This window comes from Bufo gargarizans, chromosome 2 (assembly GCF_014858855.1).
Source record: "Bufo gargarizans isolate SCDJY-AF-19 chromosome 2, ASM1485885v1, whole genome shotgun sequence".
NCBI classification, from domain to species: domain Eukaryota; kingdom Metazoa; phylum Chordata; class Amphibia; order Anura; family Bufonidae; genus Bufo; species Bufo gargarizans.
The window spans coordinates 650,623,170-650,695,258 of NC_058081.1; the positions used below are offsets into that span (position 1 = coordinate 650,623,170).

The 72,089-nt window shown below is 47.7% G+C and overlaps 2 protein-coding genes across 2 annotated transcripts; one reads left to right on the forward strand and one right to left on the reverse strand.

Moving 5' to 3' along the window:
- The first annotated feature begins 4,586 nt into the window (after positions 1-4,586).
- On the forward strand, positions 4,587-8,878 carry LOC122926906. The gene is made up of 2 exons (XM_044278426.1): positions 4,587-6,373; positions 8,819-8,878. The coding sequence occupies exons 1-2, from the start codon at positions 4,805-4,807 to the stop codon at positions 8,849-8,851; spliced, it is 1,602 nt and encodes a 533-aa protein (XP_044134361.1). The 5' UTR covers positions 4,587-4,804; the 3' UTR covers positions 8,852-8,878.
- A 2,868-nt stretch (positions 8,879-11,746) lies between these two features.
- Positions 11,747-47,468, reverse strand: LOC122928904 (guanylate-binding protein 1-like). The gene is made up of 11 exons (XM_044282215.1): positions 47,347-47,468; positions 33,117-33,316; positions 32,611-32,738; positions 29,743-29,852; positions 26,200-26,387; positions 21,312-21,548; positions 15,530-15,813; positions 14,540-14,752; positions 13,734-13,836; positions 13,388-13,581; positions 11,747-12,106 (listed from the first exon to the last, which is right to left on the reverse strand). The coding sequence occupies exons 2-11, from the start codon at positions 33,298-33,300 to the stop codon at positions 11,975-11,977; spliced, it is 1,773 nt and encodes a 590-aa protein (XP_044138150.1). The 5' UTR covers positions 33,301-33,316; positions 47,347-47,468; the 3' UTR covers positions 11,747-11,974.
- Positions 47,469-72,089: the final 24,621 nt, after the last annotated feature.

Genomic DNA, 72,089 nt, shown 5'->3' on the forward strand with positions numbered 1-72,089 from the left:
TATCAGAATTCTTCTAATACCACAGCGCAAAAGGCACTTCATAGTGCTGCGCCTGCCAATCGCCCCTGCTCATTTTTGTATGGCATAGGTTGAAAATTACAATTATTTGGTTGTCCGCACCTTCCTCAAAAAAGCGCCAGACTGCGGAAAGCCTACCCCTTCGCAAGGGAGATTTCCGCAAGGGTGTGCTCCGGGGAACAGTTGCGGGCCTGTTTGGTGTGGCTCGCCTTCTCCCTTTTACCACCTCACTGCCTCTTCCAGCCTGTCGCGGTGCTGCGGATCCCTCCCCCTCTGTACTGCTGTCCTCGCTCGGCTTGCCATCTTCCCAGGTTGGGTCAGTGACTTCATCATCCACCACCTCCTCTTCCACTTCCTCATTTTGCTCATCCTCTTGACTTGTTGACCTAACCACAACCTCAGTGATTGACAACTGTGTCTCATCCTCATCATCAAGCTCTTGAGACACTAATTGCAGTTGACTTATTGGCAACTGTGTCTCATCATCATCCACCTCGTGAAACACTAATTGCCGTTCCCCACCGTCATCTTCTTGTGACTGTGGATGCTTAAGAGTTTGGGAATCAGGGCACAAGATCTCATGTCCCTCTTCAAGCAGGCTTGTTGAGAGGCCCAAATGAAGGAATGGCGCTGAAAAGAGCTCCTCGGAATATCCGAGTGTGGGATCACTTGTTTGGCCAAACTCTCCATGGTGGGAGGAATGTGGATCAGGGTGAGGATTGTGTTGACCAGACTCTTGGCTACAGAGACTGGACTTGGTGGAAGACAGGGTAGTGCTTAACCGACTGGAAGAATTATCTGCTGCAATCCAACCGACCACCTGGTTGCACTGGTCTGACTTCGAGAGCGTTGTCCTGCACCGACCTGCAAACTGGGACATAAAGCTAGGTATCATGGATGAGTGTGTTTCTTGTGCTCTGGTAGCAGGCACAGTTTCAATGCGCACAGGGCCACGGCCTCTGCGTGCACCATCAGCAGCACAGCCACTTCCCCGTCCCTTACTGCTCGCCTTCTTCATATTAAATCTTATATATGATTGAAAGTCTGTCACACGTAAAAGTAGTGTAGGATTTGGAAGTGTATGGGCAAAAAAATTAAAAAAGGTATTTGGGATGCGCACACGTTACACAGGAGAAATACCGCAGATAATGTCGCTGATAGCAACGGCAAATATAAAATGACAGCGAATGTCACAGGTATTTTGGATGTGCACACGCTACACTGGAGATGTGGCCCTGGTAATGTCACTGTCAGCAGCGGACACCGATATGGAAAAAGTACTCTTGATGTCACAGATATTTGTGGGATGCGCACACGTTACACAGGAGATGTAACGCAGATAATTTGCGTTAACTATGGCACACTATTTAGCGCAGGATGCTCTAAAAATAGATATTGCTGCCACACACAATAGTCCTTAAAAGGACTTTTGGGTCTGTAAAGTTTTAGCAATTGAGCGCAGGTTGCGCTAAAAATATTTGTTGCGGCTGCCACACACAAAAATAGTTCTTAAAAGGACTTCTGGGTCTCTGCCAAGTTTTTCTACAGAAAAAAATACTAATTTCTATCTTTCCCTTCTTCAGCACAGCTCTCTCTGACTAACACTGAGCCGAACACGTGTCATCGGGTGCTATATCGCACCCGATGACGCGTTCCGGCCAGCCAATCACTGTAATGCCAATAACCAACATGGCTACGGCATTACAGTGAGGGCACTGCTCACCCGCACGTTTATTGGCTGCGTAGCAGCCAACAAACGTGCGGGGAGGAGACTCGAGCATTGCACTCGAGCACATGCGGTATTCGGCCGAATTCCGTCATGTGCCGAGCATCTCGAGATGCTCTAACCGAATTGGTGTTCGGCCGAGCATGCTCGATCAACACTAATAGTGGTATCTCAGCCAACAAAGCTGCCAAACTGCATCATGTGAGCGCCATAACAGTCAGAAGAATACAAAATGAAGTCTGTCCATCCATTCCAAAGCCCAGAGGTGGACGTTCAGGCAAAATATCAGAGTCAAGAAGTCGGCTCATCACTAGGTCTATCAGTTCGGGTGCAACAAACACAACAGTGGAGGCGGCTCGTATGCTTCGTAATAGTGAGATCACAGACGTCCATGCAAGCACCGTGCGATGTGCATTACACAAGTCTGGAATGGTGGCCCGAAAAAAGGTGACGAACCCTTGACTTCAATATCATCATAAGAAGCGTCGGCAAGATTGTAGAAGATTGGATTTGGAGCGATGAGATGAAAGTCAATAGACTGGGCTCTGATGGGTGCAAATGGGCCTGGAAGGGAAAAGGGGGATAATGGATCGAGAAATTGTAGAAACTGTCAAGTTCGGTGGAGAAAGCCTGATGATATGGGGTTGTTTCACAGCCAACGTCGTTGGATACTTGACCAGGATCGATGGTGGTCTCAATGCTGAACCATATGTGAGTATCCTATAAGACGAGTTACTTCATACACTTGAGTACTATGGGTATGAGAAGTACGACAGTGTTCCACCAGGACAACGACCCGAAGCATATCTCGAGATTGAAGAAATTGTTCAATGAACTAGAGGTGCTGTATTGGACCCCACAGCCCTCAACCCAATCGAACACTTGTGGGTAGAGCTGAAGAAAGGAATGGCACAACTCTAGGGACCCTACTTATTAGCTGTTTGAAAGGTTTATGCAGAGTCTTCGTCTTTTATATTGAGATTTTCTCTGGTTTGTACTACACAAACTGCCCTCTGCTCATGTGACCATGCAGAGAGTCTTTCACTTCAGTCCATGAGCTGCTAAAACAAATGTATAAGACTGGACAAGGCCCAGAGATATTTTAGGTCCGGGTATCTCCAAGACATTATGTGAAGATTGGATAACCTGAATTTTGGGATATATGATTCTCGTGGTCAATTAGCTGTTCATGGTCCTTCAGTCCACTATCAACCTGTTGTTAAAGTGTCATATCATTCTGTCCACTAGATGGTACTAAACTCCATATCATCTCTATCGGACCACTGAAGACACGCCAAATAAAGCACTCCCATATCTCTGGACGTCCCATAGAGAAGACTGGAGCAGCATTCACCCTGTAGACTCCAGGACCCTATTCTGCTGATTGGTGGGAAACACATGGTAGAACCCCCACTGATCAGATATCAGTTCTTATGGTGGGACTGCCACCTTAAAGGGGTATTCCCATCTGGACATTTATAGCATATTGATAGGAAATGCCTTACATGTCAGATAGCTGGGACTCCCACCTCTGAGACCTCCACATGTGCAGATTTCTCCATTTATTGGGATGGAAGTTCCAAAAATAGCCAAGTGCTGGCTTGGCTATTTTTGGAATCCAGTAGCAGTCAATGGAGGTGATGCTGCACATGCTCTTCATTCACGATGGGGCCCTGTCCTGGACATAAGAGCAGGTCTCAGAGGTGGGACTCTTGTTCTTCACTGTAAGAGCTGTGCATCTATGGAGTAGTCACCTCAGGGGCTGGTTCTTGACTGTAAGAGCTGTGCGTCTGTGGAGTAGTCACCTCAGGGGCTGGTTCTTGACTGTAAGAGCTGTGCGTCTGTGGAGTAGTCACCTCAGGGGCTGGTTCTTGACTGTAAGAGCTGTGAGTCTGTAGACTTAGAGGGTTACAGATATAGGGGTAGCAGTTGGGTTCTCGTTGGCCTGCTTTTCCGCAAAGGAAACTGCACCTCCTTGTGATACAACATATGGTTACTTCACCCTCCTTTCAGTAACCAGGCTAGGTTGAGGACACTTCACCGATGAGTGATCCCTTCATACTAGAAGTTGAAGTGAAGATGGTCCAGGAGCCAAAGACCAGGAACAGAGCAGGTACATAAAGTCTGTATTTCTTCAAATGTCCTGCTGGGGGGTATTAATATAAAGAAGTCCATGTAGAGCGTCGACCACGTGTTGGATACTCATATAGATGGGAGAGGTGGAGAGTTAACCCTTTACTTCTGTAACACATTTAACACTCAGTAAACAGGGACACTATTTAAGTAGAGACTCCGCAACGCGCAGCAGGAGTCCGGGAGGAATGGCTGCTGTAATATGACTGCGCCCAGCTGCTATAACTGCCCCCGGTAATCTGGGATGGGATATGAGCTGCAAACCAGAATTCCCATGTAACTAAGGAACATCTGCAACCACCACGAAAAGTAAAATAGAGACTTATCTTTCTGAAAAATAATTTATTTTAGAACCCCTCCCCCATACATGTCAGATGCACTCAGTGACCTCATAACAGCACCAGTTACATTTACCCCATAATAACCACAGTGCCTCCATAATTACCAACCAAATTGACCTTATATTTGTAAGACACAAAGTCCCTGTGTTAGCCACAGCGCCCCTGTGGCAAACATCGCCACTTATCGAATGTCTTTCTTGTCTGTACCTCTTCCCCTCCCCCCTCAACCTCCCATCAGCCCTTGCTATTGTCTGACCCCACCTCTCCTTGTACCATAGTAATCTATGTATCGTATGTAAATGAGGCTGTTGGAGGTTTGAAAGCAGGTGCGCATGCCTAGTAAAGTCAGTTGACTCCCAAACTGTGTGTCGTCCAGTCACTGGGGAAATTGTCTCTTGAATATTGACCTGTTTCTTCAGCTACAAGGGGATTTAAGTGAAGATATTGAGGGTATACCTTCAAGCTCCGCAACAATTGGTGGCAAGCGGCGGGATTCAAACCGCACAGCAAAGCAGCAGTTCGTTGAAACAGCCATTCGGATATACCGGAGTTCGAGAATATGTGCAGTCATTCGAACGAACGGTGAATGGAGACGAATTATGCAACATTGAAACGAACTACGTTAAAGGAATTATTGGAAGCAAGGGGAAGAAAAGCCAGCAACAAAACCAAAGCTACTCTTGTGGCCGAACTCATGGAGGGGGACAGAGCGACCACTGCGGCAACTCCACAGGAGACAGAGCCAACGGAATTTGCAAGAGAGCTCAATAGCAGGTTAGCTTTTTACCCAAACACCCCCTCCGTGGAGACACTAGAAAGACTGATAGCAGATGTGCACGAGTACATTGTAGCTAAGCAAAACGCTATTCAGCGAGTTGGGGAAAGAGCCCCAGCGCCCACCAGCACTACCCAGGGAAAAGCTAAGATTCCCTACCAAGCTTTTAAAAATTACACAGAAGGAGAAAGTGATATTGACGAATACCTACAGGATTTCGAAAGGTTGTGCCAGCTACACGACATCAGCCCAGCCGACCAAGTACCCCTGCTGGCAGGTAGATTGTCAGGGCGCGCCGCAGAGGCATACCGAACCGTCCCAGACGAAGACATCAGGAATTATCCCAAAGTCAAACAAGCCTTCCTAGCACGGTATGCCATTACCTCTGAGGCATACCGACTCAAATTCCGGGATATCAAGAAACAAACAGAAGACTCACACACTGAATGGGCACACCGACTACAACGAGCCGCCAAGGGGTGGATGGAAGCGACACGGGTCACCACTATGGAAGAGATGTTCCAGTTAATAGTAATGGAGCAGTTTTTTAATGGACTAACCACAGAACTGCAAAATTGGGTACGAGATCGCAAACCCCGTACCCTACCAGAGGCAGCCAAGCTAGCTGAGGAGTTCCAAGACACCAGACGAGACCAACGCACACCACAACGGACCACGTATGGATCTACCACCCCTCTGCCAGCAGTGACTACCTTGGCTCACCCACGACCAGCCGCGAGCCACAACCAGTACCCTCCTAGGTACAATACCCGACCACCGATCCGCTGCCACACCTGCAACCAACAGGGGCACATCCAGAGAGACTGCCCACGTAACCGACCTCGCCAGAACTGGAACTACCAGGGTCCTTCTCCCCCCAATCGGGCTGCAGTACACTGCTGCCAAAGAGAATCTGTGCTCCCAACATCCACAGTCACCTCAATAGAAGAGCCTCTGGGGATCCTACACGAGGTAAACCACATACAAGCCGCCTCAGACAACCGTCAGGGGCACCGCCAGGTGGTACACATGGAGGGGAAGAGTATACAAGGATTACGTGACTCTGGGGCCACGTTAACCCTGGTCCGAAATCATTTGGTGCCTAAGCACACCCTCACCGGAGACTGTGTAGCTGTACGGGTGGCAGGAGGAGCAATTTACAAAGTTCCCACTGCCAAGGTGCATTTGAATTGGGGGGCAGGGCATGGAAACATGGAGGTGGGAATTATGCAGGATTTGCCCGCTGATGTTATTTTGGGCAACGACTTGGGGGAGCTCACCTCTGCTTTTGTCCCTCAACCAACTATCCAAGAGGCCTACCCGGTTGTTACCCGGCAGCAAGCACGCACCACGGCTCCATCCGATCACTCTGAGGCTCAGGTAAACAATATGCCACACACCCCTCCTATTCTCCCCTGGGATGCCCCCCTGGAATTTGGCAGTGAGGTGGCCCTAGATCCCTCCCTGCAGGTATATAAAGATAGGATTAACAAGGACCAAGGAGGGTTGGAGGGAGAGAGATATGCTTGGGATAAAGGTCTCATATACCGCTATGCAGAGAAGGTAGTAGCAGGGTCCATACCCGTGCCCACTAAGCAGTTAGTGGTACCCCGAAAGTATAGACAAGAGTTGCTGCGCATCGCGCACGATATACCATTATCAGGACATTTAGGAATCAGCCGAACGAAACATCGGCTGACACAGAACTTCTTCTGGCCAGGTATCTCAAAGGATATTAGACAATACTGTCAAACGTGCGATACCTGCCAGAGGGTAGGGAAGAGAGGGGATCGCTATAAAGCCAAACTCAGATCCCTGCCCATAATTGAAGAACCCTTCAGTCGAGTAGCCGTAGACATAATAGGACCCCTAGCGAAACCCAGTCCCTCCGGTAAGAAATACATCTTGACCGTGGTGGACTATGCCACTAGATACCCAGAGGCAGTGGCGTTGACCAATGTACATTCAGAGACTATAGCCGATGCCCTTATGCAAATATTCTCCCGTATGGGATTTCCCCGGGAGATTATATCGGATAGGGGCACCCAGTTCACTGCAGAGGTCACCCACCAACTCTGGAAAGTGTGTGGGGTGAAACCGATCTTAAACTCTGCCTACCACCCCCAGTCCAACGGGCTCTGTGAACGGTTTAACGGAACACTTAAACAGATGATCCGCACGTTCATAGACACTCAAAAAGACTGGAAACGGTTTTTGCCCCACTTGCTCTTTGCCTATAGGGAAGTACCCCAAGAATCCACGGGATTCTCCCCTTTTGAATTATTGTTCGGGAGGAGAGTGAGGGGTCCCTTAGACCTTATCAGAGAACACTGGGAGGGAGGGGTAACTACGAATGGTACCCCTATTGTTCCATACGTGCCGGAGTTTAGGGAACGCTTGGAGGCTCTGACCCAGACGGTACGTACTAACCTCCAAACGGCCCAACAATGACAGCGCAGATGGTATGATAAGGGGGCCAGGGACTGCAGCTTTCAGGTCGGGCAGAAGGTGTTAATCCTACGGCCAGTCCCTAATGACAAGCTGCAGGCCTCCTGGCAGGGCCCATACAAGGTGGTGGAGCAAATCTGTGATACCACCTATGTGATCGGCCGTGCGCTGGAGCAGGGGGCAGACGCATGCTCCATGTGAACATGCTGAAGCCCTACTACGAGCGCATAGAAGAGGTGACTGCTATTTGCGCCTCTGCCGCAGAGGACTTTGACAATTTACCTCTCCCAGACCTCCTAGAGAAAGAGGGCCAGAAAGAGGACCTGGAAGAGGTTCAGTTAGGTGAACGGCTGAGTCCCCAGGAAAGGGCGCAGGTTCATAGTCTAATAAGGGAAAAAGGAACCACTTTTTCTAATATCCCCGGGTACACCCCGTTAGCCACCCACAGAGTAGAAACACCAGGGCAGACCCCTCTCCGCCAACCTCCTTACCGCATACCTGAATCCGTAAAGGATAATATGCGCAAGGAAATTGAAGAAATGCTAAAACTAGGAGTCATAGAGCACTCTGAAAGCCCTTGGGCCTCCCCAGTAGTTCTGGTGCCGAAGCGGGATGGGACTACCCGCTTCTGCGTAGACTACCGGAGGCTTAATGATAAGACCATATCCGATGCCTACCCTATGCCCCGGATAGACGAGCTCCTGGACAAAATGGCCAGGGGCCAATACCTCACCACAATAGATCTTTGTAAGGGGTATTGGCAGATTCCCCTAGCCGAAGACGCCATCCCTAAGTCGGCGTTTGTCACCCCGTTTGGCCTGTACCAGTTTAAGGTCATGCCATTCGGGATGAAAAACGCTCCGGCTACTTTTCAGAGGATGGTGGATCGGCTATTGGATGGGTTCCAGGAGTACGCTTGCGCCTATCTAGATGATATAGCGATCTTCAGCCAGTCCTGGACTGAACACCTGACCCACATAGGAGCCGTACTAGACCGTATTAGGGAGGCAGGATTAACTCTGAAACCCAGTAAGTGCCATATAGGGATGGCAGAAGTCCAATACCTAGGACACCGGGTAGGGAGTGGCCAACAAAAACCTGAACCGGCTAAGGTAGAGGCTGTAGCCAAATGGCCAACCCCTCGGACCAAAACTCAAGTACTGGCATTCCTAGGTACCGCAGGATACTACCGTAAATTTGTACCCAACTACAGTACCCTGGCCAAACCCCTCACCGATTTGACCCGCAAGAATCTTCCTAAGATAGTAGTCTGGACCCCAGAGTGTGAGCAGGCATTCCAGCAACTAAAAACGGCTCTTGTGAATGCACCTGTACTTGCCGCCCCTGATCCAACTAAACGCTTTCTTGTCCACACAGACGCTTCTATGTTTGGATTGGGGGCAGTACTGAGCCAAGTCGGAGAAGATGGCGGCGAGCATCCAGTGGCTTACTTAAGCAGAAAACTTTTACCCCGGGAAGTAAGCTACGCCGCCATAGAAAAAGAATGCCTGGCCGTGGTGTGGGCCCTTAAAAAGCTGCAGCCCTATTTGTATGGACAACCCTTTTCCTTATTCACAGATCACAACCCGCTGGTGTGGCTGAACAGGGTGTCAGGAGACAATGCCCGGCTGCTGCGCTGGAGTTTGGCGCTGCAGCCTTTTGACTTTACCATCCACTACCGCCCTGGGAAGCAAAATGGCAACGCCGACGGGTTATCCAGACAAACTGAACTTGAAAAGTGATCTGTGAGCGCTCCTCCGGACATCCCCAAGCCGATCCGTTGGGATCAGACTGTGTATGCCGGCTTGGTTCTGGGGGAGCATTGTGGCAAACATCGCCACTTATCGAATGTCTTTCTTGTCTGTACCTCTTCCCCTCCCCCCTCAACCTCCCATCAGCCCTTGCTATTGTCTGACCCCACCTCTCCTTGTACCATAGTAATCTATGTATTGTATGTAAATGAGGCTGTTGGAGGTTTGAATCCAGGTGCGCATGCCTAGTAAAGTCAGTTGACTCCCAAACTGTGTGTCGTCAGTCACTGGGGAAATTGTCTCTTGAATATTGACCTGTTTCTTCAGCTACAAGGGGATTTAAGTGAAGATATTGAGGGTATACCTTCAAGCTCCGCAACAGCCCCCATAAGTGCAGCCACAGCAACTACAGTGACCCCATAAATAGCAGCCATAGTGTCCCTATGCATGACATTCACAATGCCCCGACGTATTGGTCACAGGGACTGGTTTAGAGTAATGGCACCAAACTCTAATGTACTTTCTATAAATCACATAATTGCTATGGAGCCCGTGATCCTGTACCCACTACAAGGAGGAGTTCACTGTATACAGATTTCTATAGCATTGAGTACACTACTACTAGTGGTGGCTGGATAAATCTATATGTAGTGTGTACAGCTCCCCCTAATGGTGACTGTACACAATAGTATCTAGTGAGCTCCCCCTAGTGGTGACTGTACACAATCGTATCTAGTGAGCTCCCCTAATGGTGACTGCACACAATAGTATCTAGTGAGCTCCCCCCAGTGGTGACTGTACACAATAGTATCTAGTGAGCTCCCCCTAGTGGTGACTGTACACAATCATATCTAGTGAGAACCCCGCTAGTGGTGACTGTAGACAATCATATCTAGTGAGCTCCCCCTAGTGGTGACTGTACACAATCGTATCTAGTGAGCTCCCCCTAGTGGTGACTGTAGACAATCGTATCTAATGAGCTCCTCCTAGTGGTGACTGTACACAATCATATCTAGTGAGCTCCCCCTAGTGGTGACTGTACACAATCGCATCTAGTGAGCTCCCCCTAGTGGCGACTGTACACAATCGTATCTAGTGAGCTCCCCCTAGTGGTGACTGTACACAATTGTATCTAGTGAGCTCCTCCTAGTGGTGACTGTACACAATCGTACCTAGTGAGCTCCCCCTAGTGGTGACTGTAGACAATCGTATCTAATGAGCTCCTCCTAGTGGTGACTGTACACAATCATATCTAGTGAGCTCCCCCTAGTGGTGACTGTACACAATCGTATCTAGTGAGCTCCCCCTAGTGGTGACTGTACACAATCGTATCTAGTGAGCTCCCCCTAGTGGTGACTGTACACAATTGTATCTAGTGAGCTCCCCCTAGTGGTGACTGTACACAATCGTATCTAGTGAGCTCCCCCCAGTGGTGACTGTACACAATAGTATCTAGTGAGCTCCCCCTAGTGGTGACTGTACACAATCGTATCTAGTGAGCTCCCCCTAGTGGTGACTGTACACAATCGTATCTAGTGAGCTCCCCCTAGTGGTGACTGTACACAATCGTATCTAATGAGCTCCTCCTAGTGGTGACTGTACACAATCGTATCTAGTGAGCTCCCCCTAGTGGTGACTGTACACAATCGTATCTAGTGAGCTCCCCCTAGTGGTGACTGTACACAATCGTATCTAGTGAGCTCCCCCTAGTGGTGACTGTACACAATCGTATCTAGTGAGCTCCCCCTAGTGGTGACTGTACACAATTGTATCTAGTGAGCTCCCCCTAGTGGTGACTGTACACAATAGTATCTAGTGAGCTCCCCCTAGTGGTGACTGTACACAATCGCATCTAGTGAGCTCCCCCTAGTGGTGACTGTACACAATCGTATCTAGTGAGCTCCCCCTAGTGGTGACTGTACACAATTGTATCTAGTGAGCTCCTCCTAGTGGTGACTGTACACAATCGTATCTAGTGAGCTCCCCCTAGTGGTGACTGTAGACAATCGTATCTAATGAGCTCCTCCTAGTGGTGACTGTACACAATCATATCTAGTGAGCTCCCCCTAGTGGTGACTGTACACAATCGTATCTAGTGAGCTCCCCCTAGTGGTGACTGTACACAATTGTATCTAGTGAGCTCCTCCTAGTGGTGACTGTACACAATCGTATCTAGTGAGCTCCCCCTAGTGGTGACTGTACACAATTGTATCTAGTGAGCTCCTCCTAGTGGTGACTGTACACAATCGTATCTAATGAGCTCCTCCTAGTGGTGACTGTACACAATCATATCTAGTGAGCTCCCCCTAGTGGTGACTGTACACAATCGTATCTAGTGAGCTCCCCCTAGTGGTGACTGTACACAATCGTATCTAGTGAGCTCCCCTAGTGGTGACTGTAAACAATTGTATCTAGTGAGCTCCCCTAGTGGTGACTGTAGACAATCGTATCTAATGAGCTCCTCCTAGTGGTGACTGTACACAATCATATCTAGTGAGCTCCCCCTAGTGGTGACTGTACACAATCGTATCTAGTGAGCTCCCCCTAGTGGTGACTGTACACAATTGTATCTAGTGAGCTCCTCCTAGTGGTGACTGTACACAATAGTATCTAGTGAGCTCCCCCTAGTGGTGACTGTACACAATCGTATCTAGTGAGCTCCCCCTAGTGGTGACTGTACACAATCATATCTAGTGAGCTCCCCCAGTGGTGACTGTACACAATCGTATCTAGTGAGCTCCCCCTAGTGGTGGCTGAATACGTTATGACATAATAACAGGTTTTAGGACAGTATACAGCCTCCTCCTCCACTGCTCGACTGTCCCTGGCCGTTCTGTCTTCTTAATTCCTCGATCCTCCTTTGCATTTCATCCAAGGATTGTTGATGTGATGAACTCATTCTCGATTGTTGAGCCTGAACCACAAAAATCAGAACACTAAGTAAGCAACCAATCAGATCATGGCACAATGTCCTAAAGCTCTTGGGGTTAGGCCCCTGTGTGCAGCAGTGCCCAGGGCTACAGACCTCAGCATCAAGGAGGCTAGATGTATTTCCTTTATCTGATCTGGGCTGTCTAAGCTGGTCTGGGAGTTTGAAAGAGGGGGTCTGTTTTTTTAGGGTCTGGTCTGTGGTCAGAATATATTTAGGAGTCTGGTCTGGAGTCTGAATAATTTAGAGGTCTCTTCTGGGGTCCAAATTAATTTTAGGGCTTGATCTGAATTAACTTAGTGGTCTGGTCTTCGGTCTAGAATAATAGCCTTGTCTGGAATCTGTATTAATTTAGGGGGACTGGTCTGGTGTCTGTATGTATTTATGGTTTTAGTCTGGGGTCTGACTCTGTATCTATTTAGGGTTCTGGTCTGAGGTATATATCTATTTTTGGTTCTGGTCTGGGGTCTGTTTTAGCACTTTGTATTTAGACCACACTAGAAATGGATAAAAAACCTCGCAGATTGAAGTAACCTCCACTGGTAGACTCTGTGTGAACAAGGCTCTCCACTGCTAAATCCAACCACAGTGGATCTCATCTGCTTCTCCTTCCTTCTGGTACAGCCGTTCCACAATCCTTATATTAAGAAAAATTGTGAGGCACCCAAAACAGTGAAGCACCGCAGTGGCAGTAGGCTTCTCACACGCCGTAGACGGTTTTTATTCATTTCCAGTGTGGCTTAAATACACTTTTGTGGACTTGGGCGGTCCTATTTTCTATTTGTTTAAACAAACCTGTCATGAGGAATTAGGTACCCAAACCGTCACCTACGTGTTATTCAGGACGGTGTCAGCTTCTCTATGATGCTTGAAGGGTGCAGCTGCTCTCTGGAGAAGTCACCTTGGTCGGTCGCCCTCCTGGCCTGACTGACATCCCACAGGTCAAGTATCTCATCACAATCCAGGAGTCATGATAACGTACCCGGCCTGAGGATGTCAGGAGGGAGACCGTCCAATATGACTTCTGCGAGGAGCGGCTCCACCCTGTGACCTCTATGCAGGCATGGGATTAAATCATGCAATGTGGTTTTTCTGAATGGCCTACCAAAAAAGTAGAAGGACATCATGGAGAACCTGCTCTGTCGGATAGTTTGGAGGCTAATTCCTCAAGACATGTTCTCTTTAAGCTATACCGGCAGAGGACAGCAAAGCTTTACCATCTGACCGGGGTCCGGAGAGCTCAGTTCTGATGCTTCTTCTTTGTACCTGAAGTTGCTGAGTTATCAGGGAGTTGGTTTCCTGAGCCATCCTTATTCTGTTCTGCTCCATCCTTTCTGTGAGGGAGGTTATAAACTGCTGATGATTGGCGCTCTGCCTGATCATGGACTGCTGCAGGTCCCTGTTCTGCTGCTCCACAGATTGCCTCTGCTGTTCTGCCCGCAGGGCCTGGTTATGGGACTCTGGATGACGAGAGAGAAGAATTATAAAGTGATTTCTGCATCTTGAAAAAGTGCCCAGCTTAAATCTCCATATAAAGTTGAGTAACGTGGGGTCCCAAGCGGTGACACCTCCTCATCATACGCCATTTGATATACCACAGCCCCCAGTCTACCTGCTAACCGCTGATCTGCCTGAGTGATCTTCTCTTCTGCCTGGAGGATGGCAGCTTCAATGTTCTGGTTTTCATGTATGAAATCTTCCAGAACCTCCAGAGACTTCATAATGTGAAAAAAAACATAAAAAACATAAAAGTTAATAATCTGTAAGTAGAAAGCAATAGACACAGTGATACAGAAACAGATACATAAAGAGATGCATAAATAGATTGTTACAGTGACATCTCACAGAGGCGGCTGCCACCGCTACATTCACTGGTCCCGGGTTTCCTGCATACCTTAGATCAGCAGGTATGCAGGAATTAAAATCCTTACTGTCCTAGACCACCAGATATACTGACAACCCCTTTACTGCCCAAGACCACCAGGGATACTGGAATTAACTCTCTCACTGTCCTAGACCACTAGGGATACTGACAATAACCACATAGCTGCCCAGCATCACCAGGGATGCTGACACTAACGCCCTTACTACAACAGGCCACAAGGCATACAGACATTAACCACCTTGCTGCCCTAGACTACCAGGGATGTAGACAACCCTTAATGTCCTACTGGCACCACTGCACCAGGACTGAAAGGTAAGTATTTACACTTCAGATGTAGGTTGGACAGGAAACAGGCAAGCTGCTCTACCAAGTCAGTACAGGCAGCACATAGGAGCATAAAGGATGACCAGCAGAAGAAGACCACAGGGTCCACCTAGTGTGTACTTACTGTAGATTCTGTAGCCACATCTGAACAAGTTCTCAGACAACCCTGACATGGACGAACAACCCTCGGCTGATATTGTTGCAGTTACCTTTACTCCCTTTCCAGATATTGTCTGATAATTGTCTAGGAATATGTGCTTATCCATCAAGAAAGCCTTGTGTCCTCCAGGTCTGGAGTAACATCCCTGCTGGAGCCTAATCTGCATGGTCTGGCTGAGCGTCTGGAGAAGATTCTTACAGACCTCCCTGGATAAATCTTCATTGATTTTCATAAATTCTTTCTTTTTCTTGACAATTTGATTCTGTGGGAACAATAAGAAGTAAATTACAGTTGTGATGAGAAACAACCCCCTCATGTGTAACAGAACAAGTCGATGAGTGGCTGGTACAGTATCTGATGGTATCCATGGCATGTGGGTCCCTGCCTTTTGGAGGACACAAGGATCAGCCATGTCATGTTCTGCTTTTTGAGGTTTCGACATTGAGGCTCTCTCCCATTCTCGGAGTTCCCCGATGGCTCAGTCTTTAGCTCTTCTCTACTGAATGCTGAGGGGTTGTCTGACCTCCACAGCAATTTCACGTTTGGCCCTAAAAGTGCTCAGCCTGAAGACAAAAGTCACTAGTTTACATTTAACCGATTCCGGGGCAGAGGGTTGCCTCCCGGCTTCTTCTGGTCCCCTGTGGCCTCTGGGGTCACATGCCATATCACCTCGGAGGCCAGTGAGTGGCTGCATGTGACAATGAATGGGATGTCACACTTCCAGTGCACAGAAGACCAGAAGCAGCAGGGGCAGGACCCTAAGCACAGGAACGGAGTGCTGGTAGAATTGCATTGGGATTGGACGGCCCCTTCAAAGTACAATTTTAGAGAACACCTCTAATTATCTCCTGGAGAAGTAATAGGACATAGGCCCTTAGGTAGTGGTTACTAGGCTCTCAATGTTCCTGCAGGTTCTCGGTGGCCTAGATTCCTGTTATCGGCTATAGACACCAGTGCTATAGACAATGGATGGAGCCAAAGGGCGCATACTCTGATGATTGGTAGATAAGAGATAAATTCTTTAGGCCGGACGTCTGACCTTCAGCTCTTGTAGATATGTCTGGTCCTGGTCATTCACTGATCGTTCCATGAAGACTTTAATGGCTTTCCTCGTACATTTCATGTGCAGGATCAGGAAGTCAAGCTCTGTTTCGATAGGGAACTTCGGAAGATGTCTCTCCATCTCATGTTCATATTTGGACATTGCGTCTTGTAAAGCTCCTGCATTTTCAATTTTGGCCAAAGTCAGAACCGCATTCTCCATGCTGGGAATCTCTCCGCTCCGAATGGTGTCCACATACAAGGATGTAAGATTACCGAGCACTGCAGAGGAGGAACAGAGCATTAGTGTGGAGATAATCCCCGGCAGAGAAGGAACAGAGCATTAGTGTGGAGATGACCCCCGGCAGAGAAGGAACAGAGCATTAGTGTGGATATGACCGCCGGCAGAGAAGGAACAGAACGTTAGTGTGGAGATGACTCCTGGCAGGGAAGAACAGAGCATTAAGGTGGAGATGACCCAGCAGAGGAGGAACAGAGCATTAATGAATGTAGAGATGAACCCTGGCAGAGGAGGAACAGAGCATTAATGTGGAGGTAACCCTAGCAGAAGATGAAGTAAGCATTAATGTGGAGATGACTCCTGGCAGAGGAGAAACAGAGCATTACTGTGAAGATGACCCCAGCAGAGGAGGAACAGAGCATTAGTTTGGCGATGACCCTTGAAGAAGAGGGATAGAGGATTAAAGGGGTTTTGCCATCTCAGACAATGGGGTGATATCACTAGGATATGCCCCCATTGTCCGAACGGAGTGGGGAAAAGAACGGAGGGCGCACTGCGCATGTGCAGCCGCCCTCCGTTCATTTCTACGGGGCCGCTGAAAATAGCCCAGCGCTGGCTCGGCTATTTCCGTCTGCCCCATAGAAACTAATGGGAGCAAAGGCTGTGCGTGTGCGGTGCACTCTCATTCACTTCTATGGGAGCAGCGCTTGGTGGTGGACGGACCCTGGGAAATCCGGGCCTCCAGCCACAGCTCTCCTGGCTCCATTCTCGTTGTAGGAGCGGGTCCCAATGGTGGGACCCGCACCTATCAGACGATGGGTGCATATCCTAGCGATATTCCCCAATTGTCTGAGATGGAAATACCCCTTTAACGTGGAGATAACTCCCGGCAAAGGAGGAACAGAGCATTATTGCTCTGTATAATCTGTATGTAGTGAGCTCCCCCTAGTGGTGACTGTATAATCTGTATGTAGTGAGCTCCATCTAGTGGTGACTGTATATTCTGTATGTAGTGAGCTCCCTCTAGTGGTGGTGTATAATCTGTATGTAGTGAGCTCCCTCTAGTGGTGGCTGCATAATCTGTATGTAGTGAGCTCCCTCTAGTGGTGGCTGCGTAATCTGTATGTAGTAAGCTCCCTCTAGTGGTGGCTATATAATCTGTATGTAGTGAGCTCCCTCTAGTGGTGGCTGTATAATCTGTATGTAGTGAGCTCCCTCTAGTGGTTGCTGTGTAATCTGTATGTAGTGAGCTCCCTCTAGTGGTGGCTGAATAATCTGTATGTAGTGAGCTCCCTCTAGTGGTGGCTGTATAATCTGTATGTAGTGAGCTCCCTCTAGTGGTGGCTATATAATCTGTATGTAGTGAGCTCCCTCTAGTGGTGGCTGTATAATCTGTATGTAGTGAGCTTCCTCTAGTGGTGGCTGTATAATCTGTATGTAGTGAGCTCCCTCTAGTGGTGGCTGTATAATCTGTATGTAGTGAGCTCCCTCTAGTGGTGGCTGTATAATCTGTATGTAGTGAGCTCCCTCTAGTGGTGGGTGTATAATCTGTATGTAGTGAGCTCCCTCTAGTGGTGGCTGTATAATCTGTATGTAGTGAGCTTCCTCTAGTGGTGGCTATATAATCTGTATGTAGTGAGCTCCCTCTAGTGGTGGCTGTATAATCTGTATGTAGTGAGCTCCCTCTAGTGGTGGCTGTATAATCTGTATGTAGTGAGCTCCCTCTAGTGGTGGCTGTGTAATCTGTATGTAGTGAGCTCCCTCTAGTGGTGGCTGTATAATCTGTATGTAGTGAGCTCCCTCTAGTGGTGGCTGTATAATCTGTATGTAGTGAGCTCCCTCTAGTGGTGGCTGTATAATCTGTATGTAGTGAGCTCCATCTAGTGGTGGCTGTATAATCTGTATATAGTGAGCTCCCTCTAGTTGTGGCTGTATAATCTGTATGTAGTGAGCTCCCTCTAGTGGTGGCTATATAATCTGTATGTAGTGAGCTCCCTCTAGTGGTGGCTGTATAATCTGTATGTAGTGAGCTTCCTCTAGTGGTGGCTATATAATCTGTATGTAGTGAGCTCCCTCTAGTGGTGGCTGTATAATCTGTATGTAGTGAGCTCCCTCTAGTGGTGGCTATATAATCTGTATGTAGTGAGCTCCCTCTAGTGGTGGCTGTATAATCTGTATGTAGTGAGCTTCCTCTAGTGGTGGCTGTATAATCTGTATGTAGTGAGCTCCCTCTAGTGGTGGCTGTATAATCTGTATGTAGTGAGCTCCCTCTAGTGGTGGCTGTATAATCTGTATGTAGTGAGCTCCCTCTAGTGGTGGGTGTATAATCTGTATGTAGTGAGCTCCCTCTAGTGGTGGCTGTATAATCTGTATGTAGTGAGCTTCCTCTAGTGGTGGCTATATAATCTGTATGTAGTGAGCTCCCTCTAGTGGTGGCTGTATAATCTGTATGTAGTGAGCTCCCTCTAGTGGTGGCTGTATAATCTGTATGTAGTGAGCTTCCTCTAGTGGTGCCTGTATTATCTGTATGTAGTTCTGCAAAAAAAAGGGGGTTAGTCAGCAGCTCCCAGTGCGCAGGTGCACGCTGCCATGGCAAAGACCTAGAGGAAAAAAGACAATGCAGCAGCACCCTGCAAATCAGATAAAGTACAATACTGCCAAAAATTATAGTGCTAATGCTACGCTTATTTATAAAGTGAGATGCTTGGCCAATGCATTTTGTACAAAACCATCTGAGCCCGTCTGCCGTACATCAAGGCGATCTCTGTTAGACGGGTCCTAACACTAAATACTACCTGTTATGCGCCATAATGGCTGCCATAAAGTTCAGGGAGTGTTGGATCCACTCTGCCTTTTACCATTTTTGGTGCCATAATGGCCTCCATTACAAGGGATGCAGGTACCAACATGCATGCCGAGCCCACTCTATACCTTTCCTTGTGCCAGACAGCTTCCAATGAATGTAGTGAGAGCAGCCACAGCTTTATACTGAAACTAATTAAAATCAGCCTATGGGGCAGACAGGCTAATAATCTGTATGTAGTGACATCTTCTACATCTAGGGGAAAGAAGGTTTGTACACAGACTTTGCAGAGGACTCTTTACGGTAAAAGTAGTGAGACTGTGGACTCTTTACGGTAAGAGCAGTGAGACGATGGACTCTTTACGGTAAGAGCAGTGAGACGATGGACTCTTTACGGTAAGAGCAGTGAGACGATGGACTCTTTACGGTAAGAGCAGTGAGACGATGGACTCTTTACGGTAAGAGCAGTGAGACTATGGACTCTTTACGGTAAGAGCAGTGAGACTATGGACTCTTTACTGTAAGAGCAGTGAGACTATGGACTCTTTACTGTAAGAGCAGTGAGACTATGGACTCTTTACTGTAAGAGCAGTGAGACTATGGACTCTATACTGTAAGAGCAGTGAGACTATGGATTCTTTACAGTAAGAGCAGTGAGACTATGGACTCTCTACGGTAAGAGCAGTGAGACTATGGACTCTTTACGGTAAGAGCAGTGAGACTATGGACTCTTTACGGTAAGAGCAGTGAGACTATGGACTCTTTACGGTAAGAGCAGTGAGACTATGGACTCTTTACGGTAAGAGCAGTGAGACTATGGACTCTTTACTGTAAGAGCAGTGAGACTATGGACTCTTTACTGTAAGAGCAGTGAGACTATGGACTCTTTACGGTAAGAGCAGTAAAACTATGGACTCTTTACTGTAAGAGCAGTGAGACTATGGATTCTTTACAGTAAGAGCAGTGAGACTATGGACTCTCTACGGTAAGAGCAGTGAGACTATGGACTCTTTACTGTAAGAGCAGTGAGACTATGGACTCTTTACTGTAAGAGCAGTGAGACTATGGACTCTTTACTGTTAGAGCAGTGAGACTATGAACTCTTTACTGTAAGAGCAGTGAGACTATGGACTCTTTACGATAAGAGCAGTAAAACTATGGACTCTTTACTGTAAGAGCAGTGAGATATGGACTCTCTACTGTAAGAGCAGTGAGACTATGGATTCTTTACAGTAACAGCAGTGAGACTATGGACTCTTTACGGTAAGAGCAGTAAAACTATGGACTCTACTGTAAAAACAGTGAGACTATGGACTCTTTACTGTAAGAGCAGTGAGACTATGGACTCTTTACGGTAAGAGCAGTAAAACTATGGACTCTACTGTAAAAACAGTGAGACTATGGACTCTTTACTGTAAGAGCAGTGAGACTATGGACTCTTTACTGTAAGAGCAGTGAGACTATGGACTCTTTACTGTAAGAGCAGTGAGACTATGGACTCTTTATGGTAAGAGCAGTGAGACTATGGACTCTTTATGGTAAGAGCAGTAAAACTATGGACTCTCTACTGTAAGAGCAGTGAGACTGAATTATTTATGGTAAGAGCAGTGAGACTATGGATTCTTTACGGTAAGAGCAGTGAGACTATGGACTCTTTACTGTAAGAGCAGTGAGACTATGGACTCTTTACTGTAAGAGCAGTGAGACTATGGACTCTTTACTGTATGAGCAGTGAGACTATGGACTCTTTACTGTAAGAGCAGTGAGACTATGGACTCTTTACTGTAAGAGCAGTGAGACTATGGACTCTTTACGGTAAGAGCAGTGAGACTATGGACTCTTTACTGTAAGAGCAGTGAGACTATGGACTCTTTACGGTAAGAGCAGTGAGACTATGGACTCTTTACTGTAAGAGCAGTGAGACTATGGACTCTTTACGGTAAGAGCAGTGAGACTATGGACTCTTTACGGTAAGAGCAGTGAGACTGTGGACTCTTTACTGTAAGAGCAGTGAGACTATGGACTCTTTACGGTAAGAGCAGTGAGACTATGGACTCTTTACGGTAAGAGCAGTGAGACTATGGACTCTTTACGGTAAGAGCAGTGAGACTGTGGACTCTATACTGTAAGAGCAGTGAGACTATGGACTCTATACTGTAAGAGCAGTGAGACTATGGACTCTTTACGGTAAGAGCAGTGAGACTATGGACTCTTTACGGTAAGAGCAGTGAGACTATGGACTCTTTACGGTAAGAGCAGTGAGACTATGGACTGTTTACGGTAAGAGCAGTGAGACTATGGACTCTTTACAGTAAGAGCAGTGAGACTATGGACTTTTTACGGTAAGAGCAGTGAGACTATGGACTCTTTACGGTAAGAGCAGTGAGACTATGGACTCTTTACGGTAAGAGCAGTGAGACTATGGAACTCTCTGCCAGAGGAGGTGGTGATGGTGAGTTCACTAGAAGAGTTCAGGAGAGGCCTGGATGTATTTCTGGAGAGTAATAATATTACAGGCTGTAGCTACTAGAGAGGGGTCGTTGATCCAGGGAGTTATTCTGATTGGAGTCGGGAAGGAATTTTTTCCCTTAAACTGAGGAAAATTGGCTTCTACCTCACAGGTTTTTTTTGCCTTCCTGTGGATCAGCTTGCAGGATAACAGGCCGAACTGGATGGACGGAGGCTTCTTTCAGCCTTATAAACTCTGTTAGTAGGTAACTTTGGGGGTGCACTTACTTTTCCCGGTGACTGTGATTCCCCCGGTCAGAGCTTTCACCCTGCTGTTCCTCATTATATGCTCATAGAATTTCGCCGCTTGCTCCATAAACTCCTCCTCTATTTCGCTCTCCTTCAGCTCGTCCAGACGATGCAGGTTCCTCGTAGAGGTCGGTCGGTCAAATACGAAGCATTTGTGAGAGTGGAAGAAGCTTCGGATGCACTCACGGGGGAGATTGTACTGCTGGAAGTTTGCTCCTATAATATAAAATAAAAGGTTACAGAAGACCCCGCTCCCCGGACCGCTCTATGTCAGCAAATAGAAGTATTTCCACAACATAAAAATTCTGGTGCATCTGTTATTTTTTTTTTGTGCCGCTCCTCTATTATTCCTCCTACAAATGATTGTTACTGTCCAATCAGTACTGTAGGTTATATAGGGACATACCTCTTTAACAAGGGGATTAATAGCACCCAGTCTTTTTTTTTCCAGATTTCCAGGATGAATAACAGAGGAATGCCATAATGCAGATAAAAGATGCTCCAAAATACAAGTATTTACTACATACAGAAATGTTCGGAGTGTAATTGTCTCCAGTACTACAGACATGAATGACCGCTGTGATGGACATGATCATCATAAGATCCGTCAACACACGCTGGAGTACGTATTTCAAAGGCTGAGCTTACCTTTTGGCTCTGCTACATCAGAAATTTGGAATTATTGGCCCAAAAATGTATACAAACATATAAGAAGACATATTTCTAGATATCTTCTCTTATAGTATGACCCCAGAACCTATAGGTAACCACTACCCTGAACCCTGTACACATAGGTAACCTCTGCCTCTAGGTTGTGAGCCTCCATTGCAACCCAGAAGCAATGAGCGCCTCCATCAATACAGACAGAAGCGCTCATTGCTGCAGGCACGGATCGTGCTGCCGGCCTTTGTGGGTGGAGCCTGCATCCCGGCAATCTGCATAAGCTCCGCCCACACAGTGCTGCAGAGCGATCTGTGCCTGCAGGGAAGAGAGGACTGAGCTTCAGGAACGGGACAAGGGGAGTAGTTACTGTGTTTTTTTGTTTTTAATACAGAGGACTTTATTACTATGGAGGGGGCACAGAGGACTTTATTACTATGGAGGGGGCACAGAGGGCTTTATTACTATGGAGGGGGCACAGAGGACTTTATTACTATGGAGGGGGCACAGAGGACTTTATTACTATGGAGGGGGCACAGAGGGCTTTATTACTATGGAGAGGGCACAGAGGGCTTTATTACTATGGAGGGGGCACAGAGGGCTTTATTACTATGGAGGGGGCACAGAGGGCTTTATTACTATGGAGGGGGCACAGGCGGCTTTATTACTATGGAGGTGGCACAGAGGACTTTATTACTATGGAGGGGGCACAGAGGACTTTATTACTATGGAGGGGGCACAGAGGACTTTATTACTATGGAGGTGGCACAGAGGACTTTATTACTATGGAGGGGGCACAGAGGACTTTATTACTATGGAGGGGGCACAGAGGGCTTTATTACTATGGAGGGGGCACAGAGGACTTTATTACTATGGAGGGGGCACAGAGGGCTTTATTACTATGGAGAGGGCACAGAGGGCTTTATTACTATGGAGGGGGCACAGAGGGCTTTATTACTATGGAGGGGGCACAGAGGGCTTTATTACTATGGAGGGGGCACAGGCGGCTTTATTACTATGGAGGGGGCACAGAGGACTTTATTACTATGGAGGGGGCACAGAGGACTTTATTACTATGGAGGGGGCACAGAGGACTTTATTACTATGGAGGGGGCACAGAGGGCTTTATTACTATGGAGGGGGCACAGAGGACTTTATTACTATGGAGGGGGCACAGAGGACTTTATTACTATGGAGGGGGCACAGAGGACTTTATTACTATGGAGGGGGCACAGAGGACTTTATTACTATGGAGGGGGCACAGAGGACTTTATTACTATGGAGGGGGCACAGAGGACTTTATTACTATGGAGGGGGCACAGAGGACTTTATTACTATGGAGGCGGCACAGAGGTCTTTATTACTATGGAGGCGGCACAGAGGGCTTTATTACTATAGAGGGGGCACAGAGGGCTTTATTACTATGGAGGCGGCACAGAGGTATTTATTACTATGGAGGCGGCACAGAGGACTTTATTACTATGGAGGGGGCACAGAGGGCTTTATTACTATGGAGGGGGCACAGAGGACTTTATTACTATGGAGGGGGCACAGAGGACTTTATTACTATGGAGGGGGCACAGAGGATTTTATTACTATGGAGGGGGCACAGAGGGCTTTATTAATATGGAGGGGGCACAGAGGGCTTTATTACTATGGAGGGGGCACAGAGGACTTTATTACTATGGAGGGGGCACAGAGGGCTTTATTACTATGGAGGGGGCACAGAGGGCTTTATTACTATGGAGGGGGCACAGAGGACTTTATTACTATGGAGGGGGCACAGAGGACTTTATTACTATGGAGGGGGCACAGAGGGCTTTATTACTATGGAGGGGGCACAGAGGGCTTTATTACTATGGAGGGGGCACAGAGGACTTTATTACTATGGAGGGGGCACAGAGGACTTTATTACTATGGAGGGGGCACAGAGGACTTTATTACTATGGAGGTGGCACAGAGGACTTTATTACTATAGAGGGGGCACAAAGGACTTTATTACTATGGAGGGGGCACAGAGGGCTTTATTACTATGGAGGGGGCACAGAGGACTTTATTACTATGGAGGGGGCACAGAGGGCTTTATTACTATGGAGGGGGCACAGAGGGCTTTAATACTATGGAGGGGGCACAGAGGGCTTTATTACTATAGAGGGGGTACAGAGGTCTTTATTACTATGGAGGGGGCACAGAGGACTTTATTACTATGGAGGGGGCACAGAGGACTTTATTACTATGGAGGGGGCACAGAGGACTTTATTACTATGGAGGAGGCACAGAGGTCTTTTTTAACAATGGAGGGGGCACAGAGGATTTATTACTCTGGAGGGGCACAGAGGACTTTATTACCATGGAGGGGGCACAGAGGTCTTTATTACTATGGAGGGGGCACAGAGGTCTTTTTTAACAATGGAGGGGGCACAGAGGATTTATTACTCTGGAGGGGGCACAGAGGACTTTATTACCATGGAGGGGGCACAGAGGTCTTTATTACTATGGAGGGGGCACAGAGGGCTTTATTACTATGGAGGGGGCACAGAGGGCTTTATTACTATGGAGGGGGCAGAGAGGACTTTATTACTATGGAGGGGGCACAGAGGACTTTATTACTATGGAGGGGGCACAGAGGTCTTTTTTAACAATGGAGGGGGCACAGAGGTCTTTATTACTCTGGAGGGGGCACAGAGGACTTATTACTCTGGAGGAGGAACAGAGGACTTATTACTATGGAGGGGGCACAGAGGACTTATTACTATGGAGGGGGCACAGAGGACTTATTACTCTGGAGGGGGCACAGAGGACTTATTACTCTGGAGGGGGAACAGAGGACTTATTACTCTGGAGGGGGAACAGAGGACTTATTACTATGGAGGGGGCACAGAGGACTTATTACTATGGAGGGGGCACAGAGGACTTATTACTCTGGAGGGGAAACAGAGGACTTATTACTATGGAGGGGACACAGAGGACTTATTACTATGGAGGGGGCATAGAGGGCTTTATTACTATGGAGGGGACACAGAGGACTTATTACTATGGAGGGGGCACAGAGGGCTTTATTACTATGGAGGGGCACAGAGGGCTTTATTACTATGGAGGGGGCACAGAGGACTTATTACTATGGAGGGGGCACAGAGGACTTTATTACTATGGAGGGGGCACAGAGGACTTTATTACTATGGAGGGGGCACAGAGGACTTTATTACTATGGAGGGGGCACAGAGGGCATTACTACTATGGAGGAGGCACAAAGGACTTATTGCTATGGAGGGGGCACAGAGGGCATTACGGATGTGAAGGGGGCACAGAGACAGAGGGCATTACTACAACAAAGGTGGCACAGTGGGCATTATTACTGTGAAGAAGGCACAATAGGGATTTCTACTATGAAGGGGGCACAATGGGGATTATTACTGTGAAGGGGCAAGTGGCACAGATAGGGCATTACAATTGTGAAAGGGGCACAGAGAGGACATAACTTTTGTGAGGGGGCACAATGTGGGCATAATTACTGTGAGGGGGCACAATGCGGGCATAACTACTGTGAGGGGGCACAATGTGGGCATAACCACTGTGAGGGGGCACAATGTGGGCATAACTACTGTTAGGGGGCACAATGTGGGCATAACTACTGTGAGGGGGCACAATGTGGGCATAACTACTGTGAAGGTTGTACAATGAGGGCAATACTACTGTGAGGGGGTACAATTTTTTTTTAAAGCATGGGGGCAGAGAAAGGACCCGCCCGGGTGAAGCATGCCACTGAAGCAGGGAACTATTTGCTCCCGGAGGAGCAGGTGACTGAGGCCAGGAGGATTATTATATTTTTTTTTTCACTTCCTGTGAAGGGGGCACATCTGGGCATAACCACTGTGAAGGGGGCATTGGGCACATAGCTTGGCATATCCATCGTAAGAGGGCACATATCTTGGCATATCTACTGTGAAGGGGGCACTGGGCACATATCTTGGCATATCTACTGTGAGGGGGCACATATCTGTGAGTAGACCTGAGGGACTGAAACACTGGGTAGAAAATAAGCGTAGGCACATAAGGACGTATATCCGCTCTGTGTGCGGTATTTCATCTATAATACATCCAGTTTCATTGCTGTAAGCGCCGTGCAAAATCCCACACGGGGCCCCCTGAGACTTTATCGCCCAGGGCCCACATGAACCCGCAGCCGGCCCTGCTCCATAGTGATTACCAGTTTTGAGCTCTAGACCCATCATCAGATATTCATCTTCTGTTATCTCCTTGCCGTCTCGCTCCAGCGATAGGGTGAAGTCTCGGACGCACCAGGTAAATGATGGAAGGAACCTCTCGTGTTCCGCAGTCTCATCTTTGGTGTCGGTGGACTTCAGCTTTATCACCTCTGTTAGTTCAGTTACGTAGCTGGAAGATTATCTAGATAAGGATATATATGATATTGGGGGGTCCTCCGTCCCCCAGAGTGGAGAGTGGTTATAAAGAGCATGATGTGAGTGGACGCTGTGTAATGCTTCATTTCTCCTGTAGGGGCGCTGCAGAAAACTACAACACTTACTGGCAGGTTTCTACACAGATTACAGCTGATTCCTGGGGTACAAAGAGGCTTTTGTCAAGGCAGCCTTGGGGTTGTCCATAGCAGAGAACCCCTCTAAAGGAAGTTCCCAGGTGTTTGCCAACCCCCCTCCCATCATGACTCCTCAGTGCACGGACACCGGCCATGTGCGTTCCGCATTTTGCGGACCACACATAGCCGGCCCTTTAATAGAAATGCCTTTTCTTGTCCGTGGCTGCAGACAATAGGACATGTTCTATTTATTTTGCGGGGTTGCTCTTCAGCTCTGGGCAGGGCCGTCTTTACCAGCTGCCCCGGGCCCAGTTGCTCCTGGGGGGCCCAAGGCAGCTGCCTCTTGAGCCCTGCTAGCCACTGCCCCGGGTGTCAGGCTGTCAGCTCTACCAGGAGTCTAGGCATCATGATCGTACTGTGTTAAAGTTGTGATTTAGGACCTTAATGACATCATTACCATGTTACCAGTAACCTAGCCATTACTGGTCACATGGCTATGAGGTCATCACAGGTCCTGTGGAGTGTTGCAGAAGTTAACTGTGGAGCTTTTTTGTGTAAAGATTACATCAGAAAAAAGTGACAGGGGCTGTTATGTTAATATACTGTAAACTACTGTATAGTGGGGTGCTGTATACTGTGGGGGGCTGTATACTGTGTGGGGCTGTATACTGTGGGTGGCTGTATACTGTGGGTGGCTGTATACTGTGTGGTGGGCTGTATACTGTGTGGTGGGCTGTATACTGTGGGGGGCTGTATACTGTGTGGGACTGTATACTGTGTGGGGGCTATATACTGTGTGGTGGGCTGTATACTGTGTGGTGGGCTGTATACTGTGGGGGGCTGTATACTGTGGGGGGCTGTATACTGTGTGGGGGCTGTATACTGTGTGGTGGGCTGTATACTGTGTGTGGGGCTGTATACTGTGTGGGGCTGTATACTGTGTGGGGGCTGTATACTGTGTGGGGGCTGTATACTGTGTGGGACTGTATACTGTGTGGGACTGTATACTGTGGTGGGCTGTATACTGTGGGGGGCTGTATACTGTGGGGGGCTGTATACTGTGTGGGGTTGTATACTGTGTGGGGTTGTATACTGTGTGGGGCTGTATACTGTGGGTGGCTGTATACTGTGTGGTGGGCTGTATACTGTGTGGTGGGCTGTATACTGTGTGGTGGGCTGTATACTGTGGGGGGCTGTATACTGTGGGGGGCTGTATACTGTGTGGGGGCTGTATACTGTGTGGTGGGCTGTATACTGTGTGGGGCTGTATACTGTGTGGGGCTGTATACTGTGTGGGGGCTGTATACTGTGTGGGGGCTGTATACTGTGTGGGACTGTATACTGTGTGGGACTGTATACTGTGGGGGGCTGTATACTGTGTGGGGCTGTATACTGTGGGTGGCTGTATACTGTGTGGGGGCTGTATACTGTGTGGGGGGCTGTATACTGTGTGGGGGCTGTATACTGTGTGGGACTGTATACTGTGTGGGACTGTATACTGTGTGGGACTGTATACTGTGTGGGACTGTATACTGTGTGGTGGCCTGTATACTGTGTGGGGGCTGTATACTGTGTGGGACTGTATACTGTGTGGGGGCTGTATACTGTGTGGGACTGTATACTGTGTGGTGGGCTGTATACTGTGTGGGGGGCTGTATACTGTGTGGGGGCTGTATACTGTGTGGGGGCTGTATACTGTGTGGTGGGCTGTATACTGTGTGGGACTGTATACTGTGTGGGGCTGTATACTGTGTGGGACTGTATACTGTGTGGTGGCCTGTATACTGTGTGGGGGCTGTATACTGTGTGGTGGCCTGTATACTGTGTGGGGGCTGTATACTGTGTGGGGGCTGTATACTGTGTGGGGGCTGTATACTGTGTGGTGGGCTGTATACTGTGTGGTGGGCTGTATACTGTGTGGGGGCTGTATACTGTGTGGGGGCTGTATACTGTGTGGGGGCTGTATACTGTGTGGGGGCTGTATACTGTGTGGGGGCTGTATACTGTGTGGGACTGTATACTGTGTGGGGCTGTATACTGTGTGGGGCTGTATACTGTGTGGGACTGTATACTGTGTGGGACTGTATACTGTGTGGGGCTGTATACTGTGTGGGACTGTATACTGTGTGGTGGCCTGTATACTGTGTGGGGGCTGTATACTGTGTGGTGGGCTGTATACTGTGTGGGGGCTGTATACTGTGTGGGGGCTGTATACTGTGTGGGGGCTGTATACTGTGTGGGGGCTGTATACTGTGTGGGGGCTGTATACTGTGTGGTGGGCTGTATACTGTGTGGTGGGCTGTATACTGTGGGGTGTTGTATACTGTGGGGGGCTGTATACTGTGGGGGGCTGTATACTGTGTGGGGGCTGTATACTGTGTGGGGGCTGTATACTGTGTGGGACTGTATACTGTGTGGTGGGCTGTATACTGTGTGGTGGGCTGTATACTATGTGGGGGCTGTATACGGTGTGGGGGCCTGTATACTGTGGGGGCCTGTATACTGTGGGGGCCTGTATACTGTGGGGGCGGGGGCCTGTATACTGTGGGGGGCTGTATAGTGTGGGGGGCCTGTATAGTGGGGGGGCTATACTGCTGTACTGTATACTGTGGGGGGCTGTATCGTGTATTGTTTGGGGTGCTGTATACTGTGAGGTGCTGTATACTGTAGGCTTCTATACTGCTCTACTATATACTGTGGGGTACTGTGTAGAGTGGGGTGCTGTATACTATAGGGTGCTATACTGCATACTGTGGGTTGCTGTATACTATAGGGTGCTATACTGCATACTGTGGGGTGCTGGGGTGCACTGTAACACTAGGGTGAGCCGAGCCCTGGTCTCCTTCCTGCAGAGCGGTGCCCACTTCCAGCCTGAGCCCAGCTGCCCAGAGCACTGATCCTGAGCCGCTGGAGTCTTCAGAACTGGAAGTATTTACAGTCATTCACTGGACTCTACCAGATGTGTGGATTTTTTGTGTGTGTGTTGTGGTGGAGGCGTGATTGCATGCTAAGGTGTGGGAAGGCGGGATCCAGGGGGCCCAAGCAAATTTTTGCCCAGGGTCCAATCAATATTAAAGACGGCCCTGGCTCTGGGATGGGGGCGCTCTCCACTGTATGTAATATCTGGTCATCTGTAGCCGGCATCTAGAAGTCCCCATTGCAGGCGTCCACATCTCCCCGTGTGGTGAAGGATACTGTAACTGCTCGATCGCCTGCTGATCGATGGTCCCGATACTGTTATATACCAGAGCGCTGCTCAGCAGCACAGACAGGCAGAAGATCCAGGCGTCATTTTTGGAGTCTCCCTGCAGTAGAGAAAGTATTGAGGGTATTATATACCAGTTACTACAGTGGAATGTCATATTACATACCAGTTACTACAGTGGAATGTCATATTACATACCAGTTACTACAGTGGAATGTCATATTACATACCAGTTACTGCAGTGCAATGTCATATTACATACAAGTTACTGCAGTGCAATATTGTATTACATACCAGTTACTGCAGTAGAATGTCATATTACATACTAGTTACTACAGTGGAATGTCATATTACATACAAGTTACTGCAGTGCAATATTGTATTACATACCAGTTACTGCAGTAGAATGTCATATTACATACTAGTTACTACAGTGGAATGTCATATTACATACCAGTTACTACAGTGGAATGTAGTATTATATACCAGTTACTGCAGTGCAATGTCATATTGCATACCAGTTACTGCAGTGCAATGTCATATTACTTACCAGTTACTGCAGTGCAATGTCATATTACATACCAGTTACTGCAGTGCAATGTCATATTACATACCAGTTACTGCAGTGCAATGTCATATTACATACCAGTTACTGCAGTGCAATGTCATATTACATACCAGTTACTGCAGTGCAATGTCATATTACATACCAGTTACTGCAGTGCAATGTCATATTACATACCAGTTACTGCAGTGCAATGTTATATTACATACCAGTTACTGCAGTGCAATGTCATATTACATACCAGTTACTGCAGTGCAATGTCATATTACATACCAGTTACTGCAGTGCAATGTCGTATTACATACCAGTTACTGCAGTGGAATGTCATATTACATACCAGTTACTGCAGTGCAATGTCATATTACATACCAGTTACTGCAGTGCAATGTCATATTACATACCAGTTACTGCAGTGCAATGTTATATTACATACCAGTTACTGCAGTGCAATGTCATATTACATACCAGTTACTGCAGTGCAATGTCATATTACATACCAGTTACTGCAGTGCAATGTCGTATTACATACCAGTTACTGCAGTGGAATGTCATATTACATACCAGTTACTGCAGTGCAATGTCATATTACATACCAGTTACTGCAGTGCAATGTCATATTACATGGCGGACAGTCAGATATAGACCAATGGTCTGAGTCCGCCAGAATGAGAGCTGCCACGTGTCCGCACCGATCCACTATGGCTGATAGCGGGAAGTCCTTATCAGGTGACCATCCCTCTGACATCCATATACCCTAATGGGGCAGTGTTAGGGCACTCAGGACCCCATAGCAATGTTTCACATGAAGCCGCATGGTGATTTTGGTCTTTACCGCCTGCTGTTCCCGATTTCCAGCTCCTCGTCTGCCTATAATTCAGTTCTTCTGGAGAAGGGAGTCCTGCAGACGTTCTCATCGCCCAGTAGTGGGTTCAGTGCGCTGCGAAAGGAGACGTCATCGAACACTTTCTGTGTCACTGGTTGTCAGGCAGTAGCCCGGACACAGCGCCGGGGTGACTCAGGGACGGTGTTGCGGTGCAGGGACTGCTGTGGGGAGGACTTAATAGGAGGTTACAAAGAGAGGACGTAGCAGGAAGTGTACGTGAGGGTGCAACGCTAACCACGTGTCCATACATAGGCACCTCCAGCAGCAGGCCCAACTCAGCCAAAGGGCCAGAAAGCAGGACTCCTAATGTCAGCAGGCAGGGGGGACATCAGTTGGGGAGTGGAGGATGATCTCCTGGATCATTGATCACAGAGGACATCTGTTTTGGGGATGGACTGTGAGGCTACCCCTCAGAGAGTCTGGGTGGTTGAGGCACAAAATAATTGCAGCATCCCACTAGTGTACGTGGGCACTGCGAAAGCTTATTGTGCCATATGTCATATCATGCTGTATTTCATCCTTGTGTGAAATCCCTGTTACCAGGCTGCACTACATACATTCCACCACTAGATGGGGGTAGCACCCCAGTATAGATAGCACAGTTCAGGCCCAGTTAGGGATTTGAGTTTAGAGTGTGGAGGAAGAAGGAGATGGAGTGAGGAGCAAGAGGGAAAGAGAGGACCCCCTCCTCTCAGCTCTCTCTGGAGCTCCACGGCCCAGAGGAGCCAACGCGTATCTCAGTATCAAACCAGGAAGATAGGCCGAGGTGAAGTCTGTATTCTACCATTCAGCAGGTGGATTTTGTCAAGTTTATTTTGGATAAAGACAAAGGAAGGACAAAGCCATTTTATTTGGGTGAAGGATCTATTAGCTTCCGGCAGCCTCACCATTATTCTAAGGACAGATAAGATTTCTGTTGTATCACTTGTGTGTAGAAGAAAAAGACTTGAACTACCTCTACTGAGACTGAAGCGAGGCAAGGAGCTGGATATCATTGAGTACACAACTACCTACTATAGCCTGAGGCATAACCACATGTACAGCCTGGTACTGGGATTCACCACATCCAACCTGCATGTGTATCAGAGACCCCTGCATAGATTACAGTCATTTTGGGGCCACTCAACCTTGTGGGACTCCTCTAGAGGTTGAGATTCCCAAAACCTGGTTAAAGAGTTATTCCCATCTCAACCTTCCATGGCCATGATGGGAATAACCAGTAAGCAGTGCCTCTGGGGTGGCCAGAGATGAAGAAATGCCAGACGGTGTTACTATGTTTATTCCCATCTTGGCCAAGGAAGGCTAAGAAGTTGGGCCACATGAGTTTGCCGAAAATAAACCTGTTGATCTACAATATCCACACCATCCTGGGGAACCCCTCTAAAAAAGCAAGCAGATTCTGGACCTCACCTTCTCCACGTCTCCTAGTCCCTCTGTGTCCAGCAGAACCAGAACATGTCCAGGTATCCAAGGGTGAGGAACGCACCACATCCAGATCCCTTTAGTCTTGGACTGGATACTGGATCCTAGCGGAAAACCTGGAAGGGGTCATAAAACATAGAATTTGCAATTATTCCAATGAGCTATGTGATTTTCTCCCACAATACAGCTGGGGTGGTGGTGGTCACCCTCATATATAGTGTATGGGATGATGGTTGTCACACATTAGTCCACCTATTCTAGTAATGTCCACAGGATTATCGGTGGGCATCCAGGACAGGTGAAAGCGAGGCTGACAACCTTGTCCCCACCCTCCACTCTATAAGACGGAAGACAGCTGATTAAAGTGAGAAAACATTTCTGTAGAATATGGAAAAAAGAGACAACATGGCCACCTTCCTTCAGGAACAGCGCCGCTCTTCCCCGCAGACTGTGTTTGGTATTGTAGTTCAGCCCCATTGCAGTTGGCTACTCACCATTATTGCGTCCCACCAGCCGGTTCATCAAGAAGGATTTTCCTGTCCTGTATTTTCCTACAATGGACACGACAATCACCGGCTCAGAGATTCTGGAGAGAATTTTCTTAGCCTTTGGGTTGACCACCAGATTACTCCCAACATTTTCTATCAGACACACCGGGAGCGGCATTAATGGTGCCATATTGATGGAATAAGGGCTGCAGAGAGGAGAAGGAGGAGGATGATGCAACACCATAAAATATCTGTCCACCATTACCTCCGAGGTTGTCACCTGGCTGTCCAACCAACAGTCATATCACTACCATTAATCTTATTGGACATTTAACCCCTTAACAAACTACCTATTTGTGCCCTAAGGGCCTGGCAATTTCTCTCCTCCCGACAGAAGAAGGTTCTATGCTAAGGAAAGGACTGAGCTAGCTGTCTGTCTCTCTCTTCTGGTATCCTGGCCAAAGGGCCGGTGACCCAGGGTCTGCATCTCATCGAGCAAGGTATTCCTGTCTCAGTGTCTTCTTCTGGTCACTTGGGCGGCCAGGCAGAGTCTATCCTGCTAAGCAGTGGTTCCTATCCACTAGAGCAGGGCTGGCCAACCTGAGGCTCTCCAGCTGTTGTACTACAATTCCCACCATGCCCTGCTGTAGGCTGATAGCTGTAGGCAGTCTTTGCATGCTGGGAGTTGTAGTTTTTCAACAGCTGGAGAGCCGCAGGTTGGCCATCCCTGCACTAGAGGCTAGGACTGGTCTCCTTATATACAGTTTCTAACTTATTCAGAACTTTCTAGTGGGAGAGGTGGAGTGGAGAAACACAGCCTAACAGAAACAATGTTGCAGTTCCTGACTGGCATAGACTTGTATTGATGTAGTGCCCTGGAGCAGGGGTACTGGGAAGTCTGGACATTCGTGGACATTTCCCCCTGGGTTAACCTGCGCTGTTTAATACTGTGTAACTGCATTTTATATGTTGTGATATATATCTTGTTCATTTGCACTGTGTTTGCCAGGCTCTGTGGAAAGGGTTAAAGAATACTGAGAGACTTTTGGGACTTGGGTTTAAAGAAGAGCATGTTTTGGATGGAATAAGCCAGACTTGTTTACTAGTTATGGACGAACATCGGCCGTGACGTTTCGCGAACGTGAGTTCACGATCAAATGTTCGCGAACCGCGCGTTTTTAGCAGGCCCAATTCACTTTAATGGTAGGTGAACCTAAAAAACCTTCAGGTTATATTTTCAGCCACCAAATACTTACTAGAAGTGCACAATAGTCCCACAACATGGACAGGGACATACCTGAGGGGGATCATTGGAAAAAATTCCCACAAAAAATATGTTTTTTAACCAGGGGCCATTTTTATGCGTCTTAAAAGGGAAACTCTCAAAAATGTTCCCTGCTGGAGCCTAGAAATTTTTTATTTTAGGCCACGGGAGCAGAGGCCCCAAAAATGAGGCATTCACCTGACAGAAAAGGCCTTTTATGCCGCTGTATATACATAAGACAAGGATCATCCTTTGTTCCGGGTGGTGGCGGATATGTGTGGGCTGGCATGAGGAAATTCAATTACATGTGGTTGTCACATTAAATTCCTCCAAGATCCATGCCTCATTGCCTCATTAATTTTTAGAAATGTGAGGTAGTCCACACTGTCGTGAGCTAGGCGAGTGCGCTTATCGGTCACAATCCCCCCTTGCTGTGCTGAACGTCCTTTTGGACAGGACACTGGACGAGGGGCAAGCCAAGAGTTCCATGGCAAATTGTGCCAGCTCTGGCCACAGGTCAAGCCTGCACCCCCAGTAGTCCAGGGGTTCCTCGCGTCTCAGAGCATCCACATCGGCCGTTAACCCGATGTAGTCGGACACCTGTCGGTCTAGACGTTCCCTGAAGCTGGATCCGGAGGGCGGCTGTTGATGGGTTGGCTGCAAGAATGATTTAATAAAAGTAACCAACACATCTTCAAACCGCCCTCTTCTTGCAGGCGCGGTAGGATTGGTACCCGCACCTGTTTCGCTGTGTTCTACACCACTATACAAGATCTCTGCAGCCAAGAAATAGCTGTTTTTTTAAAGAGATTCGTCACAAAAAAATTCAGACAGGTACACAAATAAATTAACCAGACAGTCAAAAGTTTGTAACAATTTCTGAGGTTTTCCTCATGAATGTTTGTGGGTGTCAACAAAGGGCCTTTCCAAAGGGGTGAAGAAAAGTCCCAGCTGTACAATACAATGACATTGCCGATACACACAGGATCTCCCCCCTGTTCTAGTGCAATGCACAGCAGTGTACTGATATATAGTGTATACAGCAGTGTACTGATATGTGAGGTATGAGGTATAATAGATGCAGTGTACAGATATATAGTATATACAGCAGTGTACTGATATGTGAGGTATGAGGTATAATAGATGCAGTGTACAGATATATAGTATATACAGCAGTGTACTGATATGTGAGGTACGAGGTATAATAGATGCAGTGTACAGGTATATAGTATATACAGCAGTGTACTGATATGTAAGGTACGAGGTATAATAGATGCAGTGTACAGGTATATAGTATATACAGCAGTGTACTGATATGTGAGGTACGAGGTATAATAGATGCAGTGTACAGGTATATAGTATATACAGCAGTGTACTGATATGTGAGGTACGAGGTATAATAGATGCAGTGTACAGGTATATAGTATATACAGCAGTGTACTGATATATGAGGTAGGAGGTATAATAGATGCAGTGTGTACAGATATATAGTGTATACAGCAGTGTACTGATATGTGAGGTATGAGGTATAATAGATGCAGTGTACAGATATATAGTATATACTGCAGTGTACTGATATGTGAGGTACGAGGTATAATAGATGCAGTGTGTACAGGTATATAGTATATACAGCAGTGTACTGATATGTGAGGTACGAGGTATAATAGATGCAGTGTGTACAGGTATATAGTATATACAGCAGTGTACTGATATGTGAGGTACGAGGTATAATAGATGCAGTGTGTACAGGTATATAGTATATACAGCAGTGCACTGATATGTGAGGTACGAGGTATAATAGATGCAGTGTGTACAGATATATAGTATATACAGCAGTGTACTGATATGTGAGGTACGAGGTATAATAGATGCAGTGTGTACAGATATATAGTATATACAGCAGTGTACTGATATGTGAGGTACGAGGTATAATAGATGCAGTGTGTACAGATATATAGTATATACAGCAGTGTACTGATATGTGAGGTACGAGGTATAATAGATGCAGTGTGTACAGATATATAGTATATACAGCAGTGTACTGATATGTGAGGTATGAGGTATAATAGATGCAGTGTGTACAGATATATAGTATATACAGCAGTGTACTGATATGTGAGGTATGAGGTATAATAGATGCAGTGTGTACAGATATATAGTATATACAGCAGTGTACTGATATGTGAGGTGCGAGGTATAATAGATGCAGTGAGTACAGATATATAGTATATACAGCAGTGTACTGAAATGCAGGGCCTGTTTCAGACAAAGTGTGGCCCTGGGCAAAATTTTAAGTGGGGCCCTAAATGAAATATTGCACACACACCGTCTTATATAGCCTGCCTGCGCAGATTGCAGATACGCATTGGTTTTTCCACGTAGATTCTCGTGCGGAGAAACTGCAGCGTAATCGAGGTTCCTGGCCCCGGTGAGGTAAGAGCCGGTAATTGTGTCAGCGGCAGCTAGTGCTGACTGACACTATTGATTACTTAGTGTGGCTATATAGCTGATCCGGACCGGCTCTTACTGGGAGCAGTCAAAGTGCAGGGTGGGTGGCTTCTCCCCACGTTCCAGGCCGGGTTTTGGTTTGAGATAAACCCCAGCCAGCAGTCTGTGTGTGGCTCATCCTCCATCTGACACTGGAACTGTGCCAGTCTGTGTGTGGCTCATCCTCCATCTGATACTGGAGCTGTGCCAGTCTGTGTGTGGCTCATCCTCCATCTGACACTGGAGCTGTGCCAGTCTGTGTGTGGCTCATCCTCCATCTGATACTGGAGCTGTGCCAGTCTGTGTGTGGCTCATCCTCCATCTGACACTGGAGCTGTGCCAGTCTGTGTGTGGCTCATCCTCCATCTGATACTGGAGCTGTGCCAGTCTGTGTGTGGCTCATCCTCCATCTGACACTGGAGCTGTGCCAGTCTGTGTGTGGCTCATCCTCCATCTGATACTGGAGCTGTGCCAGTCTGTGTGTGGCTCATCCTCCATCTGATACTGGAGCTGTGCCAGTCTGTGTGTGGCTCATCCTCCATCTGATACTGGAGCTGTGCCAGTCTGTGCGTGGCTCATCCTCCATCTGATACTGGAGCTGTGCCAGTCTGTGCGTGACTCATCCTCCATCTGATACTGGAGCTGTGCCAGTCTGTGCGTGGCTCATCCTCCATCTGATACTGGAGCTGTGCCAGTCTGTGCGTGGCTCATCCTCCATCTGATACTGGAGCTGTGCCAGTCTGTGCGTGGCTCATCCTCCATCTGATACTGGAGCTGTGCCAGTCTGTGTGTGGCTCATCCTCCATCTGATACTGGAGCTGTGCCAGTCTGTGTGTGGCTCATCCTCCATCTGATACTGGAGCTGTGCCAGTCTGTGTGTGGCTCATCCTCCATCTGATACGGGAGCTGTGCCAGTCTGTGTGTGGCTCATCCTCCATCTGATACGGGAGCTGTGCCAGTCTGGGTGCTGGAGCCTGAGATTTGGGCCGGGTCTAAGGCCTGCTGTATTGTTTGGGAAAAACCACGTGGACTTCTGCTTCACCCAAGGGCTTCTGTGCTGCAGCCTGGTGTGAATAAACACCAGACTCAAGGTGACTGTTTTTCTCTGAAACTGCCTTTTTTTGTTGTCACTTTACTTCTGTGTGAATAAAACACTGCACTGTTTAAGTTAAAGACGTTGTGGTTGCCTCTGTACGGCGTCCGCCGCCTGTCTACCAGAGCCAATCCCCACAGTACACACACTATATATATTTCCCTTACGTTCTAACCAGCACACTTTTGGGGGTTTGTCCGCCCCAGTGAAACTGGTAGGACAGACGGAATATTTAATGAAGTCAATTAAATGAACACCCCCATTACCTCACTATAAGAGGCCAAACCCCCCATACAACAGTGTGTTTTTTTTTCTGTCCTTGGGACTGCAGGACAGACGGGGGCAGCCATTTGGCTGCCTTTTATTTTACTTTTCTCTAACCTTTGTTGCTCTTGTCTCTCCCGGAGCTCGTGTGCATTCAGCCTCCAGTCACCTGGTGCTCCTGCTCCCTCTAGTGGTTATTTTGTGCAATTATAGCAAACTGTAGTTAAAGTTTGTTCAATTCCCTGGCGTCTGACATCACTTCTGGGGGCGGGGCTTAGCCTTCCTCCTCCTCTGCCTAATACGGAGCCTACCATACAGGAGGTAGTAGTCTGGGTAAAGGACTTTGTGGAGTCCTCAATGAACACCCTAAAGCAGGTATGCTCAAACTGCGGCTCTCCAGCTGTTGCAAAACTACAACTCCCATCATTCCCTGACAGCCTACAGCTATCATCCTACAGAAGGGCATTGTGGGAGTTGTAGTTTTACAACAGCTTGAGGGCCGCAGGTTAAGCATGCCTGCCCTAAAGGATTCCTTGTTGTCCAGAAGATCCCGTGCCTAATCTCCTCTAGCGGGGAGGAAGAAGAGGCCGTAAGGTACTTCTTTCTTGTAGAGAAGACTCCGAGATTACTTAGATCCATCTGGTAGGGGGACTAGGATGTTGATCCCGGGGAAGCTTCAGAGTCCACCTCTAGAGGGCCAAGGGCCTTCAAAGTGGACGAGACTCTGTCTCAGTTACTGAAGCTAGAATGGAAGCATCCTGAGAAAGCTGCAGTCACCTCAAAGGGCTTCAAGTCCATGTTTCCGATTGTGTCATCCCAATTAGATCAGTGGGGCACTGTGCCCAAAGTTGATTTGGCAATCGCAAAATTGTCTAAGAGGACCCTTGTTCCTGCTGATGACGTCTCAAATTTACAGGACCCGATGGACAGGCGGGTAGAATGCACCTTGAGAAGATCTTACTCCACCGCTGCTGCTCCTGCATCTGTGGCTATATCATCTATGGAGGTAGCCGTCTTTCTTCAAAGACTCCTCCGGCAGGTGCAGTCGGATATCGACTCTGGCATATCCCGTGATGACATTCTGGCACAGTTTAAGTCCATTCTACTTGCCGTGGATTATCTGTGTGACTCCGGCCCACAGCAGTTAAAGTTAGCCTCTAAGGCAGGCATGTCCAAACTGTGGCCCTCCAGCTGTTGCAAAACTACAACTCCCAGCATGCCTGGATAGATTACAGCTATTAGGGCATGCTGGGAGTTGTAGTTTTGCAACAGCTGGAGGGCTGCAGTTTGGACATGCCTGCTCTAAGGCTATGGCCCTTTTTTCAGCAGGTAGGAGGCCATTATGGCTAAAACCTTGGGTGGCAGATAAGGCCTCCAAGTATAATTTATGCAGCCTCCCTTACGAGCCAGGAAGGCTTTTTGGGGCCGAACTAGACAGCATTATGGAGGGTCTTGCCGATAAAAGAGGTAAATGCCTCCCTCAAACCCCTAGGGGTAGGGGTAGGCAGGGTATAGGGTCCAGATCCTTTCAGGGCCCATCCAGGCCTCAGCGAGGCCGTGGGTCCAGGAAGGGAGGATCATATCATTCCTGTGGGAACAAAAAACAATAAGGCTGACCAGTGACGGCCCTCCACTCCTGCCAGATCCAGTCATAAATTTGACTCCTATTCTTATAGACCTCCCAGTCGGAGGCCATTTCATAATAGATTCTGCCAACATGACGCTTTCCCTTTCTCTGGAAAGGAAGTTACGCATTTCCAAGACTGCAGATCAATTCATGGTTCCCCGCCGGGTAACTATCAGAGTATTGATGAGGATGTTAGGCCTAATGTCAGCAGCTGTGGATGCGGTTCCTTGGACCTTGTGGCATATTCGCCCTCTTCAAGTGGAAGTTATGAGTCTATGGGATCGAACTCCCAGAGGGCTAGAGACAAAGTGCTCCCTGTAATCACAAGTCCTCCGCTCGCTGAAGTGGTGGAAGCAGGTCAAAGATGGGAGGTCCTTGATCCAACCTTGTTGGATCTTGTTGACGACAGATGCATCCCTTCTAGGCTGGGTTGCCCATCTAGAGGAACTTCAAGTTCAAGGTCCTGGAGCCCTCAGGAGCGTTTGATGTCCTCCAATCTGAGAGAACTCAGAGTAATCCGGATGGCTCTCTTTAATTTTTCCCCCCCATATCAGAAACAAGGCTGTAAGGGTTCGCTCGGACAATTCTACTGCAGTATCCTACATCAACAAACAGGGAGGCACCAGGTCTCAGAGTCTACTCTCAGAAGTAGGTCTAATTCTGTCTTGGGCAGAGCAGAATCTTTCCCACCTCTCAGCAGTCCACATTCGGGGGTCCCTGAATGTGGTTGCGGACCAGCTCAGCAGAGGAATCCCAGCTCTAAAAGAAATGTCTTTGAATCGGGAGATCTTTCGTCAGATCACTCTCCAGTGGGGTCGCCCAGACATAGATCTCATGGCGACAAGATTCAATGCCAAAGTGAAAACATTCTGTTCCCTGTATTGGGAGGACAATCCCTTGGCAGTAGACGCTCTGTCAATTCCATGGGAGTTCAGGCTGGCCTAAATCTTTCCTCCCATCGCCATGATACCCAGGGTATTGATGAAGATTCGGCAGGACCAAGCCTCGGTAATAGTCGTGATTCCATTCTGGCCCAGAAGGTCTTGGTTTACCCTGCTCATGCAGATGAGCCGAGGGAAATATTGGAAGCTTCACTCAATGCAGAACCTGGTGTCCCAAGGCACTCAGCTCTGCCTGGATCCACCCAGACTCAATCTGACAGCCTGGAGATTGATGAGTCCCTTCTAGAGCCTGAAGGGCTATCAGCAGCGGTCTTAAGAACGATGTCTCATTCCAGAGCTCCTGCAACAGTCAAGGCCTACGCCAGGGTCAGTAGCGTGCCCGCGGGGGGCGGTCCGCCCTGGGTTCCGGCTCTCACGGGGGTGCCAGCAGGCCCAGAAGCAATAAGCGCTTCCATCAATACAGATGGAAGCGCTCATTGCTGAAGCGCTGACACCCACATACTGCGGCGGGGCACGGGAGCGGAGCGCATAGTTCCCTGCCCCACCGCTGATCACCGCTATAGGTTTCAGGCCTAGTAGGCCTGAAGCCTATGCAGTAGTGAAATCCTGGCGTAGGCACGCGTGATGACGTCATCGCGAGTGCGCCTGTGTCGGGACTTTGCGAGCAAGCGCAGGTAAGTATTTAGCTTTTTAATAAAAAATTTTTTACTATATGGGCAGTGTGGGGGACACTACTGTATGGGGGCAGTGTGGGGGACACTGCTGTGTGGGGGGCAGTGTGGGGGACACTACTGTGTGGGGGGCAGTGTGGGGGACACTACTGTGTGGGGGACACTACAGTGTAGGAGAAATTAGTATATGGGGCAGTGTGGGGGGCAGTGCTATTGGGGAGGCACTATAGGGGCAATTCTATTATTTCTGGGACACTATACAGGGATTATTGCCTGGAGCACAATAGAGGGTGGTATTATTACTCTGGGTCTCTAGGGGACATTATAGCTGCTGTGGACACTATAGGGACATTTGGGGTAATTTATCAAACTGGTGTAAGCTAGAACTGGCTTAGTTGCCCACAGCAGCCAATCAGATTCCACCTTTCATATTTGGCAGCTCTTTTGGAAATCCAGTTCTACTTTACACCAGTTTAATAAATGACCCCAATTATGTCTATTATGGTCACAATTTTGTCAGCAGTATAGTACCTGGGGCATTGGGGGACACAGCGGGCACAGTATTGGGGTGGCAGCAGGATGACACTGTGGGGACACCAGGATGGGAGGTTGATGGAAAAATTGAGAAATCTAACGTGTCTGTGTTACAAACTCTGTAGAGACGAGATGCGGCTGGAAGAATTTCTCATGGTGGTCTGGGTCTAACGGAGGAGAAGAGGAAAGAGGAGGTCTACACGACAGGAGATGACACTGGATGTAAGAGGTATGTGGTCAAGTATTGGGGGGGAAGGGGTGCCTGAGAAATGACCCGCCCCGGGTGCCAAACACCCAGGGCACGCCACTGGCCAGGGTAAAGCGTATTTTATTTCTATGGTGTGCATCTCAAGATCCTCCAGTATCTGCTATTCTCCAGTTCATGCAGGATGGACCACTAGATAAGTGCCTCAGCCCTTCTACACTCAAAGTACAGATCTCGGCTCCGTCCGCTGCCTTTGGCAGATCTTTACATCAAGACCTTCTGATTAACCACTTAAGGACCACAGGTTTATACCCCCCTAGTGACCAGGCCCTTTTTTACAAATCGGCACTCCACAACTTTAGCGGTTTATTGCTCGGTCATGCAACTTACCACCCAAATGAATTTTACATCCTTTTCTTCTCACTAATGGAGCTTTCATTTGGTGGTATTTCATTGCCGCTGACATTTTTACTTTTTTTGTTATTAATCGAAATTTAACGATTTTTTTGCAAAAAAATGACATTTTTCACTTTCAGCTGTAAAATTTTGCAAAAAAAACGACATCCATATATACATTTTTCGCCAAATTTATTGTTCTACATGTCTTTGATAAAAAAAAAAAATGTTTGGGCAAAAAAAAATGGTTTGGGTAAAAGTTATAGCATTTACAAACTATGGTACAAAAATGTGAATTTCCGCTTTTTGAAGCAGCTCTGACTTTCTGAGCACCTGTCATGATTCCTGAGGTTCTACAATGCCCAGACAGTAGAAACACCCCACAAATGACCCCATCTCGGAAAGTAGACACCCTAAGGTATTCGCTGATGGGCATAGTGAGTTCATAGAACTTTTTATTTTTTGTCACAAGTTAGCGGAAAATGATGATGATTTTATTTTTTTTATTTTTTCTTACAAAGTCTCATATTCCACTAACTTGCGACAAAAAATAAAAAATTCTAAAAACTTGCCATGCCCCTCACGGAATACCTTGGGGTGTCTTCTTTCCAAAATGGGGTCACTTGTGGGGTAGTTATACTGCCCTGGCAATTTAGGGGCCCAAATGTGTGAGAAGAACTTTGCAATCAAAATGTGTAAAAAATGACCGGTGAAATCCGAAAGGTGCACTTTGGAATATGCGCCCCTTTGCCCACCTTGTCTGCAAAAAAGTCTCACACATCTGGTATCGCCGTACTCAGGAGAAGTTGGGGAATGTGTTTTGGGGTGTCATTTTACATATACCCATGCTGGGTGAGAAAAATATCTTGGCAAAAGACAACTTTTCCCATTTTTTTATACAAAGTTGGCATTTGACCAAGATATTTTTCTCACCCAGCATGGGTATATGTAAAATGACACCCCAAAACACATTCCCCAACTTCTCCTGAGTACGGCGATACCACATGTGTGACACTTTTTTGCAGCCTAGATGCGCAAAGGGGCCCAAATTCCTTTTAGGAGGGCATTTTTAGACATTTGGATCCCAGACTTCTTCTCACACTTTCGGGCCCCTAAAAAGCCAGGGCAGTATAAATACCCCACATGTGACCCCACTTTGGAAAGAAGACACCCCAAGGTATTCAATGAGGGGCATGGCGAGTTCCTAGAATTTTTATTTTTTTTGCATAAGTTAGCGGATATTGATTTGTTTTTGTTTTTTTCTCACAAAGTCTCACTTTCCGCTAACTTAGGACAAAAATTTAAATCTTTCATGGACTCAATATGCCCCTCACGGAATACCTTGGGGTGTCTTCTTTCCGAAATGGGGTCACATGTGGGGTATTTATACTGCCCTGGCTTTTTAGGGGCCCTAAAGCGTGAGAAGAAGTCTGGAATATAAATGTCTAAAAATGTTTACGCATTTGGATTCCGTGAGGGGTACGGTGCGTCCATGTGAGATTTTATTTTTTGACACAAGTTAGTGGAATATGAGACTTAGTAAGAAAAAACAAAAACAAACAAAAAATTTCCGCTAACTTGTGCCAAAAAAAATGTCTGAATGGAGCCTTACCAGGGGGGGGGGGGGGGGTGATCAATGACAGGGGGGTGATCACCCATATAGACTCCCTGATCACCCCCCTGTCACTGATCACCCCCCCTGTAAGGCTCCATTCAGACATCCGCATGATTTTTTACGGATCCATGGATACATGTATCGGATCCACAGAACGCATGCGGACGTCTGAATGGAGCCTTACAGGGGGGTTATCAATGACAGGGGGTGATCAGGGTAATCAGGGTGATCACCCCCCTGTCACTGATCACCCCCCCTGTAAGGCTCCATTCAGACATCCGCATGATTTTTTACGGATCCATGGATACATGGATCGGATCCACAAAACGCATGCGGACGTCTGAATGGAGCCTTACAGGGGGGTTATCAATGACAGGGGGTGATCAGGGTAATCAGGGTGATCACCCCCCTGTCATTGATCACCCCCCCTGTAAGGCTCCATTCAGACATCCGCATGATTTTTTACGGATCCATGGATACATGTATCGGATCCACAGAACGCATGCGGACGTCTGAATGGAGCCTTACAGGGGGGTTATCAATGACAGGGGGTGATCAGGGTAATCAGGGTGATCACCCCCCTGTCACTGATCACCCCCCCTGTAAGGCTCCATTCAGACATCCGCATGATTTTTTACGGATCCATGGATACATGGATCGGATCCACAAAACGCATGCGGACGTCTGAATGGAGCCTTACAGGGGGGTTATCAATGACAGGGGGTGATCAGGGTAATCAGGGTGATCACCCCCCTGTCACTGATCACCCCCCCTGTAAGGCTCCATTCAGACATCCGCATGATTTTTTACGGATCCATGGATCGGATCCACAAAACGCATGCGGACGTCTGAATGGAGCCTTACAGGGGGGTTATCAATGACAGGGGGGTGATCAGGGAGTGTATATGGGTGATCACCCGCCTGTCATTGATCACCCCCTGTAAGGCTCCATTCAGACATCCGCATGCGTTTTGCGGATCCGATCCATGTATCCATGGATCTGTAAAAATCATGCGGACGTCTGAACGGAGCCTGACAGGGGGATGATCAATGACAGGGCGGTGATCAATGACAGGGCGGTGATCAGGGAGTTTATATGGGGTGATCATGGGTGATCAGGGGTTTATAAGGGGTTAATAAGTGACGGGGGGGGGTGTAGTGTAGTGTGGTGTTTGGTGCGACTGTACTGACCTACCTGAGTCCTCTGGTGGTCGATCCTAACAAAAGGGACCACCAGAGGACCAGGTAGGAGGTATATTAGACGCTGTTATGAAAACAGCGTCTAATATACCTGTTAGGGGTTAAAAAATTCGGATCTCCAGTCTGCCAGCGAACGATCGCCGCTGGTAGGCTGGAGATCCACTCGCTTACCTTCCGTTCCTGTGAGCGCGCGCGCCTGTGTGCGCGCGTTCACAGGAAATCTCGCGTCTCGCGAGATGACGCCTATTGGCGTTAGTGTGACCTGGGAGAGCCGCCGCGATGACGCCTTTCGGCGTTAGCGTGGCGGCAAGCGGTTAAGAGGTCCCTTAAAGGAGCCGTACGTCTTAAGCCTAGCACTTTAAGACCTATACCGCAGAGGGATCTCTCAGGGGTGCTTAAAGGATTGAGTGGTCCTCCCTTTGAACCCCTGGAGGAAGTGGACTTTACGTTTTTATCCATGAAGGCAACCTTTTTGTTGGCCATAACTTTGGCCAAACGCATTTCAGAGCTTCAGGCCTTTTCGGCGTATGAGCCATACACTTTATTTTTACCGGACAGAGTCCTTTTATGTTTCTTACTACAAAGTTGTGTCTTTGCCTGTGTTATGTTCCTCTTCTTCCTCTCCAGATGAAAGTTCCCTCCACACACATTATATATATATACACACACACACAATATACACATTTACCCTCAGGTACGGCCATACTGGAATTACACATACACTTACTGTTTATGCAGCAGAGCTGGGGGAGCGTTATCTGGCAGGATCCAGAGTGGATGACCCCCCTCCGTCTGGACGCTGCTGGTCATGATAGGGGGCTGAGGTCTGTGTGTGTGCGGGGGAGGGGGTGTATGACGGAGCACAGGCTGTAATCGGCTGCTAGAAGGAAGCAGTTAGGCCTCTTTCACACGAGAGGGTGCGATGTGTGACGTGAACGCACAGCACCCGCACTGAATCCGGACCCATTCATTTCAGTGGGTCTGTGTACATGAGCGCCGTATTTTCACGCATCAGTTCTGAGTTGCGTGAAAATCGCAGCATGTTCTATATTCTGGGTTTTTCACGCAGCCTCGGCCCCATAGAAGTGAATAGGGGTGCGTGAAAAATGCATCGCATCCGGAAGCAAGTGCGGCTACAGTGCGTTTTTCACTGATGGTTGATAGGAGATGTTGTTTGTAATCCTTCCGTTTTTTATCACACGCGTTAAAAATGCATTAAAACACATAACAACTGAACGCAATCGCAGACAAAACGGACTGAACCTGCTTGCAAAATGGAGCGAGTTTCCCTGAAGGCATCCGGGCCTGATCCATCGCGCTCGTGTGAAAGAGGCTTTCGCTGCTGTCCGGCTAATTGATGGCGCGGACTGACTCCGGGTCTCCTCCGCTCCCGACTCCAGAGCCTCACAGCGCTGTTTTCTGTAAAGATAGGAGGAAGACCACCTGAAGGGGGCCCCTCTGGTGACGGGGGCCCAGGGCAATTGCCCAGTTTGCCCCCCCTAACGCCGGCCCTGCTGATATTTGAGGTACGAGCTGTAATTTATACCTCGTACCTCACAGATCAGTACACTGCTGTATATACTGGCCAGGTACGGGGAGTGAGAGGGGCTGTGAATGGGGCGCGGGGGCGCAATGTAGATTCTTGCTATGGGGTTTGCTTTCTAGCATCTATTGCAAATGAACAGGATCCATCAGATAACATCAATCCAATAATATAAAACCGTATAAGTGCAAACAACGACAGCGCAAATTAACCCTTCAAAGTGCAATAAAGTAGTGGTTGACAATGGTTGCATCATTGCATTCATGGTTTACATGGCAGGGAGTAGATCTGTCCTGTGGGGTGATGGGCCGATTACTGTACGGACCTGTAAGAAGCTGTGCGCCCATCACCCCACAGGACGGATTTCCATTAACCGTTATGTCCGCCCCTCCCCCACCCTCTGGACACCAGATCTCTGCACATACAGTAAGTTACCTGGCGGAGTCCTCTGCTCTCTCGTCTCTGTCGCCTTTCTCCGGTTCTCTCTTCACTCAGGGTGAATATCTCTGCAGAGACCGAAAGTGAAAGGAGATTTCTAAAGTATGGAAATTCCACGGAGGTCGTATTTATTAACTATTTCATGACCAGCCAGACCAAAAAAGCAAAGTCACTGCCTGACAATCAAAATATACTGATGTAGCAGAGCCGAATCCTTGCCCATTCATTCAAGTAGACTGATGTAGCAGGTCTGAGTTTGTCATTGAACACAATTCATGTTTTCTAAACTGCAGTCTTCAGTAAGAAAAAGAAAAATAGACACCCTAAATATATACAGACCCCAAAACATATACAGATCCCAGACCGCTAACTCATATACAGACCTCAGACCAGACCCCAAAACATATACAGACCTCAGACCAGACCCCAAAACATATACAGACCTCAGACCAGACCCCAAAACATATACAGACCTCAGACCAGACCCCAAAACATATACAGACCTCAGACCAGACCGCTAACTCATATACAGACCTCAGACCAGACCCCAAAACATATACAGACCTCAGACCAGACCCCAAAACATATACAGACCTCAGACCAGACCCCAAAACATATACAGACCTCAGACCAGACCCCAAAACATATACAGACCTCAGACCAGAGCGCTAAACATATACAGACCCAAGACCAGATGCCAAAACATTTACAGACCCCAGACCAGACCTCTAAATAATTTCAGATTCAAGAACAACCCCTATATAAATACAGACCCCAGACCAGACCCCTAAATATGTACAGACCACAGACCTAACCATTACCAAATAGAGCCCCCCAAAATACAGATAAATAAATGCAGACGCCATAAATATATACAGGATACACACCAATCCCTCAAAAAGCCAACCATTTATACAGACTACAGAGCAGACGTTTGTACAGACCCCAGATCATGTTGGTGTCTAGCTGACACCTGTCCTAGGTTGCTAGTATAGCTTATATGTGTACACAGCTAGACCTGCCAATAGCCTTAATACAGTTCCTATGTTTATGTGTTAAAGACAAAAGCAGAGTTATTTACTGTGACTTCTTGTTTGGATGTCATATAACTGTTATATATATTGTGTTCACAGAAGCAGAAAAGATAATATGCCTTTAAGATTCATTATATGGATGTAAGGTAAGCTCAATGACACAGCAGACACAACAGAAAGCATAGAGTTAAACTGTTGTTGCTGGGCAGGAGTCTAGACCAATCACAGCCAGCCTCACACACAACAGGAGACTTGGCCAATCATAGCCAGCCTCACACAGCCCAGTAGTTTTGACCAATCACAGCCAGCCTCACACACAGCCTGTGTGGGAAATTCCCCTAGAAGGAGCTGCTAGAAATTATTATTCATCAGAGAGAGAAGCTGAACAGACATTCACTCCACTAAGAGCTGTGTTTTATGGAAGCAGAGAGGCCAAAATAGGTATTTAAAGCAATTATATAATGTTCCTACTGTTAGTATAGTGATTAGAACTGTATACTGAACCAGTTATATATATGTTTACTTACAGTTCCACCAATTGCAAACTACAAATACCATACAAACAATTTCAAACTACAAAGTTCACATACAAATTCTAATTCCATATGGCAATCCAAATTGCATACAGCCATACCAGATCATACTCAACCAATCTGCAAATAGTCACTGCTAACTGCATACTGCAAATTGTGACCAAATTCAGCAAGTGAACTATTAGTTAGACCTCAGATACACCTCTCAGAGAGATCATAAAGTGCTTAAATAACTTATAGTGAGAGCACAGATACTGAAGAGAGAAATATATCCACTATTTTATGTTTAATGACAAGATTGAACAGTTGAACCACCATCTTATGCATACCGCCATTTTGTGATACCTTTTCAACACGTGTTATGTACATGGACTATCTGCTGCGGAGGCTGCAGTGTTATATATGAAGAAAAGTTGAAGTTAATAAAGAAATTATTTCAAGCATTTGGTGCGCTCTTTAAACCTACTGTTTCCATAGGGATTTCTTGCATTGCACACACACAGTAGCTGTTATAAGAAGCTTCCAGGAACGACAGAGGCTGAAAATACTCAAGGGGCAGTACACCACGTCCAGTTCAAAGTCATTGAATGGAATCCTATAGATGCCGGATTATCGGACATTCTGTATAATCTGATAGAAATTCCTAACCGGCTCCTCCTGCTCAGTCTCCTGCCCACAGTGCAAGGCCAAGAACAGCAGACTGCTGGGAGCACTGGAACCAGAACAGCAGACTGCTGGGAGCACTGGAACCAGAACAGCAGACTGCTGGGAGCACTGGAACCAGAACAGCAGACTGCTGGGAGCACTGGAACCAGAACAGAAGACTGCTGGGAGCACTGGAACCAGAACAGCAGACTGCTGGGAGCACTGGAACCAGAACAGCAGACTGCTGGGAGCACTGGAACCAGAACAGCAGACTGCTGGGAGCACTGGAACCAGAACTGCAGACCCCTTAGGATGGAGGTCCGGGTCAGGTGGACAGCGTGTTTCAGGCCTGGAGAAAAGTCACTGCCCGGGTGTGATATCTGTGCCACCAGAGAGATGGCCACGGGGAGACACTATGGGGGGCTACTGAGTGTGGCAACCCCCCAACCTTACACGAGGTAATGGGCACCTGGTGTATTGAAAGAATAACTGGAGGAGGGGGTAAAGGAACCGACCTCCAGGTTAGTACTGAGGACTCTGGCCCCTCAGGTAGGGGCATGCACAAATCTCATAGGGCCCCAAATACAAACTCAGTATGGGCCCCCAGCCCCACTTACATTCCCAGTACACGTGCGTCAATCACCCCAGGCAATGCAGATCACAACGCACCTGATTCCTGACAAATTGTACATTTATTGTTTACTAAGCAGAAGAAATATTAATAAAAAAATAAAATAGGAAAAATGTCGCCCTCGGCCTCAATCAGTTTATGTGATTTCTATATAAAAAAAAAGTTGAACATGTGCTTCATAAGTATGGCGCTGGTTCTGAACACCGCATCTCTCAATATATTCACCAGACAGCTCCATATCACATATTACTAAACTGTCTGCCTGCAACCACCACTAGAGGGAGCTCAATACACAGGAATTTATACAGTTACCATTGTCTGAATGGAAGCTGTAAAAAAAATCTCTTTGCACCGCAGCTTTTTTATGTAAGTAGGAGCCGGGCCCAGTAGCAGTCACTGCCCGCATTACAGGTACATTATTCTGACCTGGCACACTCTCAGTGACTGGCCCAGGCCTATACCGCCGCACACTGTCACAGCAGGCCTCCCTTCTCACCACGCACACCGTCATGTCCCATGTCTTCATGGTTCATTATCATTAAAGAGGACCTGTCATCAGTTTAGCCCGTGTCTAATTATGGTCTTACCTTATAGGGCGGCCCCCACTGATGCCATAGCACTTTTTTTGTTTCCAAAGACCCCCCCCCCCTCCCCTTCGTGCGCTGTTGCCCCAATTGATTTCGGCGCATTACATTATAATGAGCCGACTCGGTTATACTAGGCGGAGAGTCGCAGTTTCGCTGGGGGCGGTTCTCTTCTCCCTGGCTGTGGGAGCATCCAATCACAGCGCACCGCTCTTAGCCAGGGAGGAGATCATTCTTTAACCGCCTCCGTACCGCCTAACGCAGATGTGCGGTCCGGAGGTGGCAGCGCTGCGCAGAGTCACGCATATACGCGTCATCTCGCGAGACGCGAGATGACGCGCTTTGCTGGCCTGCGCATGCGCAGTTCGGGCCGGCATTTCATACAGGAGTATGTTGTCAGCAACCTGCCAGCAGCGATCATTGGCTGGCAGGTTGCTGATTTTTAAAAAATCCAATCACAGTGCCAGATAGCAGATCATATTTGTAAATATGATCTGTTATATGGCTGCCTGCTCCTCTGCTGGTCCTTTTCGTCGGTTGGATCCAGCAGAGGAGCAGGCTACACAGTGAGTACACCAAACACTACACTTTAGCCCCAGATCACCCCCCTGAACCCCAATTAACCCTTTGATCACCCCTTTGATCGCCCCTGTCAATCACAAGTGAAAAGAAAAAAGTGATCAGTGCAAACTGTCACTTTTTTTTTCACTGGTATTGACCGTTAGGTTTTAGGTATAGTTTAGGTCCCTTGGTTAGGTAGTTAGCGATCAGTTAGTGCCCAGCCCACCGCACCGCAGTCCGTTATTCGCTGATTAGCGTATCGCTAATCAGCATTTGTACTTTTATAGTATCTGGAAGTGATCAGAACTGATCACAGTCAGATCTATAATTGTACTAGTGTCACTTTAGTTCGCCCTCCACCCAAAACGCAGTGTTTGCCCGATCAGGCCTGATCGCTCGCCCACACGTGCGTTCACCCACGCCCGCCCCACCGCAGTGACAAAAAAAAAATTTTTTGGGGATCGCTGCACATTCACTTTACACATGCTGCGGCGATAAAAAAAATCAGTTTTGATATTTTTTATCAACCGCAGCGGCCTCCGGTACTTCGCTAGCCTCCCCTTTGTAAGACAGGCTTGCTTTTTTTTCTTGGGTAGTCTCAGGGAATACCCCTAAATTTAGTTGCCCACATGTCTAACAGGGGGTATTCCTCTGAAGAGGCCTACAGGCTTCTGACCCAGTCGGATGAGGAATGGGAACCCTCATCTGATGAATCCAGCGGGTCAGAATACGAACCTGTAGAAAGCAGTGGCTCTTTGACCCAAAGTTCGGACGAGGAGGCTGAGGTCCCTGATAGCAGCAGGCGTACCCGGCCCCGTGTCGCTAGACCGCAGGTTGCGCAGGATCCGCTTCAAGAGCAGCAGAGTGGGGCTGGTGCTGTCGGATTACGTGGTGAGGCATACACCAGCAGCCCAGCCCTTCCTGGACCTAGTACCAGCACTGCCGTAGAACATGGTGAAGTAGCGAGCACCAGAAGGGCAGTTGAAGCTGGTACGGTGGCACGTGCAGTAGTGACCCCGTCGCAGCCACCGCAAAGACGTGCCCGTAGAGCCCCTAGAGTCCCTGAGGTGCTGGCAAACCCTGATTGGCAGTCCCCAACTTCAGCCGCACCCGTAGTTTTCCCTTTCACCGCCCAGTCTGGAGTTCGGGTTGAGACGGCTCAGATCGGTTCGGCCCTGGGATTTTTTGAGCTGTTCTTGACTGCGGAGCTCTTGGACTTAGTTGTGGCAGAGACAAACCGGTATGCCACACAATTTATCACCGCTAACCCGGGAAGCTTTTATGCCCAGCCTTTCCGGTGGAAACCAGTCCAAGTTTCCGAAATTAAAACTTTTCTGGGCCTCCTCCTCAACATGGGCCTGACAAAAAAGCATGAATTGCGGTCATATTGGTCCACGAACCCAATTCATCACATGCCCATGTTCTCTGGTGCAATGTCCAGGACACGATTTGAGACCATCCTGCGTTTCTTGCACTTTAGTGACAACACCGCCTCCCGTCCCAGAGGCCACCCAGCTTTTGACCGGCTCCACAAAATTCGGCCCTTCATAGACCATTTCAACCAGAAATTTGCAGATATTTATACCCCAGAGCAAAACATCTGCGTAGACGAGTCCCTGATACATTTTACCGGGCGCCTTGGCTTCAAACAATACATCCCAAGCAAGCGCGCCCGGTATGGGGTCAAATTGTATAAGCTCTGTGAAAGGGCCACAGGCTATACCCACAAATTTCGGATCTATGAGGGAAAAGATCAGACCCTGGAGCCGGTCGGTTGCCCTGACTACCTGGGGAGCAGTGGGAAGACAGTTTGGGACTTGGTGTCACCCTTATTCGGCAAGGGGTACCATCTTTATGTGGACAATTTTTACACAAGTGTGGCCCTCTTTAGGCATTTGTTTCTAGAACGGATTGGCGCCTGTGGTACCGCGCGAACTAGTCGCGCGGGCTTCCCGCAACAGCTCGTTACCACTCGTCTTGCAAGGGGGCAGAGGGCCGCACTGTGTAACGAAGAACTGCTCGCGGTGAAATGGAGAGACAAGCGTGATGTTTACATGCTCTCCTCCATTCACGCAGACACGACAATACAAATTGAGCGAGCAACCCGTGTCATTGAAAAGCCCCTCTCAGTCCACGACTATAACCTCCACATGGGAGGGGTGGACTTCAATGACCAGATGTTGTCTCCGTATTTAGTTTTCCGCCGCACCAGACGCTGGTATAAGAAGGTGTCTGTATATTTAATTCAATTGGCTCTGTACAATAGTTTTGTTCTCTACAGTAAGGCTGGGAGAACAGGATCCTTCCTCAAATTTCAGGAAGAGATCATCGAGAACCTCCTGTACCCAGGAGGTTCCGTGGCCCCATCCACCAGTGTAGTTAGCCGTCTACACGAGCGACATTTCCCCAATGTCGTTCCTGGTACCTCAACCCAACCGTCACCCCGAAAAAGATGTTGTGTCTGTAGCAGGAGTGGAATAAGGCGTGACACCCGCTATTTCTGTCCTGACTGTCCGGACCACCCTGCCCTATGCTTAGGAGAGTGTTTCCGGAAGTACCACACACAGGTACACCTAGCATAGGGATCACATCTCACCAGGACAGGCACACAGGGCTATTAGGGCCCATTCACTCACAGCTGCTGCAAACCTCTCCTTTTACCTGGGACAAAGTGCATAACGCACTTCGCCACATCTTTGGGCGATTTGCGCTTTGCACATTGACCCATGGGGAAGGAGAGGTTTGTTCTATAAAGGTAAAAAAACAAAAAATAAAAATAAAAAACACCAGTAAGCAAAAAAGTTAATGTTCAGTTAAAAAAGTAAAAGTTTATATGTTCTGTTGCAAAGTTAATAAAATTATTGCGTTGCGGCCTGTTTTTTTTTTTTACCTTCCAGGTGGACCAACCGATCGACTAGCTGCAGCACTGATGTGCATTCTGACAGAAGCATTGCGCTGCTGTCAGATTACACACAAGTCGGTGTATGCGGCGCTGCAAGACGAGATTTCTCCTCTGCAGTAACAGATACGTTTGCCGAGGCATACGAGCTGAGGAGGAGGCGGCGTTCCTATGCTTTGGCAAACACTTTGTATATAAAAAAAAATAAAAATACCGGCAATGATTTATTCATCCACATTGATTGATGTGAATGGAGAAATCTGGTTTGCCAGGGCATACGAGTTAAGTGGGTATGGATGTTGGGCGGAGCTCCTATGTCCTGGCAGACGCCTTTCCCCTCCATTTTTTTTTTTTTTGGCAGAGATTTTTTCATCCACATTGATCGATGCGAATGAAGAAATCTGTGCCGTTCATTTTTTTCTTTCAGCCCAGAGGCTGAACGGAAAAAAAAAAATCTCATTACCTGTATGCTCAATATAAGGAGAATAGCAGAAACTCCTAATGCTGGCCATACATGTAATGACTGCGGAGACCCTCAAATGCCAGGGCAGTACAAACACCCCACAAATGACCCCATTTTGGAAAGAAGACGCCCCAAGGTATTCGCTGAGGGGCATATTGAGTCCATGAAAGATTTAAATTTTTGTCCCAAGTTAGCGGAAAGTGAGACTTTGTGAGAAAAAAAAAATATATATATCAATTTCCGCTAACTTATGCGGAAAAAAAAAAATTCTATGAACTTGCCAGGCCCCTCATTGGATACCTTTGGGTGTCTTCTTTCCAAAGTGGGGTCACATGTGGGGTATTTATACTGCCCTGGCTTTTTAGGGGCCCTAAAGCGTGAGAAGAAGTCTGGGATCCAAATGTCTAAAAATGCCCTCCTAAAAGGAATTTGGGCACTTTTGCAGCCTAGATGCGCAAAAGTGTGACACATCTGGTATCGCCGTACTCAGGAGAAGCTGGGGAATGTGTTTTGGGGTGTCATTTTACATATACCCATGCTGGGTGAGATAAATATCTTGGTCAAATGCCAACTTTGTATAAAAAAATTGGAAAAGTTGTCTTTTGCCAGGATATTTCTCTCACCCAGCATGGGTATATGTAAAATGACACCTCAAAACACATTCCCCAACTTCTCCTGAGTACGGCGATACCACATGTGTGACACTTTTTTGCAGCCAAGGTGGGCAAAGGGACCCACATTCCAAAGAGCACCTTTCGGATTTCGCAGGCCATTTTTTACACATTTTGATTGCAAAGTACTTCTCACGCATTTGGGCCCCTAAATTGCCAGGGCAGTATAACTACGCCACAAGTGACCCCATTTTGGAAAGAAGACACCCCAAGGTACTCCGTGAGGGGCATGGCGAGTTCCTAGAATTTTTAAATTTTTGTCGCAAGTTAGTGGAATATGAGACTTTGTAAGGAAAAAAGAGAAAAAAAACTAAATCATCATTTTCCGCTAACTTGTGACAAAAAAAAAAAAATTCCATGAACTCACTATGCCCCTCACGGAATACCTTGGAGTGTCTACTTTCCAAAATGGGGTCACTTGTGGCGTAGTTATACTGCCCTGGCAATTTAGGGGCCCAAATGTGTGAGAAGTACCTTGCAATCAAAATGTGTAAAAAATGGCCTGCGAAATCCGAAAGGTGCACTTTGGAATATGTGCCCCTTTGCCCACCTTGGCATCAAAAAAGTGTGACACATCTGGTATCGCCGTACTCAGGAGAAGTTGGGGAATGTGTTTTGGGGTGTCATTTTACATATACCCATGCTGGGTGAGAAAAATATCTTGGTCAAATGCCAACTTTGTATAAAAAAATTGGCAAAGTTGTCTTTTGCCAAGATATTTCTCTCACCCAGCATGGGTATATGTAAAATGACACCCCAAAACACATTCCCCAACTTCTCCTGAGTACGGCGATACCAGATGTGTGAGACTTTTTTGCTGCCAAGGTGGGCAAAGGGGCACATATTCCAAAGTGCACCTTTCGGATTTCACCGGTCATTTTTTACACATTTTGATTGCAAAGTTCTTCTCACACATTTGGGCCCCTAAAATGCCAGGGCAGTATAACTACCCCACAAGTGACCCCATTTTGGAAAGAAGACACCCCAAGGTATTCTGTGAGGGGCATGGTGAGTTCCTAGAATTTTTTATTTTTTGTCGCAAGTTAGTGGAATATGAGACTTTGTAAGAAAAAATAAAAAAATAAAAATCATCATCATTTTCCGCTAACTTGTGACAAAAAATAAAAAGTTCTATGAACTCACTATGCCCATCAGCAAATACCTTAGGGTGTCTACTTTCCGAAATGGGGTCATTTGTGGGGTGTTTCTATTGTCTGGGCATTGTAGAACCTCAGGAAACATGACAGGTGCTCAGAAAGTCAGAGCTGCTTTAAAAAGCGGAAATTCACATTTTTGTACCATAGTTTGTAAACGCTATAACTTTTACTCAAACCATTTTTTTTTTGCCGAAACTTTTTATCAAAGACATGTAGAAAAATAAATTTGCAGAAAAATTTATATATGGATGTCGTTTTTTTTGCAAAATTTTACAGCTGAAAGTGAAAAATGTCATTTTCTTGCAAAAAAAATCGTTACATTTTGATTAATAACAAAAAAAGTAAAAATGTCAGCAGCAATAAAATACCACCAAATGAAAGCTCTATTAGTGAGAAGAAAAGGAGGTAAAATTCATTTGGGTGGTAAGTTGCATGACCGAGCAATAAACGGTGAAAAGAGTGTAGTGCCGAAGTGTAAAAAGTGCTCTGGTCATGAAGGGGGTTTCAGCTAGCGGGGCTGAAGTGGTTAATGTCATCTCTGTATTGCATTGTATTGCTTCTTACGTTTGTCCCCCTTGTCTCTCTGTGAGCTCTATGTTTTCAGCCCCCTCTCTCCTTACCAGTGGCGACTCTAGGAACAATATATAGGGGGGGGGGGCACAAAGATACCACAGTCAAAAATGTGGGGGCAAAAACAAAATAAGTATATATCAATAAGATTACAAAATACAAGAGAATTGCGGTCTGCAGGGATACAGTTATAATAAAGCAATTTACTTACAAAAGAAGCTACTCAGTTGTCTGCTGTGCCGTCCTCTGCTTGCTTCCACGGATTCTTTCCCCTTCTTTCTGTCTCTCGTCAGTGCGCAGGCGCACTGTTATGGTGGATCTGTGGATGACACATTATGCCTCTCATTAGCCCTCATTATGCCTCTCATATCAGCCCCCATATCAGCCCTTATGCCTCATTAGCCCCCATATCAGCCCTTATGCCTCATTAGCCCCCATTATAAGCCCTTATGCCTCATTAGCCCCCATTATTCCTCTTATTAGCCCCATTAGCCCCATTATGCCTCATTAGCCCCCATTATAAGCCATTATGCCTCATTAGCCCCCATTATAAGCCATTATGCCTCATTAGCCCCCATTATAAGCCATTATGCCTCATTAGCCCTCATTATGCCTCATTAGCCCACATTATGTCTCTAATTAGCCCCCATATGCCTCTTATTAGCCCCATATGCCCCCATATGCCTCCAATTAGCCCCATATGCCTCCAATTAGCCCCCATATGCCTCCAATTAGCCCCCATAATGCGCCCAGCAGCCACATTTTTTATAAAATAAAAAAAACACTTACCTCTCCTGCTCCTGGACGGACGCCGCCTGCAATTTTCTCCCTCCTCAGTCGACTGTGCTCTAAACTGGCGCGCACAGCGCGAGGTCACAGAGCGTCCTCACGCTGTGCGCAGCCCTGCACAGCCGACAGCCGACAGCCGAGGACCAGGAAGTGCTGAGTACAGAACGTTCACCACTTCCTGGTCCTTCGGTACTAATGAGCGCTTCCATAATGGAAGCGCTCATTAGTATTCACTCAGGGGAATCAGCGGGGGGGCACCCGGGGGGCAAGGAACAACATAGGGGGGCCCCCCTCTAGCGACGCCACTACTCCTTACTGTTGGTAGCAGCCATTTTGGTTATAAACCTGCACTGATGTCTAATGTTCTGCTCAACTCTGCCAAAATATCATCTTTTCACCTACTGTTTTGGTGCATAACTACAAAATTTCAGCTTCATCCAGATTCTTCACACACCTGAGCAGCTGAGTGACCTTTGCCTGATGAGAGTCTGAAGTAAGTCCACAGGTCATACAGAGCCATTGTTACATGGAGCCATTGAGCACAACACTTATTGTCAGGACACTGAGTCAGGACACACATTCAGATTCTGTGACCTTTGGTGCAGTGTCTTGGCGTCAGTTCGGTCCCCACCTACTCCTCCTGTCAGCTGCTTCCCAGGAAAACCCATTCCAGCCATGCTACCTATGTCTATGTGTTAAAGACAGAAGCAGAGTTATTTACTGTGACTTCTTGTTTGGATGTCATATAACTGTTATATATATTGTGTTCACAGAAGCAGAAAGGATAATATGCCTTTAAGATTCATTATATGGATGTAAGGTAAGCTCAATGACACAGCAGACACAACAGAAAGCATAGAGTTAAACTGTTGTTGCTGGGCAGGAGTCTAGACCAATCACAGCCAGCCTCACACACAGCCTGTTTGGGAAATTCCCCTAGAAGGAGCTGCTAGAAATTATTATTCACCAGAGATCCAACCCAGGATCCAGGGTCGGATTGGCCCACCAGAAGCCCCTCCGCTGGGCCCAGGCTCTGATACTGTAATGGGCCCCAAAGATCCAGGAGGAATTAAAAAAAATGGCTGCTATAGGAGCCAATCACCTGCCACTAGGGTCTATTTCTTTTGTTCAAAAATTATTAAACTTTATTTATAATAAGGGGTTGGGCCTCGAGAATAATTTCCTCTGGTGGGTCCCAGGATCCGCAGTCCAACCCTGCCCGGATCTGACTTTACTGATGCTTGGAGCGCTCTGCCATCCCTTATAGTCAGCTGCTTTGAAGGCTCCGGTCATACGGCCGGGGTGGACTCGACTTGAATCTTGAGGCCCCTTTCACACGAATAATACAGATTGACTCCGGATCCGTTCAGGATGCGTTCAGTGAAACTCTCACTATTTTGCAAGGAAGTTCAGTCAGTTTTGTCTGCAATTGCGTTCAGTTGTTCAGTTCTTTCTGTGTGTGTGCAATGCCTTACTCACGCAGCCCCATTCACTTCTATGGGGCCAGGGCTGCGTGAAAAACACAGAATATAGAACATGCTGAGTTTTTCACACAACGAAGAACCGATACGTGAAAAAAAAACGCTCATGTTCACAGACCCATTGAAATGAATGGGTCAGGATTGAGTGCGGGTGCTATGCGTTCACGTCACACATTGACCCTGTGTGGAAAACTCGCTCGTGTGAAAGGGGCCTAAAGTGATTGTCAAGTATTAGAATAAAAAGCCTGTTTACTTCTAAAAACAGCGCCACCCCTGTTCATGGGTTGTGATTGGTATTGCAGCCTCTTTATGTGAATGGGGTTGAGCTGCAATGCCACGAAAAATCTGTGGACAGGGGTGATGCTGTTCTCGAGACATACGGCCCTTAACACCCCGGTGGTCAGTCGCCTGTGGACAATGGCCGGCTGTAGCCTGAGAGGCTCGTGGCATCTGCTTCATGTCTGAGATATTTATAGGAAATTCCAGGTTCCTGGAAACGCTGCCTCTCCTGACTACTTTCACTTTCATTGTCAGTCATCTGCACAGGAACCCAAGACCTGAAGTGAAGACGCTCAATATCTCATGTTGTTTGTAAATGCGAAATCCAGTGCTGATTAACCCCTTAATGACCCTGCCAGTAAAGAATGTTTTTGTTTTTCCGCCTCACATTCTGTCAGCCATAACTATTATGTGAGGCCTTTTTTTAGGGGTACATAGGTCATACCTATACAACCCTAGGGCCCGAGCTGTCACAATTTCCCAGTCATCCGGAAATGGTGATGTTGACACAGACAGGACAAAGGGTTAAACACTCAGGACTGGAGAGCTCTGTCAGTCACATCAGTCAGGAGAAGGTGATCGCAGAGATACAGCTTCTGTGCACCACACCAGCAGCATCCTTTATATGTGCAAAGTGACCCTTCCCGTCATTTACATAGAGTAGAAGAGGTTACTTTCCAATATATCTTTATAAATTTCAAAGCTCCAAATTCCTCACACAGATATAGAATTGCATCTTAAAGCATTGCCTTAAGCAACCCCTAGGGGAGCACAGGAGATTACTCCATACAGATATACACAGCCACCACTAGGGGGAGCACAGGAGATTACTCCATACAGATATACACAGCCACCACTAGTGGAAGCTCAGGAGATTACTACATACAGATATATACAGCCACCACTAGAGGGAGCTCAGGAGATTACTACATACAGATATATACAGCCACCACTAGAGGGAGCTCAGGAGATTACTGCATACAGATATATACAGCCACCACTAGAGGGAGCTCAGGGGATTACTACACACAGATATATACAGCCACCACTAGAGGGAGCTCTGGAGATTACTGCATACAGATATATACAGCCACCACTAGAGGGAGCTCAGGAGATTACTACATACAGATATATACAGCCACCACTAGAGGGAGCTCAGGATATTACTACATACAGATATATACAGACCACCAGTAGAGGGAGCTCAGGAGATTACTATATACAGATATATACAGCCACCACTAGGGGAGCTCAGGAGGATTACTTATACAGATTATACAGCCACCACTAGTGGAAGCTCAGGAGGATTACTACATACAGATATATACAGCCACCACTAGAGGGAGCTCAGGAGATTACTACATACAGATATATACAGCCACCACTAGAGGGAGCTCGGGAGATTACTGCATACAGATATATACAGCCACCACTAGAGGGAGCTCAGGGGATTACTACACACAGATATATACAGCCACCACTAGAGGGAGCTCAGGAGATTACTCCGTACAGATATATACAGCCACCCCTAGGGGAGCTCAGGAGATTACTCCATACAGATATATAAAGCCACCACTAAAGGGAGCTCAGGAGATTACTCCATACAGATATAACAGATATATACAGCGACCCCTAGGGGAGCTCAGGAGATTACTGCATACAGATATATACAGCCACCACTAGAGGGAGCTCAGGAGATTACTACATACAGATATATACAGCCACCACTAGAGGGAGCTCAGGAGATTACTACATACAGATATATACAGCCACCACTAGAGGGAGCTCAGGAGATTACTACATACAGATATATACAGCCACCACTAGAGGGAGCTCAGGGAATTACTACATACAGATATATACAAGCCACCACTAGAGGGAGCTCAGGAGATTACTACATACAGATATATACATGCCACCACTTAGAGGGAGCTCAGGAGATTACTACATACAGATATATACAGCCACCATTAGAGGGAGCTCAGGAGATTACTACATACAGATATATACAGCCACCACTTAGAGGGAGCTCAGGAGATTACTACATACAGATATATACAGCCACCACTAGAGGGAGCTCAGGAGATTACTACATACAGATATATACAGCCACCACTAGAGGGAGCTCAGGAGATTACTAGCATACAGATATATACAGCCACCACTAGAGGGAGCTCAGGAGATTACTACATACAGATATATACAGCCACCACTAGAGGGAGCTCAGGAGATTACTATATAAAGATATATACAGCCACCACTAGAGGGAGCTCAGGAGATTACTAATACAGATATATACAGCCACCATTAGAGGGAGCTCAGGAGATTACTACATACAGATATATACAGCCACCACTAGAGGGAGCTCAGAGATTACTACATACAGATATATACAGCCACACTAGAGGGAGCTCAGGAGATTACTACATACAGATATATACAGCCACCACTAGAGGGAGCTCAGGAGATTACTACATACAGATATATACAGCCACCACTAGAGGGAGCTCAGGAGATTACTACATACAGATATATACAGCCACCACTAGAAGGAGCTCAGGAAATTACTATATAAAGATATATAAAGCCACCACTAGAGGGAGCTCAGGAGATTACTAAATACAGATATATACAGCCACAATTAGAGGGAGCTCAGGCGATTACTACATACAGATATATACAGCCACCACTAGAGGGAGCTCAGAAGATTACTACATACAGATATATACAGCCACCATTAGAGGGAGCTCAGGAGATTACTACATACAGATATATACAGCCACCACTAGAGGGAGCTCAGGAGATTACTACATACAGATATATACAGCCACCACTAGAGGGAGCTCAGAAGATTACTACATACAGATATATACAGCCACCACTAGAGGGAGCTCAGGAGATTACTACATACAGATATATACAGCCACCACTAGAGGGAGCTCAGGAAATTACAACATACAGATATATACAGCCAGCACTAGAGGGAGCTCAGGAAATTACTACATACAGATATATACAGTCACCACTAAAGGGAGCTCAGGAGATTACTGCATACAGATATATACAGACACCACTAAAGGGAGCTCAGGAGATTACTACATACAGATATATACAGCCACCACTAGAGGGAGCTCAGGAGATTACTAAATACAGATATATACAGCCACAATTAGAGGGAGCTCAGGCGATTACTACATACAGATATATACAGCCACCACTAGAGGGAGCTCAGAAGATTACTACATACAGATATATACAGCCACCACTAGAGGGAGCTCAGGAGATTACTACATACAGATATATACAGCCACCACTAGAGGGAGCTCAGGAAATTACAACATACAGATATATACAGCCACCACTAGAGGGAGCTCAGGAAATTACTACATACAGATATATACAGTCACCACTAAAGGGAGCTCAGGAGATTACTGCATACAGATATATACAGACACCACTAAAGGGAGCTCAGGAGATTACTACATACAGATATATACAGCTACCACTAGTGGGAGCTCAGGAAATTATTACATACAGATATATACAGTCACCACTAAAGGGAGCTCAGGAGATTACTGCATACAGATATATACAGACACCACTAAAGGGAGCTCAGGAGATTACTACATACAGATATATACAGCAACCACTAGTGGGAGCTCAGGAAATTATTACATACAGATATATACAGCCACCACTAGAAAGAGCTCAGGAGTTACTACATACAGATGTATACAGCCACCACTAGGGATGAGCGAACTCGAACTGTATAGTTCGGGTTCGTACCGAATTTTGGGGTGTCCGTGACACGGACCCGAACCCGGACATTTTCGTAAAAGTCCGGGTTCGGGTTCGGTGTTCGTCGCTTTCTTCGCGCTTTTGTGACGCTTTCTTGGCGCTTTTTGAAAGGCTGCAAAGCAGCCAATCAACAAGCGTCATACTACTTGCCCCAAGAGGCCATCACAGCCATGCCTACTATTGGCATGGCTGTGATTGGCCAGAGCACCATGTGACCCAGCCTCTATTTAAGCTGGAGTCACATAGCGCCGCCCGTCACTCTGCTCTGATTAGCGTAGAGAGAGGTTGCGGATGCGACAGTAGGGCGAGATTAGGCAGATTAACTCCTCCAAAGGACTTGATTAACTGATCGATCTGCAGCTGTGGATCATTGAGCTGCTGATCCTCAATTGCTCACTGTTTTTAGGCTGCCCAGACCGTTTGTCAGTCTCATTTTTCTGGGGTGATCGGCGGCCATTTTGTGTCTTGTGGTGCGCCAGCACAAGCTGCGACCAAGTGCATTTAACCCTCAATGGTGTGGTTGTTTTTTGGCTAAAGCCTACATCAGGGTGAAGCTGTCACACCAAGTGCATTTAACCAGCAATAGTCTGTTTATTTTTTGGCCATATACTAAATCAGGGGCAAGCTGCGCCTGTCACCAAGTGCATTTAACCCTCAATGGTGTGGTTGTTTTTTGGCTAAAGCCTACATCAGGGTGAAGCTGTCACACCAAGTGCATTTAACCAGCAATAGTCTGTTCATTTTTTGGCCATATACTAAATCAGGGGCAAGCTGCGCCTGTCACCAAGTGCATTTAACCCTCAATGGTGTGGTTGTTTTTTGGCTAAAGCCTACATCAGGGTGAAGCTGTCACACCAAGTGCATTTAACCAGCAATAGTCTGTTTATTTTTTGGCCATATCCCAGTCTAATTCTGTCACTAAATCCATACCGGTCACCCAGCGCCTAAATACTAGGCCTCAAATTTATATCCCGCTAAATCTGTCCCTAGTGCTGTAGCTGGGCGAGTTATTTAGTGTCCGTTCAAGCACATTTCTTGTTCTGGGTTGAAATACAATTCCCAATTTAGCAATTTCATAATTTAGTGGTTTCTGCTATATCAGAGCTATTTGAAATCTATCCCTAAAAGGGTATATAATATTCAAGGTGCACATTGGGTCATTCAGAATAACTTCACACACACCCGCTACTGTGTATTTCCAAGTCTAATTCTGTCACTAAACCCATACCTGTCACCCAGCGCCTAAATACTAGGCCTCAAATTTATATCCCGCTAAATCTGTCCTTAGTGCTGTAGCTGGGCGAGTTATTTAGTGTCCGTTCAAGCACATTTCTTGTTCTGGGTTGAAATACAATTCCCAATTTAGCAATTTCATAATTTAGTCGTTTCTGCTGTATCAGAGCTATTTGAAATCTATCCCTAAAAGGGTATATAATATTCAAGGTGCACATTGGGTCATTCAGAATAACTTCACACACACGCTTCTGTGCATTTCCAAGTCTAATTCTGTCACTAAATCCATACCGGTCACCCAGCGCCTAAATACTAGGCCTCAAATTTATATCCCGCTGAATTTGAATACAATACATTGGGCCAAATAATATATTTGTTGTTGTGGTGAACCATAACAATGAGAAAAACATCTAGTAAGGGACGCGGACGTGGACATGGTCGTGGTGGTGTTAGTGGACCCTCTGGTGCTGGGAGAGGACGTGGCCGTTCTGCCACATCCACACGTCCTAGTGTACCAACTACCTCAGGTCCCAGTAGCCGCCAGAATTTACAGCGATATATGGTGGGGCCCAATGCCGTTCTAAGGATGGTAAGGCCTGAGCAGGTACAGGCATTAGTCAATTGGGTGGCCGACAGTGGATCCAGCACGTTCACATTATCTCCCACCCAGTCTTCTGCAGAAAGCGCACAGATGGCGCCTGAAAACCAACCCCATCAGTCTGTCACATCACCCCCATGCATACCAGGGAAACTGTCTCAGCCTCAAGTTATGCAGCAGTCTCTTATGCTGTTTGAAGACTCCGCTGGCAGGGTTTCCCAAGGGCATCCACCTAGCCCTTCCCCAGCGGTGGAAGACATAGAATGCACTGACGCACAACCACTTATGTTTCCTGATGATGAGGACATGGGAATACCACCTCAGCATGTCTCTGATGATGACGAAACACAGGTGCCAACTGCTGCGTCTTTCTGCAGTGTGCAGACTGAACAGGAGGTCAGGGATCAAGACTGGGTGGAAGACGATGCAGGGGACGATGAGGTCCTAGACCCCACATGGAATGAAGGTCGTGCCACTGACTTTCACAGTTCGGAGGAAGAGGCAGTGGTGAGACCGAGCCAACAGCGTAGCAAAAGAGGGAGCAGTGGGCAAAAGCAGAACACCCGCCGCCAAGAGACTCCGCCTGCTACTGACCGCCGCCATCTGGGACCGAGCACCCCAAAGGCAGCTTCAAGGAGTTCCCTGGCATGGCACTTCTTCAAACAATGTGCTGACGACAAGACCCGAGTGGTTTGCACGCTGTGCCATCAGAGCCTGAAGCGAGGCATTAACGTTCTGAACCTGAGCACAACCTGCATGACCAGGCACCTGCATGCAAAGCATGAACTGCAGTGGAGTAAACACCTTAAAACCAAGGAAGTCACTCAGGCTCCCCCTGCTACCTCTTCTGCTGCTGCCGCCTCGGCCTCTTCTGCTGCTGCCGCCTCGGCCTCTTCCTCCGCCTCTGGAGGAACGTTGGCACCTGCCGCCCAGCAAACAGGGGATGTACCACCAACACCACCACCACCACCTCCGTCACCAAGCGTCTCAACCATGTCACACGCCAGCGTTCAGCTCTCCATCTCACAAACATTTGATAGAAAGCGTAAATTCCCACCTAGCCACCCTCGATCCCTGGCCCTGAATGCCAGCATTTCTAAACTACTGGCCTATGAAATGCTGTCATTTAGGCTGGTGGACACAGACAGCTTCAAACAGCTCATGTCGCTTGCTGTCCCACAGTATGTTGTTCCCAGCCGGCACTACTTCTCCAAGAGAGCCGTGCCTTCCCTGCACAACCAAGTATCCGATAAAATCAAGTGTGCACTGCGCAACGCCATCTGTGGCAAGGTCCACCTAACCACAGATACGTGGACCAGTAAGCACGGCCAGGGACGCTATATCTCCCTAACTGCACACTGGGTAAATGTAGTGGCAGCTGGGCCCCAGGCGGAGAGCTGTTTGGCGCACGTCCTTCCGCCGCCAAGGATCGCAGGGCAACATTCTTTGCCTCCTGTTGCCACCTCCTCCTTCTCGGCTTCCTCCTCCTCTTCTTCCACCTGCTCATCCAGTCAGCCACACACCTTCACCACCAACTTCAGCACAGCCCGGGGTAAACGTCAGCAGGCCATTCTGAAACTCATATGTTTGGGGGACAGGCCCCACACCGCACAGGAGTTGTGGCGGGGTATAGAACAACAGACCGACGAGTGGTTGCTGCCGGTGAGCCTCAAGCCCGGCCTGGTGGTGTGTGATAATGGGCGAAATCTCGTTGCAGCTCTGGGACTAGCCAATTTGACGCACATCCCTTGCTTGGCGCATGTGCTGAATTTGGTGGTGCAGAAGTTCATTCACAACTACCCCGACATGTCAGAGCTGCTGCATAAAGTGCGGGCCGTCTGTTCGCGCTTCCGGCGTTCACATCCTGCTGCTGCTCGCCTGTCTGCGCTACAGCGTAACTTCGGCCTTCCCGCTCACCGCCTCATATGCGACGTGCCCACCAGGTGGAACTCCACCTTGCACATGCTGGACAGACTGTGCGAGCAGCAGCAGGCCATAGTGGAGTTTCAGCTGCAGCACGCACGGGTCAGTCGCACTACAGAACAGCACCACTTCACCACCAATGACTGGGCCTCCATGCGAGACCTGTGTGCCCTGTTGCGCTGTTTCGAGTACTCCACCAACATGGCCAGTGGCGATGACACCGTTATCAGCGTTACAATACCACTTCTATGTCTCCTTGAGAAAACACTTAGGGCGATGATGGAAGAGGAGGTGGCCCAGGAGGAGGAGGAGGAGGAGGAGGAAGAGGGGTCATTTTTAGCACTTTCAGGCCAGTCTCTTCGAAGTGACTCAGAGGGAGGTTTTTGGCAACAGCAGAGGCCAGGTACAAATGTGGCCAGCCAGGGCCCACTACTGGAGGACGAGGAGGACGAGGATGAGGAGGAGGTGGAGGAGGATGAGGATGAAGCATGGTCACAGCGGGGTGGCACCCAACGCAGCTCGGGTCCATCACTGGTGCGTGGCTGGGGGGAAAGGCAGGACGATGACGATACGCCTCCCACAGAGGACAGCTTGTCCTTACCCCTGGGCAGCCTGGCACACATGAGCGACTACATGCTGCAGTGCCTGCGCAACGACAGCAGAGTTGCCCACATTTTAACCTGTGCGGACTACTGGGTTGCCACCCTGCTGGATCCACGCTACAAAGACAATGTGCCCACCTTACTTCCTGCACTGGAGCGTGATAGGAAGATGCGCGAGTACAAGCGCACGTTGGTAGACGCGCTACTGAGAGCATTCCCAAATGTCACAGGGGAACAAGTGGAAGCCCAAGGCCAAGGCAGAGGAGGAGCAAGAGGTCGCCAAGGCAGCTGTGTCACGGCCAGCTCCTCTGAGGGCAGGGTTAGCATGGCAGAGATGTGGAAAACTTTTGTCAACACGCCACAGCTAACTGCACCACCACCTGATACGCAACGTGTTAGCAGGAGGCAACATTTCACTAACATGGTGGAACAGTACGTGTGCACACCCCTCCACGTACTGACTGATGGTTCGGCCCCATTCAACTTCTGGGTCTCTAAATTGTCCACGTGGCCAGAGCTAGCCTTTTATGCCTTGGAGGTGCTGGCCTGCCCGGCAGCCAGCGTTTTGTCTGAACGTGTATTCAGCACGGCAGGGGGCGTCATTACAGACAAACGCAGCCGCCTGTCTACAGCCAATGTGGACAAGCTGACGTTCATAAAAATGAACCAGGCATGGATCCCACAGGACCTGTCCGTCCCTTGTCCAGATTAGACATTAACTACCTCCCCATAACCATATATTATTGGACTCCAGGGCACTTCCTCATTCAATCCTATTTTTATTTTCATTTTACCATTATATTGCGAGGCTACCCAAAGTTGTGCCTCTGCCTGTGTGCTAGGCCTAAATATATGCCAATGGACTGTTGCAGTGGTGGGTGACGTGAAGCCTCATTCTCTGCTATGACATGCAGACTAATTCTCTGCTGACATGAAGACAGATTCTCTGTTACGGGACCTCCCTCCTCTGCCTGGGTGCTGGGCCTAAATATATGCCAATGGACTGTTGCAGTGGTGGGTGACGTGAAGCCTGATTCTCTGCTATGACATGCAGACTAATTCTCTGCTGACATGAAGACAGATTCTCTGTTACGGGACCTCTCTCCTCTGCCTGTGTGTGTGCTGGGCCTAAATATATGCCAATGGACTGTTGCAGTGGTGGCTGACGTGAAGCCTCATTCTCTGCTATGACATGCAGACTAATTCTCTGCTGACATGAAGACAGATTCTCTGTTACGGGACCTCTCTCCTCTGCCTGTGTGTGCTGGGCCTAAATATATGCCAATGGACTGTTGCAGTGGTGGCTGACGTGAAGCCTCATTCTCTGCTATGACATGCAGACTAATTCTCTGCTGACATGAAGACAGATTCTCTGTTACGGGACCTCCCTCCTCTGCCTGGGTGCTGGGCCTAAATTATGACAATGGACTGTTGCAGTGGTGGCTGACGTGAAGCCTGATTCTCTGCTATGACATGCAGACTAATTCTCTGCTGACATGAAGACAGATTCTCTGTTACGGGACCTCTCTCCTCTGCCTGGGTGCTGGGCCTAAATATATGCCAATGGACTGTTGCAGTGGTGGGTGACGTGAAGCCTCATTCTCTGCTATGACATGCAGACTGATTCTCTGCTGACATGAAGCCAGATTGTCTGTTACGGGACCTCCCTCCTCTGCCTGGGTGCTGGGCCTAAATTTATGCCAATGGACTGTTGCAGTGGTGGCTGACGTGAAGCCTGATTCTCTGCTATGACATGCAGACTGATTCTCTGCTGACATGAAGCCAGATTGTCTGTTACGGGACCTCTCTCCTCTGCCTGTGTGCTAGGCCTAAATATATGCCAATGGACTGTTGCAGTGGTGGCTGACGTGAAGCCTCATTCTCTGCTATGACATGCAGACTGATTCTCTGCTGACATGAAGCCAGATCGTCTGTTACGGGACCTCTCTGCTCTGCCTGTGTGCTAGGCCTAAATATATGCCAATGGACTGTTGCAGTGGTGGGTGACGTGAAGCCTCATTCTCTGCTATGACATGCAGACTGATTCTCTGCTGTCATGAAGCCAGATTGTCTGTTACGGGACCTCTCTGCTCTGCCTGTGTGCTAGGCCTAAATATATGCCAATGGACTGTTGCAGTGGTGGGTGACGTGAAGCCTCATTCTCTGCTATGACATGCAGACTGATTCTCTGCTGACATGAAGCCAGATTGTCTGTTACGGGACCTCTCTCCTCTGCCTGGGTGCTGGGCCTAAATATATGACAATGGACTGTTGCAGTGGTGGCTGACGTGAAGCCTGATTCTCTGCTATGACATGCAGACTGATTCTCTGCTGACATGAAGCCAGATCTCTGTTACGGGACCTCTCTCCTCTGCCTGTGTGTGCTGGGCCTAAATATATGCCAATGGACTGTTGCAGTGGTGGCTGACGTGAAGCCTCATTCTCTGCTATGACATGCAGACTGATTCTCTGCTGACATGAAGCCAGATTCTCTGTTACGGGACCTCTCTCCTCTGCCTGTGTGTGCTGGGCCTAAATATATGCCAATGGACTGTTGCAGTGGTGGCTGACGTGAAGCCTCATTCTCTGCTATGACATGCAGACTAATTCTCTGCTGACATGAAGCCAGATTCTCTGTTACGGGACCTCTCTCCTCTGCCTGGGTGCTGGGCCTAAATATATGCCAATGGACTGTTGCAGTGGTGGCTGACGTGAAGCCTCATTCTCTGCTATGACATGCAGACTGATTCTCTGCTGACATGAAGCCAGATTCTCTGTTACGGGACCTCTCTCCTCTGCCTGTGTGTGCTGGGCCTAAATATATGCCAATGGACTGTTGCAGTGGTGGCTGACGTGAAGCCTGATTCTCTGCTATGACATGCAGACTGATTCTCTGCTGACATGAAGCCAGATTCTCTGTTACGGGACCTCTCTCCTCTGCCTGGGTGCTGGGCCTAAATATATGACAATGGACTGTTGCAGTGGTGGCTGACGTGAAGCCTGATTCTCTGCTATGACATGCAGACTGATTCTCTGCTGACATGAAGCCAGATTCCTCTGTTACGGGACCTCTCTCCTCTGCCTGTGTGTGTGCTGGGCCTAAATATATGCCAATGGACTGTTGCAGTGGTGGCTGACGTGAAGCCTCATTCTCTGCTATGACATGCAGACTGATTCTCTGCTGACATGAAGCCAGATTCTCTGTTACGGGACCTCTCTCCTCTGCCTGTGTGTGTGCTGGGCCTAAATATATGCCAATGGACTGTTGCAGTGGTGGCTGACGTGAAGCCTCATTCTCTGCTATGACATGCAGACTAATTCTCTGCTGACATGAAGACAGATTCTCTGTTACGGGACCTCTCTCCTCTGCCTGGGTGCCGGGGCCTAAATATCTGAGAATGGACTGTTCCAGTGGTGGGTGACGGGAAGCCAGATTCTCTGCTATGGAACCTCTCTCCAATTGATTTTGGTTAATTTTTATTTATTTAATTTTTATTTTAATTCATTTCCCTATCCACATTTGTTTGCAGGGGATTTACCTACATGTTGCTGCCTTTTGCAGCCCTCTAGCTCTTTCCTGGGCTGTTTTACAGCCTTTTTAGTGCCGAAAAGTTCGGGTCCCCATTGACTTCAATGGGGTTCGGGTTCGGGACGAAGTTCGGATCGGGTTCGGATCCCGAACCCGAACATTTCCGGGATGTTCGGCCGAACTTCTCGAACCCGAACATCCAGGTGTTCGCTCAACTCTAGCCACCACTAGAGGGAGCTCAGGAGATTACTTCATACAGATATATACAGCCACCACTAGAGGGAGCTCAGAGGATTACTGCATACTGATATATTCTTCTCCAGAACCCTGCATTCAAGTACACTACAATACTGTCCCCATGCTGCGTCCTGTACCTCCTTCACACATAACAGTGCACCAAGACCCTACACCTCTGCAATCTCAATAATACATAGGTACCTGGGTCCAAACCAATGGCAAAGAAAAAGGGGGTCAGTCAGCACATCCCAATGCACTGGGGCACATTGCTATGGCTGAGAACAACACTGTAAAACAAAACATGCAATGCAACAGCTCTCTGCAAACCAAATAAAGTACAAAAATGCATAATAATTGCTAGTGCTATACTTATAAATTAGAGATGCTTGGCAAGTCATTTTGTACAAAATTATTTGAGCCCGTCTGCCGCACGTCAAGGCGATCTCTGTAAGACGGGTTCCTAACACTAAATTCTGCTTGTTATGTGCCATTCCTTGGATATAATGGAGGCCAATTTGGCACC

Coding starts and splice junctions, on each gene's coding strand:
- LOC122926906 (XM_044278426.1), top strand. CDS start 4,805: ATGGAGACGAATTATGCAACATTGAAACGAACTACGTTAAAGGAATTA. Junction 6,374..8,818: donor CCGATCACTCTGAGGCTCAG/GTAAACAATATG, acceptor TTGTCCACACAG/ACGCTTCTATGTTTGGATTG.
- LOC122928904 (XM_044282215.1), bottom strand. CDS start 33,300: ATGGCACCATTAATGCCGCTCCCGGTGTGTCTGATAGAAAATGTTGGG. Junction 15,814..21,311: donor AATCACAGTCACCGGGAAAA/GTAAGTGCACCC, acceptor CCTCCTCTGCAG/TGCTCGGTAATCTTACATCC. Junction 12,107..13,387: donor TGATAACTCAGCAACTTCAG/GTACAAAGAAGA, acceptor TTTGTGGTTCAG/GCTCAACAATCGAGAATGAG.